Source organism: Pinus tabuliformis, chromosome 6 (genome assembly GCF_031772625.1).
Source record: "Pinus tabuliformis cultivar Carrire ecotype Pingquan chromosome 6, CPIR1, whole genome shotgun sequence".
Lineage (NCBI taxonomy): Eukaryota > Viridiplantae > Streptophyta > Pinopsida > Pinales > Pinaceae > Pinus > Pinus tabuliformis.
In genome coordinates this window covers 550132177-550204265 of record NC_142292.1, presented here as the reverse complement: position 1 = coordinate 550204265, position 72089 = coordinate 550132177, and positions in this window count along the sequence as shown.

Below are 72089 nucleotides of genomic sequence, written 5' to 3'. Positions count from 1 at the left end.
GTGATGGTCTGCCTGTTCGCTGACATGCATCGCATGCCCTACAATATTCTTTAGAATCCTTATGCAGCGTAGGCCACCATAACCCTGCGCGCAAAATCAATGTCCTCCCGCAACCCTTCCATGAGCTTCAACGAGGATGTTATTTCGTTCAAAATTTGGCACATATCGTTGCAATATCTCGCCTGAGCCCATCTTATACAAATTTCATGCAATCACTGAGAAATCAGTCGTGCACACTACTAGTTCCTTCTTTTGTTGATTGCTATATCCTTCTGGCATCGTCCTTGTAGTCCAAAAGTGGATACCATCTGCAAAGTGGTTATCTGTTATGTGCACCACGAAGAGCTGCGCATCGGGCAACCATTCCTCTAAATTGGTAGGATCCTCTCCTGTCTCGATTCGCAATAGATGGTTAGGTCCTGCATTCAACCTCCCTGGCTTCATAATCACCTCAAAGTCATACTCCTGGAATAGCAGCAACCATCGACAGATCCCCCCCCCCTCAACACAGGCTTATTGACCAAGTATTTCAAGGCAAAATGATCTGTGTACATTTTGAAATGTCCGCCCAACAAGTAGTGCTTGAAATTTTAAAGTGCGTATACCATAGCCAATCCTTCACGCTTTGTCATTGAGTAATTCTTCTCGGCCTTTGATGATTTCCTGCTCGCAAAGGTTATAGGGTGGTCCATCTCTCCTTCACCTGCCTATGTTAGCACTGCTCCAAACACAATGCAAGAGGCATCGACATGTACATGGAATTCCTTCTTCAAATCTAGGAAGACCAAAATTGGCGCGGTGACCATATTCTCCTTTAAAACATCTAAATTGCGCTGACATTCTTCATCCCAACAGAATGTAGGGTCCTTCTTAAGCAATTTCTCCATGGGCGCAGTAATCCGAGCATAAGCCTTGATGAACTTTCTGTAATATCATGTATGCCTGAGCATTGCGTGCCACTGTTTGATACTTCTTGGGGCCTCCAAAATCACCATTACCACGATCTTGGCAGGGTCCACCATCAGCCCTTTCTTGCACACCACATGACCTAGCAAGATCCCAAAGGGGACACAGAATAGACACTTCTTCAGGTTCAACGCGATATGGTATCTGCGACACGTATCCAGCATTAGGCGCAGGCTTGCTACATGGCGCTTTACTAACCCGAACACCGTTTAGTCATCAAAATACACCTCTAAGAAATTATGAATAAACTCCTTAAACACTGCTGTAACTACGCGTGAGAATATTGCAGGCGCATTCTTAAGTCCAACTGCATTACAGTATACTAGAAACAACCCCATTATATCGCGAAGGTTGTTTTGCTCCTATCCTTTGGCACGATCTTGATCTGATGGTACCCCAAAAATCCATCAGTGAATGAGTAGGCCTCTTGCCCTCCAACATTGTCCAATACCTCATCAGTAAATGGTGTTGAAAAAGGATCATGGATGTAGGCATCATTAATCTTCCTTAGATCTACGCAAATCCTTATTTCTCCATTCTGTTTCTTCTCCTGAACCACCATCTGGCTTACCCAATCAAATTCCTCCATAGGTTCGATGATGCTTGCTTCTAGCATTTTATCCACCTCCTAGCATACCTTTTCCTTGTATTTGGGATTCAGGCGATACGACCTCTGCTTAACAGGCTTCGCGTCCGGCTTCAAATTGATTTTCATCACACCCAAATCGCCTATGATTCCCTTCGAGTTCGAAAAATTGGTGGGAAAAAGATCCTGATAATCGCGGAATAGCTCAACAACTTTATCCACTGTGGCATCATCCCAATAATCCCCAATCTTCACAAATTTTGGATCTGCTTCAGTACCCATGTTTACTTGTTTGGTTTTCAAGGGCGCGGTGATGTTTGGGTTTTCTAGTTGTGGACCTTCGACCTCACGATGGCTTTCTGCCTCTAGAACTCCAAAGGATCCTGCGGTATACTGAGGATCGTTGCCCTAATCTCCTGCAGAGCTTCATCAATGCATTTGAACCCATCTTCAAAACTGAAGGTCATTAAGAATCCTTCCCTTAATATATCCCACTCCGCGGTGCCATGGCAGAGCTCCGTTTCCAAATACCAATTCATAGGAATTGTATCCAAAGTATGACAAAATAAGTGCACCCACTCCGGCTGCAGCTCTGTTCCATAAGCTTTAGTCCACTTTGCTAAATGATCCCACAAATCATTTCTCCCAACGTACTTCTCAGTCAGTCTAATTTTAGGACGACCAAATCACAACCTCATCATCCTTTTGTAATCTGACCATTCATCGAAGTTGTCCCTGTGCGTACCCCACCATCGTGCGAGCATATGTAGCGCCAAATCTAGTGCTTGGAAGTGATGATCCTCAGGGACTTCTCATTCAAAGGCATCCAAAAAATTATCCACGTTAGTTAAACCATCATAATAGGGTAAATTTATTACCTCCGATGACACACAACGCAGTGATTTAGTCATCATGTTACAACACAGCGGAGATACTTCATACAGCCTATTCTGCCAATGCTCCAATTATTCATCTAAATCCGAGGTACAGGAACTTTCTCGGTCCCATGCAATCCTTCCATCAGTTGTTGGATTAATCTAGTCTTGATCTCACGCTGTTATTTTACAGATCTGGTCCAAGTCATCATCACTTTCTTCATAGTCATGGACCGATTTAGTATAGCGCGGTCCTTCTACAAGGTCCAATGGTACTACAACTCGAAGTGATTTCCTCTCGAATGGCATTGTTCATTTCTTCAAGTTGATGACTCATTCATATCAATGGCCCAGTCAATTCTGAGGAGTGCGGGGTATGGGTTATTGTCGTCAACGATCTCTATTACTTCGAATTAGCCAGCGCGCTCGCACTTTCTATATCCACTGTTACTCCATGTAGTCGTCCCATAGGGATGATTTTTTACTGGTTGGTCATTCTAAGTTGGATCATAGACCATTGCAGCGTAGGTCTCCCCATCCTTTCCCATGTCTGTTTAGGTAAAACGTTCGCATCAGACCCCAGATCCATAATGACCTCGTCCATCTCATAATCTTTTAATTTTGTGTGGTGAGCCTCATCTCGTGTCCTATTCTTGCCTTATGTTTGCCAAACTTTCTAACCACACGGTGTCCATAACGGGCGTTCTCTTTACCAGCACATTGTTTATCAATTCCTGTAGGCCTTTCATAGCCTTGCTATCGCACAGAAGTTTCATGCAGGTTTCCAAGAATGCGGTAAGTTTAGAGGGATCAACCTCTGTAGGCGCGCCGGTTTCGGTACTTTGTTCTAACTTCTTGAGGTAGATGTTCGACGAAGCTTTTCTTGGCTTTCACAAATGTTTCCTTCGTGCGCTCCAAATCAAAACCAACTTCCTTCTCCGGGGCCTTGCAGACCCATCCGTCCTCTTCAGGTTGTTTTCCCTTGTCATCGCTAGTTTTTATGCCGCTCCTCAGCATTATATTCACATTCTGATCTTCTTTGCAAGGCTCAGATCTCATCATTTGTAAATTTTGCGTAGGTTGCTGAGGTTGTGCCTTTTTATCCTGCATCTTGGCTATCAACACAGGGCCTTCTTCTATAGTGTGGTCAAACTGATTGCAGTATTGACACGACGGGCATGTCTGATTTTGACACTCCTATGCGTAGTGCCCTAGTGTCCCATAATTATAGCAAATAACCTGATCGTGACCTCTACTAGGTTCTCCTCCTCCTCGGCCTCGTCCTCGTCCCTGATATCCTCTGGCACCCTGATCGCGAGGCCGAGTCTCTGCTTGCATTCGATAGGTAGGCGTTCGTTCCATCATTAGCTCATAGCTGCGACAATGGCGCTCACCATGGCCCACTGATTTGTAGAAGTTGCAGAACAAATGTTGCGGTGTCTGAACGAACTTTTGAAGTAAATGACAATTATCCGTTGCGTGTTTTCCAACCACCTAACAAATAACGCACCATAGCATAGCACCCACACTTGGTCCTGCTAGAGATTTCGATCTCAGGGGAATTGGTCCCCCTCCTGTGATATAGTTCGCAAATATGGGACAACGGTCTTTATCATGCCCCTAGCTCTTACATTTCAAGCACCAGACTTCTTCATGCACCTCGGATTCAGTCTCTTTCTCTTTCTTCAAACTATGTAATTCCAAGCAGAGGTTCTACAACTAGGAGTGAATCTGCGGTACACCCAAGGTTGCATCCTACATGGGCGTCGCATGCAATCTCATCGCGATTTCCAAGGCTTCTGCATGAGTTCCTATCTTCTACTGCGACATAGCAATCCTCAGGTGGGTCAGAAGTGAGGCTATAAACCACTCGCGGTGTTGACCATCTGTGAGCTGCATATTAACTTCACAAATCGCACATTTCATCCTTTGACCTAATTCCCAAGGCGTTTCAACAACCCTCATCGTGATTTCCTTAAATCCAACTACTGACTGCGAGTCAGACTTAGGCTTACTAAACTCTTTGTTCAAAGCATCCTTAGTTTCTGCTAGCATCGCTAGAGGATGATCCACACAGTATTTAATATACCACGTTAGCGCGCAATCCTGCAGAACAGTAACTAATTGTGCCTTCTTTATGTTGTCATCAGTGATCTACTGCGCGGTCCAAACAACATTCGCAACAAACTAGAACTAATTCGTGTCTTCACTCCCTATACCCTTGAAAATTGGCATATTTATTGTGTTTGACATATTGAATGACGGTGGTGGTGGCAGAGGTTGTGGTATGCTGTGGAGGTGAAGGTGGAGGTGGAGTGGATGGATGATGTGTCCGCGGAAAACCTTGTCTTATCAGCTGGACAACACTCCACGGTGAGGCTTGTATCGTTCCTTCATAATCGCTCGACGGAGGTCCAATCAACGGGCTATATTCAGGACTTACTTTCTCTTGATTTCTAAAGATCCATCCACTTCGTGTAGATCCAAACATCAAGGCAATGAAATAACCCGTTTTTCACACAAGAGCATCTTAATCCAAGTATTCAAAGATCTCAAATACTTACCTCACGGTCCCTTGAAGAAGCATCGCTATGCTTCGTTGTAGCTGACTAAGGTATCAACTGTGAACTTTGTAACAAATCGTCCTATAATTCGATCGAGCCAGTGGTCGACAACATGCACGATCTTGTCTTCAGAGGCTTCCAACCTTCGCGCTAGCTCCGGAGTCCACACTATTGGACCGTCAAGCCTCCACCTTCCTTGGTCATCTGTAAACTTAGCTATCCACTCATATAGTTCGATCAGGAAGGTGCAGAAGAAAATTTTACGTATTTCTGTATACAAGTATCTGTCTAACCACTACTCCTTTGATAGGCGCAAGTTCCTATTTTCTTGCGCCACGAATTCGTGAATTTTTCTATCTAGCCACTTTTCAATTTCCTTCTTGATCGAATTCCAGAGACGCAACATCACACATCTCCTTAAGTGGATCCCAGTCTCGACAACGAAGCCATTTGTTGGCTTAGTGGGTCCTGACCCAAGTTCAAAGTTAATTGCGCCAAACAAAACCCTACACTACTGGCCCTTTCAGCATCAACCCTTGTAGTGCACACTGAAGTCTCACCCGAAGCAGTATTGGGGGGGGTGTTGGAACCAAGTTTACGCATTCAAAGATTAGTGTGATGACTTTTATTGACCCAATAAGCCCCTAGGGCTCAACAATGCAACTTCCTTTAAACGACCTCTAGAACTTTGCGAAGGTCTATGATAGGTCTTTGTAGACCCTTAACAGATGAATTAACCACTTACACACACCATAAAATAACCCTAGATCTGAGTTCACACATATCTACTTAAGTACTCGTTAAACATAACATAATGTATTATAATCTTCGCGGAAGTACTTAACAAGCATTGGGTATAGTCAATAAGACTTATCCAATAGAGTTGCGCATCAATAAATGAATATTTCATAAAGACATTATTCCATCACAACGTATACCACAAACATAAATAACAGAAGTAAACATATAAACACATGGATTTCTTCAACAGTCTTCTTTATTGATCTTAAATATGTGGTTACAGACTCGAACTGCTCTGCGCACTCAGCTGCGGACTCTACCCTAGGCCTCTACGCACTCAGTTGCAGAGCCTTTTTACTTCTATCTACCCGCTACTTACTTTCCCTTTTTCTCCTCTCTCAGACATAGACATCTATCTTCCTTAGACTCTCTAAGACACACCTATTTATAGCTTTTTACATACAATCCCATGGTCTGCGGACCATGGGTGGATCTCAAAACCGACTCGACTTTACATAGACAAGGGGCTAAAACCCCCTTTTGACTCCTAACAGTCTACGTGCTCCGCATCCACAAATTGCGAAGAATTTACATCTTTTTACCAAAATTTACATCAAAACTTGGGTTTTTAACCCCAAAACTGTCCCAGGGGACCTCCTCCCAATACTAAGTAGCTATTTGTATAATTGATAAAGCGTCAGGCAATAACTCTACCATATCATTAATGAAATTTACTTGAATGTGTATCAAAATATGTAAAATGTTAAAAAATACACACAACAATTAAACTCCAACATTTGTCATCTTCGTATTGTTCGAAGCTCGAAAAACCCATCATCTCCATAGCTCGTGTTTGTAGGCCTGGACAGGGTTGTTGTTATTATATGGCCAGTGCCTTTATCGTGGTCATGGGTTCAAACAACGAAGATTTCATTTGCTAAAATATGAAGGCTCTGTAAAGTGATCTAAGGGTTGCAAGAGCTTATTTTATTTTTTTGAGAGTTCCCGTTGGCCAGGACATTTAGGCTATAAACTACGCGAGTGGAGATTCATAAACTGTATGAGTGATCATGCTTCATCGAAGTGCGGAGGTTTATGTTTCTTCTACACACACACCATCCTTTTGCACACACCATCTTTCTGCACATATTTAAAAGCGTACAATGATTATTTAATAATGTTAAATGTAATGAATGTTAAAATAATAAATATACAAATATTTTCTTTAATTAATATTTAGGAACATATTTCGCAAGGAATGCTTCCTCCCCATGACATCTGGGACTCACATCAATTAATAACATCTTCGAATGTCAATGATTGACCAAAATGCACTATTGAGTGCGGAAGTAGTTGTGCAAGAGAGGTGTGTGCGAAGGAAGTTGTGCGGAGGTGACTGTGCAGAGGCAGCGTGTGCGAAGAGCTTTCACTATGCAGAAAGCTTTGTGTAGGTGGTTGTGCAGAGGAAGCATGTGTCAAGATAGAAATGCAGACGTTTAATCAATTAATTAGTGATAACGATAGGCAGGGACTATGTTGCATTGCAACTATTATTCTTGTTTATTTATTTATTTTGGGTTAATTATTCATCTTAAAATAAATTATGTTTTTCGTGTTAGTGCGAAGTGAATGGTCATTCGTGTCATTCTCATAATTTGAATTCATGTTGTTATTGGAAGCCATGGGTTAGAAAAGCCAAATGACTATTTTGAAAAAAAAGGGGCATAAATCACAAACAACATAAATTCAAAAAAAAAAAAAAAATGAAACAAATATAATCACTGCCCTTCATTAAATGTGATTCAGGTAAGTTTGGACACTTGGACGCTTGGCGGGAGAGGAGTGATGTTTCCTTTGTTGGCCTGGACACGAAGTAGAGGTTGATTTCGTCGAGACACATACGCGAGTTGAGGTAATGTGATGGTCTTTGCGGTTGGTCGTGGATGCAAAGCACAACAAAGTTCGACTTTAAACACTTGGCGGGAGAGGAGTGATGTGTCCCTAGTTGGCCTAAACACAAAGTAAAGGTTGATTTCGTAGGGATGCATACGAGAGTTGATGTAATGTGATGGTCTTTGTAGTCGACCATGGACGCAAAGCACAACATAGTTCGAATTTAGACGCTTGGCAGGAGAGGAGTGATGTGTCCCTGGTTGGCCTAGACACACAGTAGAGGTTTATTTCGTCAGGATGCATACAAGAGTTCATGTAATGTGATGATCTTTGTGGTTACACTAATAGTGGGATGAGGTAAGACAATGAAACTGGTAGCTAATTCTCACTCACAACTTCACATTTTAAGTTGCAAAGTGGTATCTTCAACTACATCTTCTTATTTAAGTAACTATTCAGTTGCATATGGGCATGGATATTACTGTTGAATTGTGGCAAGGTTATTAATTTCCAATATTTTCATCTTTATGCATGTCTCTAGCTTCTTCTCCTCCATGTGGGGCACAATTTTTATGGTTATAACCTCTATTTTTCATGCACAAACAATGTCTTCATCCTCTCTTCACACTACGAGTCCACATAACCTTAATGACTTGAAGGTAGTTTTTTCTCCAATTACTTCACATGTTCATCAAATTTGCTCAAATTAATTTTTATAATCTATCTCTTATGATATATTTTGTTTTTAAATAAAAAATGGTAGAAAAAATATTTTATAAAAGATTGTAGACGAGGTTAGGCAACAAGGTTACAAAATTTGATAGCCTTGACTTTTAGATAATAAAAAAAGCTAGCTCATTATCTACCACATTTATAAAGTTCTTTAGGAATTACATCCTAGATATTCTCACTAGTATATTTTCTTTAAAAACTTCTAATATACAAACTACTTTGCAATATATAATATTTTCATGAGAAAAATGATAATGTTGTGCCTCTTTTGCCCTAAACAGGTTGGTTTTGGTTCCTAGTTGCCAATGTCCATTTTATCAAGCATATGGTGTATAATGTTCCTCTTAATACATAGATGTATAGAATTGGTGGACATCTTCAAACTTGAGGTTGCTGATTGATTGCCTTTGCTCAAATTGTGGACCAGGTTGTTGAGCATCTTACACTCTACTTCAAAGAGAGTTGATTTGCAATTTATGTTGTGCCAATGTTGTCATAATTATGAATTCTAAGCTAAACACTAATGTTCATTCTCATGAAGCTTTGTGGTGAATGAGAAAACAAAGGTCTTGTTACAATGGATGGACTCTTTGTCTCTATGAAGGGCTCTCCAGACGTCTCAAGCCTCCTTATAATCAATAAAACTAATAAATGAGTGGGCCTTCCAATTTTTCTTAGAAAAGCAGTTAGACCCAGACACAAGAAACACCTTGTTGCTTGCCCAGTCAGTTAGGGGAAAACCTATACCAAAGGACCCACGGGAAAAATAGAGCACTAGAACCCCCAAAAAAGAAATACCACTTACAAATAAGAAAATCATCCACACTATTGATGATACATGAATAGAGTGGACCTTTAACCTCAAAGATTCAAGCAACTCTCAGAATCCGACAAGATAATTCAACACACAAGAGCTTATATCCAATAACCAAAACATGTAACCCTAAGTTAGAATCCTCCAAGCTTAAGTTCCAAAGGCTATCCATATATAGGGGAAGGTTCTTACTAGATTGTTGCCATTACTCTTGCCTATAGAATGCACATCCATGATTGATTTCATTATCCCATACCATTAAAATAATTTTGTGCACAACATTCAAAGAGTAGGCTAGAGTTAAGAGCATGCATGTGAAAGGGTTATACACAAGTCTTGTTCAATCCCTTCACCTCAAATGCAATCTATCTATCTTGGATGTGTGCCATGTGACTATTTAATGTGAGGGTACCAATGATGATTTGATAATGAGATAGACTAAGCGATGAGGTGATAATATAACATCCCTCTTTTCTTTAACATCCTTTCTCAAAGTTGAGAGGTCTGATTAGCTTGATTATCTACTTGGCAAATTTTGATCTCAAGGAACCTGACATAATGGGATCTTTTGGAGATGTCTAGCTTCCTTGTGAGATCAAGCTATAATGGAGACAATCCCGTTATTAGAAGGGAGGGATTTCAAAACCATTGTATGATTATAAAACTTGAACCCTAGATAACTATTAAACTTCTTATTCCCAATTCAGATGCAAGGAGTAGGCCCTAAAGAAAAGTGCAAGCTTTAGTTTGGTTATTTGAAAATTCTCCAAGACCCCATGCAAATTTTGTTTCTCGGTTTCCTCCAACATCAATAATGATCCCTCTTGCATCTATAACCCCTCCATCTCTTAGTATGGTTAATGACATATGTACAAGCTCTTGGGCAAGTGTTAAGATCTAAGCAAGTTTGTTTGATGTTTAAGGATTGTCAAAGCTTTTGTAAGAGTAAGCTAATATTATAGTGAAGAGACTTTATTTCTTACCATAAATTTGATAGGAATCTAGTAGAAATTTCAAGTGTAAGCAAAGTCCTACCAATAATCCAAGATCTTTACATGGTGGAACAATGTCCTTGGGAATTTTGCCCAATTTTAAATTGATTGAAATTTTCAAAAATTTAAATGATGATACAAAAACTTAACATTAACTTAAAACCATAATCTAAAAATCTTGTAAACAGAAAAGACAATCTTCAAGGGATTGCTTACTCTTGTATCAAATTAAAAGTAATATCATTTAAAATCTTGTAAGAGATGCTAAGTGATGGTTACTAGATTTTTGGTGAAAGGTTGAAGGAAATAATTAATCAACACACTATACCTTGATTATCACTATATAATAATGAACCAAGGAACCATTGTATCATTTCTTATTGGCATGAATATATTGTTTCAAAGGCTTTTATAAAAACAAATATTATATATAGGAGTTGTCTTTAGTGCGACATTTTAGAGTTTTCGATGTCGGATTCCGGCATTTAAATTTGTGTTGAAATCTTGATTTGTGTTATTTAAACTAGTTTTTTGAGTGTATATATGGATTCAACACCCTGAAAAACCCCTAGGGCACTTCTATTGTGTAGGGGTTACCCATCAAACTTGTGATTTCAATGAATTCCTGTCGGATTTTAGAGAAATTAGACCGAAAAAATCCACCGGAAAAGCTTCCAAAAAGTCACACTAAAGACAACTCGTTATATATATAGGCCCATTGTCATGATAGAGTGAATATACGTTAATTTTACCCAAGTATGGTAATGAAAAGAAGAACTTGAGTGTACATTATTTACGATATTGGTTGAATCCTTAATATTTTTTGAGGAGGATATATTTATATATAATCGTACTTAACCTCAATTCATTGGATTTGGTTAAAGAAACCTTTTCTACCACGTTTTGTCAAGGGGATCACCCTATCAAGTGAATTCCTTGCATTAACATGCTATCATCTGTAAAGTTTCTCGACATAAGCCCTACACCATCTCCCAAACAAAATACCTAATCTGATGTACCACTCAGAAGGGTACAATTGATATTTCGAAACTGAAACCCTCGCAATGGAGCAATGGCACTGTGACCAGATAAAAGCACAAATCAACCTCACACAAATATATGGTCACAAAATTAACATAGATTAAATGGAAACACCATAAAATATATGGTCACAAAACCAACAGAGATTAAATGGAAACTCCATAAAATTAATGTAGCTATTGAAACCTAAAATGACACATACTTGAACCTTCATAATGGGAATAAGCGCACTCAAATCAACTAATTAAAACACCTTATCTGGCACCTTCAAATATCTAATCCCGCACTGTCAAATACTTAACATTCAAATGGAATGTAGGGAAGAAATTTTAAATAAAAACTCACTAACGAAATAAATGAGGATTGAGTTAATTATGACAAACATAAAAACTTACGATATAAAAATGTGGCATGACCATGACCATGACTGTAGACATTTCATAACCCCCAAGCCATGTTTTATTAGATGAGGGTAGATGTTTGTGGAGGGCAAATGTTTCAAACAAAAGTTTCATTAGAAAGACAACTCATGCAAGTTTGAAGAGGACAAACATTTCAAATATAAATTTCATATTATTGATAACCCTTAGCCATGCTAGTGCAACCACATTTCATATTTTTTTTTAATAAATTAAAGCTAGAAACAGACTTAAGAAATTGAAAAACTATTCACTAACCTTTCATAGTGTCCATTGGATAATGTACAAAACAAAAAAATTCTCAGATTATTAAATCTTGACCATTCATAATTTAAATTCTTCAAACCTAATTCCAATCTAAACATAATAACTAATAAATTAATATATTAAATTATATACGAAGTAATATTTTTTAAACCTAATTCCAATCTAAACATAATAACTAATAAATTAATATATTAAATTATATACGAATATTATATACGAAGTAATATTTTTTAGACATTTAATTAATAAATGTTTCATTACATGAAATATCTATTTAATTCCATAAATTTTAATGTGTAATAAGTGAGAAAAACAATTCACATAATTTTTATGCACTAAATGTATTTTTATTTTTTAATTGTTTATTTATCTTAAAATAAATTATGTTTTTCATGTTAGTGCCACGCGAATTTCTTCCGGGAAAAAATTAAAATTGTCAAAATGAATGGTGTCATCCTCTGAATTTGAATTCATATTATTGTTGAAAATCGGGAAGGCGCGGCTGCGCCTGTTAGAAAAGCCAAACGGTTATTTTGAAAGAAAGAAAGAAAAGCATAAAGTGGAAAAACAAATAATGAAACATATTTCATTAAATGCGATTCGGGTAGGTTTGGACGTTTGGCGGGCGAGGAGCGATGTGTCCATGGTCGGCCGGGACAGAATGCAGAGAGAAGCACTCTAGCATGCGATGTGTCCATGGTTGGCCGGGACACAATGCAGAGAGAATCGCTCTAGCTACTCCGGCATACGATGCTCCTGAGGTTGGATGGGGAAGTGAATGAATAGAACCAAAGTCGCCACAGTTGCAAGAAAAATGATATTTCCAATAAGAATCTTGAGCTCCCGAGGTCAATTTCTTTGGTGCACTCGCTGGGGCAATCAGCTTGAAACAGAAGGCTGATCTTGCTTCTAACATCAGGTTTACAACAGGTATATAGAGGGCTCTACCATCTAGACTTAGAAGTTACATACTCAATGAAATGGCTCTGCCTACTGCTTGAATCGTATCTCTAACGATGCTGCAGGGAATAAATGGTCTTGTTCACAGATAATTCTACCTCCTCCGATCAAAAGAATAAAATGCTCCTGAACCTACTCCATCCATCTTATCCTGTGACGGGTCAATTTTCTGGTTCATATAGCCGGCAAGGAGGTCGAAGAATGGAGTGCTGTTCCGCTGACAAACCACAAAAGTTCCTGCGATATGATGGCGGCATTCTTGGTTGTTTATGGTGTCTGCTGTGTTGTTTTGTTTCTTTTAATTTTATTTTTGGCTTTCTGTTTCCAAGGATTTTGGTGTTGCGGGCCCTCTGGTTATTTTGTTCTGAATTTTAAGCATGGCCATGCCGATTTTTGGTTTGATATCTTGTTTCTGTTTGCTTTCTCCGTTTGTCTTTTCTGTTATCTATTGTTTTCATAGTTTTTATCCTTTGGGGTTAATGGATGGAAAATGAAAGCGGTCCAAATAACCTAGCTGATACAGGCTCTACTGATTCTACTGATGCAATGGGCAGGTATGCTTGGCTTCATTTGTCTCATTTTAAATACAAATTGTAATGTGTTTTGTTTTAAAGTTTGGAACCGATGCAGATTACACTGATGCAAGGGGCGCAGGCGAGGGCCTCGCAGACCTATCCACCGTTTTCGCACAATGTCGTTAGTACAACATCCGTTTAAACCCACTCAAATGCGCAGTCGAATAGAGAAGGGTCCGGTGTTTGCATGGAAAAAGGAGATAGGAGGATGGGCCGACTTTTGCCTCTATCAAGGAATTCTTCCGTTTCAGGGGAAGTTATCTCTTAGATATTTAGCAAGGCTAGAAAGAGATCCGTCGCAGGAGATGTCTTCTGTTATTCCCTTCTCTAGAGATTGGGGGAAGGTATCCATCTCCTCCTGCTAAGGTATTCTTGAATTATCATGCGATTTGTTTTAAAGTTTAGAACAAGGAAGGTGAAGGAAGGAGCTGTTTAATATTTTTGTCCTCTTTTGAGACAGAAGGTTGGTCCTGTTTTGGTTCAAGAAGGTTGGTCATGTTTTGGTTCAAGAGAATTTTTGATATTTTTTTTAATATTTTTTTCAAGATTTTTTTCAAGATTTTTTGGTTTTTTTTTTTTTGTTAGGTTCAATGTGCTGGAAAATTATCTCCAGCCATAACAAGTCTGATGAAGATTTCACAAGTCAGGGGAAGGCGAAGGAAGATGTACAGGGGATGGGGGCAGCGGAAGGCGAGGTACAGTGGGGCAGGGGAAGGCGAAGGTAAAGGATGAGGTATTTTCAGTTAAATTTAACTCCTATTTGCCGCATAACTGTATTAGAAACATATTTAAGAATTTATATCATGTGCATTGAAATGTAAGTAAAAAAAGGTGAAGGAGGAGGTATAGTGGGGGCAGGGGGAGGTCCAGGAGGAGATATGTAAGGTTAAATTTAACTCATATTCTCCTATATTATTCTACTCCAGGAGGAGATATGTAAGGTTAAATTTAACTCATATTCTGCTACATTATTCTACTCCAGGAGGAGATATGTAAGGTTAAATTTAACTCATATTCTGCTACATTATTCTACTACATTATTATATCAGAAGTTTTTTTTAAGAATTTATATCACGTGCCTTGTACTGTAGGTAAAGAAAGGTGGATGTGAACTGTTGAATATCTCCGTGTGAGAGAGACAGACAGAGACAGAGGGTGGAGTCCTCTTCATTTCAAATGCAATTTTCTCCTGACATATGTAGGGTGTAAGATTTTTTGTTTTTGCATAGGATAGACTATAGTGGGGCAGGGGAAGACGAAGGATGAGGTATTTTCAGTTAAATTTAACTCCTATTTTGCTGCATAACTATATTAGAAACATTTTTAAGAATTTAAGAATTTATATCATGTGCCTTGTAATGTAGGCAAAGAAAGGTGAAGGAGGTATAGTGGGGGCAGGGGAAGGTCCAGGAGGAGATATCTAAGGTTAAATTTAACTCATATTCTGCTGCATTATTCTACTACATTATTATATCAGAAGGTTTTTTAAGAATTTATATCATGTGCCTTTTACTGTAGGTAAAGAAAGGTGGATGTGAACGGTTGAATATCTCCGTGTGAGATTTTTTTGTTTTTGCATAGGATAGACTTACTTCTGCATATAATTTGTGTTAAATATTTTTTTGTAATTTACAGTTATGGTTAATATCTCTCATTTCAGAAAATTTCTTTTAGGCCCTCAACTCCTTCCGGGTGGTAGGAGCAAAAGCGATTTGATCGGTGGATGCAGGTCGAGTAAATCCGCTATCTCAGAGGACACATTCGGCATTAATAATTGATCAGGGAAACACACGAGTATCAGAGGGAACACATTAGTAAGGAAAGAACACCATCTATCGATCAACGGAAACGCATTCCAACACATCGATCCTGAAAGCATCGAAGGAAGGGTAAGCTCTCAATTTCTCATGAGTGTTTTTTGTTTTTGTTTTTTTCTTCGTTTTTTAAAATATTTCTCATTATATTTTATGGTTTTGTTTTTGTTGTGTTCAATGGGCCAAGAAATTAAGGCTAACCCAAACAATTCAACTAATGAAAGTTCCAAAGTTCCATGGGTGTAGTCGGTGCAGCAAAGTCTAGAGAGCAGGTATGTGTGGTTTAATTTATCAAATTTTATGCAACATAATTATATGATATGTGTTTTTTGAAATTCGGAGGGGCTATTAAGGGTTTATGATTTGTGGTCTTTGCAAAATGTACTTATTTATACTTAAAAGTCTTTGGACTCTCTTTCTTTCTCTATATATATTCCATGAAGACAAGTGCATATTTGATATTTTAGAAAGAAATGGAATATAGATATATAGATTCCTTTCATCACTTTATGCTGCTTCCTCAAATTTTACCACTCCAAGTAGACTTTTGCCACTTTTGCTCTTTCCTCAGATTTTACCAAAACAACTAAACTTACACATCTTCTTCTAGGAAGTTTCAACTTCCTTAAATAAGAAAACTATTTCTTCATACAATAAATTCTTCCACCAGATTTGCAAACTAGTCAAAATCCTAGAAATTTTTTCTTCATACAATAAATTCTTCCACCAGATTTGCAAATTAGTCAAAAGTGATTTTGACTAGTTTCATCATCGGTGCTTGCAATGACAATTTTCTTTTGAGAGCTCAATACCCTATGAACATGCAGAAATGAGACTTGCAGATTTAAATCTCACCTCTGTAATTCTTTCCATAATCAGGAGTAGTAATATGTTTTCTAGATTGTAATTCCTTTTTCCTATTTCACAATGTTCTTGGGTTCCCCCAAAGTATGAAGGCTCTTTAAGACCTTTTGTATATGCAATTTTTAGCAGCAACCAAGAACACGAAGTTCAATTCTATTTAACTAAAGAACAATTTGGACTGAGTTCTTGTAGGATTTTACTCTTCCAAGCTGCTCAGATAATGATGCATCCCTCCAACTTGCTAGAGAATATATTCTGAAAGGATTGATTCTGTTTAATTCTATAGATAAAATCTAAATGACTCTAAAAAAATTAAGAGAACTCCCTTGCGATGCACCTAGATAAAAACATTAATGCTCTGGTATATATGATACAAAATGACACAGAACAAATTGTTAGTAAACTAAGATAGTTTTTGGAAAACTACCAACTGAGAAACTTAATATATATTCAACTAGTCAGTCAAGTAGAGGGTTCACTTGGTGGTTTAAAGTGAAGCAGGAGAAAGGTCAGGTTCTATATGGGACTTTGCATCCGTCCCACACAGAAAGTGCAAGGAAGGGAAAGGATGAGCCCATGCAAAACAAGATCAATTGGGGAGTAGACCTAATTAAGATAGAAATTTCAGTACACTAGAAGAACCAGGTGAAAAAAAAACTCCATAGAAAAATAGGTAATGGCAGGCAAATAACCTAGTTCTCTGAATGGTGGGCAGCATTAGAGGCACCAATTTTAGCAGGTGTAAGGCCAATAAACTTCATTGTATGCCAATAATGTGTACTTGAATGCTTGTTCTTACATTGTCTAGTACCTACAAGAATGTTTCTCATTGTTCCTCCAACAGTCTAGTATCTCTGGCAAGCTTTGCAGAAATGCATAGGCTGATATTCACGTTGTAATTATTCTGATAGTAGAACTTGGTGCCTGAACTATCACAAGAAGGAAAACGTAATAGCTTGTCAGTTTTTTTTGAGCATCCTGTCTTTATTCCCATTTTGCTCAACTTCTTCCTTATTTGTTTCATCTTTTGGCTTCTCCTCCATTGCTGTTATAGGAAGTTTTTTCTCTAGATCTTGCTTAGATGTCTTTTCACCTTCTACACTGCAATCATTAGTAACAGAAGAATTTCTGCGCTCTTTGGACAGGCCCTCATCTTTTGACTTGGGGTTGATCACTTCTTTTGTTTATTAAATTATTTATCCCCAAAGTGGATTAATCTAAAGGAACTGTCTGCATGAATATAAAAGAGGCCCCCACCAATCTTTTAGATAAACAAGCACAAAATGGTTGCACCAACCTACTTTTAGTAGAAGCAAGAGAGATGCTATAATGTTGCAACACTGGGACAATTGCCTCCAGTTGCAACTTTTGTACATCAGTATTCCCAGAAAATTCTGCAGTGTTGCAGTAAGTCACTTTTCAACACAATCATGCTGTTCCTGTCTTTCAGCCAATGCCAATAAGAAATCCTGAAATTTGGTGTTGCCAGAAAGCACCTTTTTTGCCTCCTCTTTTACAGCTTCTGCTAGCTAGAATAAGGAATTTTGTGCTACAAATTTGAAAAATAATAAAAGGTTGAAGAAGTTGAACACTTTACTCAACCAACTCAACAAGCAAACTTTTCCTAGGCCTTTTATTATTATACAATCTGCTTTGACTTCTACATTTTGGTTGCCAAAAGATGATACTTTTTTTCCCCAAGGACCATAAAGATGATACTTTTTGTTCTGTTTAGGATTGGTCTCATAAGCTATTGGGATTTATGGATATTAACAAAGTCATTTTATTTTATTCTGTTTTTTATTTCTTTTAGTGTTTCCTATACAACAAGCTTTAATGCCTTGGTCCTTTCAATTACGTGGCCATGTCTAATTTCTAGATCAATAAAGTGGTCATTTGTAAATGAGAAATCAACCTTGTTTTCTGGTTTGCTATCACCCTGTATAATTTCTTTTTCTTGAAGAGTTTAAAATTATGAAATCATTGTCTGTAATATTTTTGACACAATGCAAATTGTGTTCCTTTACTGAAATCAGAATACTATATGAATTGATGTATATATCTTCCCCTTAGTATGATGTTATTATATCAAACCAAAAGGTGACATTCACAAGAAGAAAATGAGTGATGATAATATGGAAAGTTGATGAAGCCACTAATTGGTTATCCACGACCATGTGTGTTTTGACCACATGAAGAATGACAATGAACATTAACTGGAAATGACGATGTCAGTTTCAATTGCATGGGGGAGATACTAATGGCCATACTCTATCCCCTCACTCAAGGTATCCACTATAATGACTAATTACTCATAGAATCAGAGTAAGTTAGGTTATAGGTTAACGTCTCTTCTTCTATCTCTAGATCTCTATGTCTATTTGTGTGTGTGTCTAAAGTTGTCATGAAAGAAGGGAAACAAATTGGAAACATACACCAATGCAAGGAGCCACAACATTAAGAAGTTACATTAATTATGCTTTTGGTCACTTATTTTTATTCAGGAAACAAAAGGATCAATGAAGTCAATTGTCAAAAGAATCCCAATATGTTGTTTCCTTCAAATAGAAATTATTGACACATTTCATAATCCCTCTTCAACAAGCCTAGCTAACAATGCACATCATGAAAACTGTTGAGACATTTTTTAAAGAATGATCAAAGATTTGGGAAGAGTTTTTTTGAACAAGAAAACAACAATGGGATGTTTCTTCTATCAATAAAAAGTTGGTTGGTGGATTACACTGTCAATGAACATATGTGACTAGCATATTATAATATTCCTTAGGGTAAAATTGCCCTAGGGTTGGATATAGTACATGAAAAAATTTGTATTTTATTAGTATCATAGTACTATTTTCAATTCTTGCAAATAGAAATAATATTGATTTCAGTAAACAGTGTAACCGATGATTTAATTCCATCAACAGTTCATGAATATGCTACTAGTTCATGTAATGCTTACTAGGTTATAAACCCCCAGTGCTACTAAGATTCATATCCACAACAATTGTTGACATCCTTGTTGCCCTAGTGCTATTGGTCTGACCTTCATTCAACCCTAGTATTAGCTAGACTTTGCTAACTCTTGCTTCTTTTTCTTTGCCACAGTAGAATTAGTCAGGTTTGTTTGCCACGGATCATGCCATAGAGTTGCCTCACGAATGTCCCGCTGCCACAGTCTCGCCCTAGGCTCAAAATGTTGCCACTGACTTGCCCTAGAGAAGGTTACCGCTGCTTCAACCAACCCTCCAGGGATAACCGCTGTCACATTAGGGTATTAGCTCTTAAACAATCAGGGTTCAGGCCTTATGCTATCCAATGTTATCCGCCTAGACCTTAGAAAGGAGTCACTATCCAAATAGAACTTCAAGTGTTTACTCACTACTGCAGCCAGGTCACAATTGACTTCAAATCTCTGCATTGTCACAAAAGTGTGCTTGATTCACTGTCGATAGACTTCTGTTGCCTGATATTTGTGTGAACATACTTGTGCTTCCACAAAGAGATGTCTGTGGCCCAGAATAAGAGTCTTGCTCCCCTTAGTTGTCTTAGACAGACCTTGATGCTATCGAATAAGCTGTCTGTGTCTCAGATGAGGGCCTTGCTACCCTAGAATTGTCTTAGCCAAGCCTCAGTGCCATAGAATGAGTGTCTGTTGCTTAGATGAGGGCTTAACTACCATAGAATGATCTTAGCCAGGCCCTAGAAGGGTTTTGTTGGCTCAGATGGAGGTTTTATGCTCTAATTTGTTGCTCCATAGAAGCCTTAGTCTGCCTTGCCACCTTAGATTTTAGCCACAAAAACCCCAGAATAGATGAAATATGCCATAGAGTGTCTTCTAAAGCCAAATATCCCACAAAAAATCTCCCCTTGCTTGCCAAAAATTAGATGAAAGATGCCTCAAAAGATTAGGCCAAACATAATAGAGAGAGAGAAGGGATTGGCTAGGGTGGGATCTTTCACCATCGAAATCAATCAAAGAAAAAGGGGTCTTAAAACCCTCAGAGCCTCAGTTCACAAATCAGAAAGATTAATAATCCATGATGAGAAGAATGATTCTCCTCTTATTTATAGATTCCCTCTGGGGTCTTCTTTCCTAAATTTAATTTGAAGGGCTACAAGTTTCCCTCCACTTAGCCCCAATTTTGGCTTCTTCCACAAGTTTTCCTCTAATGACCCCAATTTACCCAATGTTACCCCAAAACATTGAATAATGGGTTTCCCACTTTATAATTGACTATAGCCTATGGGGTTGGATAGGCTACTTCGTCCTCCCTTGGGCAATTAATTAGAAGAGGACATTACACATATTATGAGTGCACATACATCAAAACCACTTTATGAATAGTTTAGAAGACGTACAAGAGCAAATATCTAGAGCATTTGAATCTAAACCTTAAGGGATGACTATATGAAGAAAAAGGAAAGCACATATCAAATAGTCCTACTGGACATCATTTGGTTAGTAACGTGCACTACCTTTACAATTTCCTCGGATTGGATCTATACTTCACTGCTTTGACATTATGTTGCATGGCACTCGAGGCAGTGAAGTAAGAGAAAATTGATATATTTGTAAGTAAACCTCCATGACAATTGTTGTAGTCCTGAGTAAAAAATAATGGAGGTTATCTTAGTTATCTCCATATACAACAGGAAAACTTCTCTCACAGAGCCCTAGAGTCCCCTCTGGAATTACTTACTATTGCAAAATTATCTTGCTCTCCTATTTTCTTGTGGAAGATTCCATTTTGTGTACAATATATGACTTGCTATATAATGTTTTTAAAAGCTTAGCCCCCCTTTAAGTAGCCTAATGTGATCCCAACACTAGAATCACTTCAAAATTAATTAAAATCATTTTAGAATTAAAACAATAAAGAATAATAATTTAACCGTTTCATCCCCAACTAAATAGGGAATGAAATTTATATTAAAATTTGAGTGAGTGAAATAGTTGTTCCAAATTTGAAAATGGGTCTGGTGCATCCATGGATGAGAGTATAAGTTACATGGAAATGGATTTATTTATATAAATTCGGGATTTGAATACATGGAAAGAGTGCACTTACATAGATGTATCATTAAAAAATGTCATGGACCATAAAAATAAAAAATTATGCCAAATCGAGGATCCCCTGGCTTCACATTTTCAACAAGTTTGAAACAAAGGTTCTTGAGTGGGTCCTCTGATGCCTCCAAATTGGAAACTGGTCCTGAGCAGGTTTGGATCCGAGTCTATGTAAATGCAGATTCTGGATCCTCCATAGGCTGTGTTGATAACAACAACAACACAATAAGAGCATGGGTTTATATGAATTAAAGGTGGAGGTGATATTGCAATTACACAAGAAATACAATGACCTAAACACAGTTTGCTTGAATTGTCTTCTTTGTGCCAACACTACATATATAATAAAATGTTTTTATATGAAATATGAATAAACAAGAAACTGGAAGAAGACATTCGTTATAACAAGTTACTTTCCAACTAGTTTGATTGTTATGAAATCTCCAAGCATGACTACACAAGAGTTGATGGCATAGAAAAACAATATTAGAATATATGTTAAAAGTTCAAATCGTATAATGCTCCTAGAGTCACGTCCTAAATAAGGAGAATACCTGTGGCAGTCCCTATCATCAACACCTCTATGCCTATGATTATAGTTGTGATCATTTGATCTACTATGGTAATCATGGCCGCAACTAAAAGAATCTCTCAATCATCTCACGTGCATGAGGTCCTCTCCTACCATGAACATGATCATAGTCCTTGAATGAATCCCTTCCCCAATCATTCCTCATGGCCCTCTTTGAACTATCAACAATTTTTGCACCTTCCCCACAAGAAGCATTTGGACTCATACTTCTATCACGTTTAAGGCCACGACTAGAGGAGGGCAATGATGAGCCAGAAACCGGTTAATGCCAATGGTACTTGCCATGGGAGGTGTCATTAGACGACTTGGCATCCATTGTATCAGGCAATTATGATGCCAAGATTGTATCTATTTCCCAATAACTTCCCTGCTAAAATGCATAGAAAAACCCCATAAACCCTATCCTTTAATCAACAAAACCCTATTTCCTAACTCGGTAGGAATTTTGCTTCACGGCATCACAAAAATAGATAATAAAAGTAGAATTTATTATAGAGGGCTCCAAATTCTAAGAATTTGGGAGGTATATACACATTTTGTATATGATTACCTTGTAAAATATCTGTCATTGGATTAGGCCATTGAAGGAGTATTGTGTCGACCTTAGATTTGAGGATGTTTAGCCTTTGTCAACATTGGTACTGGTATTGTGAGCGAGAGACACAATGTAGATGATCCATGTATGTGCTTAATCTATAAGCATTTGCAACTTATGCGAGTTAAATAGGATGAACCATAAACCATAAACCTTGATAGTCGTCAGAAAATTAATATGAAACAATTGAAAATTTGTCATGAAATACCCTTGCATACACAATTACAATTTCAATATGGTGGATTTTGAGCTATTAAAGCCCTCGTGTCAAACATAGCTTTTGACTCTATCCATCTACATGCCCTCTTGTTGAGTTGATATACCATAACATGCCTCCACTTCAAAAGAATAAGCGAAGATGCCTAGAATTATATTTGCTTTTCAAATTTGTAATTAGACTTTGAGAACTTCATGACATAGGCTTCTCCAAGCACAACCTTTCAATGTTATATTCCACAAAAATGCATTTGGTTTGCATATTTTTTCAAGCAATTGATGTGCACAATCCAAGCTACCATATATGGCATATTTGATTACAAATTTGGTATGTGTAAGAGACATCCATGTTCAACACAGGCTCATGTTTTGCATACCCCCAATCATTGCAGTGTGTACAAGTATATTTTATGTAGAAATATTGTCAAACATATCACTACGTAGTCATGGACTCCCTTGCCCTCTGTCATAGCCTTTCAGAATGAACGCACCAATGTTAGAAGTCGTCCATGAAAATGCATTTTGTTTATGCATTATGTCGAATAGCTTGCAGAGTGCTCTGTTGCCATCCCATGTAGGCTCAATGTTGATACCTGGGCTCTGAGACCACTTGTGACATCCCTATCCTTCCTGTTGGGCGACGTTGCTCACACATGTATCAACATTTTTTTTTACAGAAACGGGTAGTGGATATATTAGAAACTTGGCCTTAATGCCAAAGAGCGGATTACAAAAGGTGAGTCTAAATCCAGAAATTCCGAATAGCCTTGCAAGACCGTGACAATTATGTTTAGCTCACATCTCTTTTTAGCTGCTACTATGCGGTCAATATCAGAGATTTTCCCAAAATTTTGGATACAAACAAACTGATTTAACAGTAGGCAATAAAACATGACAACTTTCTAAATTAAGGTATTGGTTTCCATATTTCCTATCCGCCTCTGAGCAGGGCACCAGCCATAAGAAGCGCTGCTTTGTTAGCTTTAGTGTCCACCTCCTTATTATTGGCTCTCAACACGTGATAGAAATTCAAATTTTGGAAAGAGTCTCCAAGGTTTGTAATTCTGTGAATCAGCCTTGCTAGCCTTAGGTCCATTGGCTTAGAATGAGTCACCATAGTGTTAATGATAACCTGAGAGTCTCCAATAACATTAGCCTCCCTGATGTTCAGCACTTTCAAAATCTCGAGTCCTTGAAAAAGAGCCAAAGCCTCAGCTTGAATGCTAGAAGCGATGCCCAAACCCCAGGCGAAACTGTGGATCCTAAACCAGCTGGATTCAATATGACTCCTCTAGCACTAGCTCTTCCAAGATTTCCCTTTGCAGCCCCATCAAAAAATAGAAAGTGCCTCTGATGGTTTGCAATCCATACCTGGAACTCTTTTGCTGTAGCCCTTATTTGCCATGCTTTTGGGAGGGAGATACTCTTTGCCATTTTTTGGAACTGAAGATCGAGAGAAGAACCCCAATTTTTATCTTGCTGGCTGAGACATAAATCATCTTTATGGTCTCTCAAGCACTCTTTTAACTGGAATTTAATTTCAACTACCTCTAGCTTGACATCCTGTTCGCAGTTTTTGAAAATCCTTTTGTTTCGCTCAAGCCAAATCTGCCAGCAGATAATTTTAGAGAGAATAAACCAAGCAGCTCTAATAATTTTGTTTTTTGGAGGAGGACCAGGGTACCTTTGCAGCCATTTGACAAAAAAATCAGATATGAAGGAAGGCAACGCGAAGCTGGAACTCAAATTTTCCAGCAGCTCGGTCCAGATCTGCAATGTGAAGGAACATTCAAGCATTAGATGAGAAACACTTTCCTTGTTTACCTTGCAAAGTCTGCACCTTGAAGGGCCGTGGAAGCCTTGCTTCTGAAGATTATCGTTTGTCAAGATTTTGGAATCGCATAACAGCCAATTGAAGAAGTCGATTTTTGGGAGAGAGGGATAATGCCATATCCCTTTCCATGGCTCTGGATTCGTGGCCACATGGGGGCACTCACACAGCTTGGCGTATCCCTGAGCAACGGAATAACCACTAGCCTGCACACCCCAACCTCTTGAATCCCTACTTTGCATCCGCGTTGGAGCTAAACCGTGAAGCTTGGAGAGCAGAACCTCGCGTTCCATAGACAAATCTGGGGGCGTTTCAAGTTTCCAGCCAGCCCAGCGTGAATCCTGCCAGACTGAAATGTCCCACAGGGAACGCAATCCAACATCGTTCATCCAGTTGCGCAACGCTTGAAGAGAGCGACAATCTCCCAGCAGCTCATTGTTCATAATTCTGTCTGTCCAAAGGTTGATCCTTTTTCCATTGCTGGGAACCCAGTAGGCATGAGTATTTATAAGAGGACATGCTTTGGTACAGAGCTTTAGAAAGGGCGTATTCAGGAGCGACAGAGGATGATCTAGACAGCGGGAGCACTTGCCATTAAAGTATTTTTTCCAAAGAGCTAATTGTGCCCAGCCAGGGTTAGGAGCAATAATTCTCCAGATGAGCTTAGCTCCCATAGTGATATTTTGATATCCAAGATTTTTGAAGTTCAAGCCTCCTTCCAAGAGCGGTTTGGAGATGGATTCCCAGCTGACTAACGGAATCTTTTTCTCATTTTGCTTGCCCCCCTTCCAATTTTTTTTTCGAATGATCTCCTCCATTTTTCTGAGAATGCCAGAGGGAGCGAGAAGAACAGAAAACTGAAATAAGGGAAGACTGTTAAGGACTGATTTAATGAGGACAGACTTACCAGCAATGTTGAGCCAGGAAAAGCCCCAGGCAAGCAACTTGTTCTTGAATTTCTCCAATTGAGGGAGCCAATCTTTGCTGAAGGCTCTTTTAAGAAATACAGGAAGGCCTAAGTACTTGAAGGAAGTCCAGTTTGAGGAGGCTGCGAAACCAAAGGTTCTGGAAATGGAATTGAGCAAGCTGGAAGTGGTGTTCTAGCAATAGATATGGCATTTGCCATTGTTTAGACTGCTGCCTGAAACCATACAAAACTCATCCAGAACTCCTTTAAATCTGGAGGCTATAAGCACAGAGGCAGCGACCAATAACAAGGTGTCATCCGCAAAGAGGGCATGATTTATGTTTTTAACACCTCTTGCTATACATAGCCCAACAATTTCCTGATCCATCATTTTTTTGTCTAAATAGAAACTGAGGACAGAGGCTTGAAGAACGAATAGAAGGGCAGAGAGAGGAAACCCTTGCCTGAGTCCTCTCGTGGCTTTGAAAAATTGAGCAGCTCTGCTGTTTACTAATGGAGCAATCCAAGGCTCCGAAATGCAGGCCCAATTCCAATTTATAAATTTCTCACCAAATCCAAGTTTATGTAAGACTTTCAGCAGAAAACTGTGCTTAACTCTATCAAAAGCATTTGCTAAATCGAGCTTGACCACCATACCTTTTTCATTGCGACTCAGGCTTGAGTGGATTGCCTCTTGGACCAGAATGAAATTGTCCGCTATATGTCTACCTTGAATGAAACCTCCTTGGCTTTCCGGAATGACTTTGGGGAGGATGAGCTTAAGTCTATTAGCGATGACTTTAGTAATCAGTTTGTAACCAATATTGCATAGCGAAATCGTTCGAACCTGTTGAAGGTGTTGGCTCCTTTCTCTTTGGGGATGAGAGCAAGAAAAGCAGAGTTCGTGCTGCCTTCGATTTTCTGGCAAGCTTGGGACTTAATAAGCATTTTGTATTTTTTTTTTTCACAATCGGCCAACGAGATTGGAGGAATCTGGCTGTGAATCCATCCGGACCAGGAGCTTTGTTTGGGTCCATGGCGAAGAGGGCATCCTTGACTTCGATCTTGGTGACTTTAGCTTCAAGAAGGTGATTCATTTCAACAGTAATCAAGGAGGGAACCACGTCAATCATATCAGAGATTTGGTCCAGATTTATATCTTCACTATACAGGCTTTTAAAGTGAAGGGAGGCAGCTTTTTTGATGCTTGCATTGTCTTTGTGAATAATAGTGCCATCTTTGATTTCGGAAATGGAATTGGTACATTTCCTTGCCTGAGCTTGTTTATGGAAGAAGGAAGAGTTCCTATCCCCTGCTTTAAGCCAAAGGCTGCGTGACTTAAGTCTCTAGTACTCTTCCTCTGCTAGACAAGCCTTGTGGTAGTTTTGCTGGAGCTGGGCTTCTTTGTCTAGAATCTCTTTAGTTATGTCTGTTGTTTCAGCTTGGAGGTGATGATTTTCCAGAGTGCGTTGGAGATTTTTCCTTTCATTTGCTGGATTGGGCAGAGCTTTGGCCCAACTTTTCAAAGCCCTTTTCACTCCTCTGAGCTTCTCCTCCCAGATGAAAAAGGGGGAGCCTTTGACCGGCTGCATCCAGATGCCCTTAACTAATTGCATGAAGTCTGATTCCTTAGCCCAGAGCGGGCTAAATCTGAAGGGAATTGGTCCTAGGTCAAGCTGAAACACCAGTTCCAGCTTGATGGGTTTATGATCAGAAGTGCTGCATGGGAGAATATGAACTCTAGCCTCTAATCCAAGTAGAAACAAAGAGCTTTGAAGTAAGAATCTATCCAATCTCGCAGCAATGTGGCCAGGACCAATTCTTTTGTTAGTCCAAGTGTACTTACCAGAGATTGGCTTGATGTCTAGCAGGTCCCAGTCCTGCATAAGGTCCTCTGCCCATTCCCTTGTTGGATCTCGAACAATGTTGCCTCCTCTCTTGTCTGCTGATAAGAGAGTGAGATTTAGATCTCCTGCTATGATGGTATTCTCAAGATTAACGAGGTCTGCTTGGGTTCATATGGATTCCCAACAGGCCTTTTTTCCCCAGCGTTCATAGGGATGTACACGTTGAAGAGACTAATAATCTCTTTTGAGTCTAAGTGCTGCAATTTTAAGAACAGCCAGTGAGTGTTGAGGGTCTCAGAAACGATAGAGAATTTGCTAGCATTCCAAAGAGTGCCCAACCCACCGAAAGCCCCTCGGGGTGAAATTGCTTTCGCCTCACATTTGTTCCAGAGTTTCTTACTTGCCTGAAGGAAGATAGAGTCTTCTAGTTTGGTCTCCTAGATTAGGAGTATGTCAGGAGCTTTTGTTCTTATTAAACTTCTGATGGCTTCTTCTTTGATTTTGCTCCCCATACCTCTACAGTTCCAGGAGACTCTCTTCATCATTTGTATTTTTGGTTGGCTCCCTTGGAGCCTTGGGGTTGGTTTCTCGCCATCTTTGTTTTTGATGCTAATAGCTTCTCAAGGGTTGGTTGGCTGCCTTGGAGCTTACCTTTGAAAGTTTTCTCGATTTGATTTGCGGCCTCTTGTGGATCTCCTCATCGAAGCTTGGGATTCTCTTATTTCCCCTTCTTCCTCTGACCAATCCGATTCATGCTCATCTTCCTCTACTTCGACAGTGATTCCTTTGGAACTCTCAGCAAGGCTTGCCCCCTTGGGAGAAGAGGGGGTACCTTTAGAGGGAGGGGTTGATTTTTGATTGTCTGGTACCTGCATATCCTCTATTTGCGAGCTTAGAGGGGCTATATCCTCTATTTGCGAGCTTAGAGGGGCTAATTTATTTTCTTGATCCATTATGGAAGGGGGTTGTTGAGGAGGGGCCTGAGGACCTCTTCCGTTTGGACCAACTTGCTTTTGGATTTTCCTGGCGCGCTTGACCTGGTTCCAACCTTCTTCTTTACCCTTATCTGGTTCCACATTGGTTGGATATCCTCTGACGAAGTGACCGTAGACACTTTCGGCATTTGAAAGGCAACTGCTCCTAATCCGGCTTCTGCAAATGGGTCTAGTTTCCTACTTTGATTTTGATGGCTTCCGGGAGACCCACCTCTAGGTCTACTTCTACATAGATACGGGCACAATCATATTGATCTTTGCTGTTTGCCTATCTATGAATTTCCCAAGGGTGTTTTGTGTTTCAACGAGTCCCAGTTCCAACAATGTACTGGGAGATTAGGGAGTCTGACCCAAACAGGGACAACCGTCGGAACATCAACTGCAGGGTCGAAATCCGGCTTCCATTTGTTGAGGTACAGGCCCTGTGGGCCCATGAAATAGGGGCCATTATGAAAGATCAGGTCCTTGTCGTCCTTTGAGGTGAATTCGAAGAGGAAGAACCCTTGTCCTAAGAAGTAAGAGGTGACGCTGCTCTTGATCAGAGGAGCCCAGTTCTTGTTAACCCAGGTCTCAGTGGTCTTAGGAGAAGGCCATAGACCGGTGAATTGGCCAACGAGAGCCCGCTCAGCCAAGGAGAGGGCGACTTGAATCGAAGTCTCTGGCGGCAGGGATATTTTAGGAATGTCTTCAAGTCTCTTGAAAAACTTTGTTGCTTCACTCTTTTTCTTTTGTGGCAAGCCGGCCAAGAGCCGAGAGAAGGCTTCGACAGATGAAGGCATAGGGGGGGGCCTGCCTGGGACCTCCATGAGGGCGAGCCCGGCTTACTAGTCCCTCCCAGCAGCAGACGAGCACTCTGAAACGCAAGAACTCAAAAAAGAACGCAGGAACGACGCAGAAGGGCAGAAGGCCCAAAGCCACGGGCCGCAGAGCAGAGGGATCAAGGGCGCAGAGGCGTAGGCTAGGGTTTCATGGCAACGCCCCAGAGCTCTTCTTCCAAGAAAAAAGTCCACACATGTATCAACATTACCAAGACATATCTCAAAAATAGTTGCATAGTTTAACTAGAACATTTCACCATGTGCATGGTGAAGCCATAATAACAAAAATCATATAACATAGCAAAAGACATGCCACAATAATTCTTAAAACGAGCACATAATGGGTTTCAAGCACTTATTTGTTAAATTTCCTGGCTGCCTGTTGACCTCAGACATTCCTCCCAACCGTAGACCGTGCTGGTCCAGTTCTCTTAGCAGTCGATCACCCTCGAGCTGGGGCCATGACTTCACTTGGTGTCGGCTTCTCGAGCCAGGAACACGCCTCATACCAAACATAATAGGGCCAAGGTACCAAACCTGATAGCCTTCAACTAGCAGGCTCACATCCCCCATCAGCCCCACATCCAAGCATTGCATCCCTTCACTGCACTTGTAGTCCATCGCGCTGTGCCACCACCTCTAGGGTGTCTATGTCGGTCGACTAGGGTTGTCTAGAGTCTCATGGCTCTAGGAGTTTCCTCTACCCTCACGGGTCTCCAGATACCCTCTAGACCCTCACATAGCGAAGGTACAAAACCCAATAGCTTCCAACCAACAAACTCACATCCCCCATCGACCCTTATCTTGGTCGGCCAGGGATGTACAGAGCCCTATGGCTCCATGAGTTCCTGCTGCCCTCACGGGTCTCCAGGTACACTCTAGACTCTTACTCAGGGACACCTGTCCCTTCACTGATTCATGATCAATTGAATAGAGGAACCACTTTTTGTAAGTATGGTGTCCCCTTACTTTTTATTATAGTAATATATTATAATATTATATCATAATATTATAATATACTTTCATATTAGGATATTTTTCCTGTTGTGGAGTCTCAATTGCCCATACTCTTTTTATCCCTTGGTCTGCATCAATAATATGTCTGTTAGGCCCACTGGCATTTTACCAAATAGGATCTTTGGCTTGATCAGACAGGCACTCCGGCCTTAAAACTCATAAGTACTCTGGCCCACCAGCTTGACACATTATACATACACAGGCATGCAGGCCTCAATGGAACTCGGCTCACCAGCCTAATAATATAGGTTCTCTGACCCAATTACATAGACACATTGGCCTTAAAACATATATGTACAAACAAGGGTATGTAGAGCCCAATAGAACCCGACTCACGAGCCTAATTAACATATCACGACTCACCAGCCTAAGTTTTGTGTGTACAAGTACATTGCAATCTAGGGGGGTCAAGTCGGGGATATTACTACTCCAAGCTCCTAGCTAAGAATCCCAGCTACCCCATGCTATAGAGGCCTTGATGCCCTCCTCCAAGATGCACAACACTCCTCCTAAATAGGGTGTTTTCCAAGTAAGTAGACATTGCCATTAGGCCATGTTGAAGGGTGGCCCCAAGCTATTAAGAGAACTTCAACATCCTATGGAAGAATGCCAAAAAAAAACACCCAATATGGTCAAGAAAACATTGAACAATCTATCTCCAATGTGCAAATCCATTCTAATACCCCCGAACCATCACCAATATCTATATGATCATAACATAATGAAAAGACATGTATAACATCACCAAAATAGTTAATAATGTGCATAAAAAGTCATAAAACATAAACAACAAAGTATATTCAATATTGATTTGATAAAACCATTGACTAGCTACATACCTCAGATGTACCACCCAACCATAGACCGTGCTACTCTAACTCTCTTAGTAGTGGGTCATCCTCGCGCTAGGGCCATGACTCCACAATGCCAACGACTACCCAAGCTAGGTATATGTTCAGAATATGAATGGGGCCAAGGTACCAAACCGCAACAACATCCAACCAACAAGCTTACATCCCCCCCATTATCACACATTACCAAGGTAGTGCACCCCCTTCTGCGCCCGTAGCTAATTGGCTGTGCCAATACCCTCTAGGGTTTCCAGCTTGGTTGGCCAGGGATGTCTCAAATCCTTGTGGCTTTTAGGAGTTCCTGTTGCCCTGGGGTCTCCAAGTACCCTCCATACCCATACAAGGACACTTGTCCCTACACTCCTCCCTCTAGGGCTTTAGCCTTCCCCGAGGTAGCCCAAGGAGAGTGCACTCATACTCAGACCCGCCTAGGATCCTCGGGGTACAATAGCTAGTGATCCTCTGGTTCTCCCCATAACCAAGTCCACAATCATCCCTTGGCAGTCTTTGATGGAAAAGAAAGCTGTATGTTTCCTATTCCCCTCCCTTTACCTTTTATTTATAGTTCAGGATTATACTATTTTAATATTATTCCTAAAATTACTTTTAGGAATATTATAACCAAATAATTATTTTGCTTAGGAACCATGTCTAGTTTCGCCACCTCACCTTTATCTTTTTGTGGAGTCCTAGCCCCATACTCTTTTTATCCCATGGTTTGTAGTCGTGGTGTTATTTTATTAATTTAGCTTGTTATGTCTACTAAGCTTGCTAGCCTTTCAATGCACAGGTTCTCTGGCCTCACCACACATACACCCTAGCCTTAAAACACGTTTGTACACTGGCTCATCGACCTAACACATTTATATATGCAGGCATACAGGCCTCATAACATAGAAAACATAAGCACATAGGCCCAACATAACTTGGCTCGCCAACCGCATAATAATGTGTACAAGTACATATAGGGGTCATCGTGGGGGTGTTACATTCCCCTCCCCCTTATTTTTGCACTGTCCTCAGTGCATGATAACCCTTGTAAAATCAAAATTCTTTAGCCTTGAACTTTGCTTTGTGTCAGGTACTCACTGCACGCCTTGTTTGTTAGCTGTTCCTAATTAGCCATCAGGAAAATAGATATGTTAGAGTCTTTACTATATAATATTTACCTTATTCTCAGGAGTTTTCAATTTCAAAATGTAATTGTTACTCAGAAATAAATTTACATTCAAAAACCAATACTTATGTGTATGGTTGTACAGTGCTTCACCAAGCTGCCACTGGGAAGTATTGGGACTTTGATACATCCTCATGGTCCCAGCTGTAGGCATTCCTGAATTGCCTCTTGCTTGCGATGTCCACCCCCTTATATGGTTGTTTTGGACACTCCAGAACAGGCCTGAAGAACACTCTCACAGTGCTATTTATCTTATTGAATTTGGAATTTATATGAAGCAGTCAAGATCCATGTTCTCTGTTCCACCAAAGTTTGCCAAAGAAGAATCCCCTCTAAGTGTTAGGCAAATGACATTCCTCCGAATCTCATTATCCCCCTAACATTATCAGCTTTGGCATCAAGACATCCATTGCCAAAACTTTTGCTGCAATACCAAGCATCGCCATAGTAGCTATGCCCATGCCAAAATGCTATTAGCTAGCATAATATTTACTGTAATTGTGTCCAAGAATAAAACGTGAAAAATGAGAAGCAGCTAGTAATTTCCAGCTGATTTTAAAAAATCTTTTCTGTGACAAATATACCAACAAAATCTGAGGACGATTTTAGATAAGGCCAATCCTTTGGAATAGACCTAATGATAGGGGTAAGGGCAATGTTCTTTGCGCTTGTTTGCAAGCTGACAGAATGCACCCTTCCACTTCTGTCCCTTCTTTAGCATCTTCTATAGTCTTCAAATCCAAAACAACATGTGTCGTACAATGTTTGACACAAGAAAATCTCTAGTTTCAACTGACATAGCTTTGGAAAAGGACTCTGCAGTTTATCTACAGAGGTAACACTTGAAATAATCTCAGAACTGTATTTCAAAGGTAGTACTGACCTCCTCTAGTTGCTACCACTCATCCTAATTCTCAGATGTCATTAAACTCTGGAGTCAACACTGCCCAGAATAAAGGTTCGATGCACTGATCCTAAGTGACATTTTGCTGTTTAGTCAAACTGCAGTTTAAATGCTTCTTCTGCTATAGGGAATGAAGGCAACGACATGGATATTGTAGCTGCTGCTCTTTCCTTTCCAACTATTACACAGCATATGCCAGGCATACTTTTGTTCACCTCAATATATAATGATCTAGCAATCTGTTAATAAAAGCTAAGGATTTCATCATTTAATTGACTTCTTCCACGACCAAGCTCTTTTATTTTTGGTAGTTGAAATTTCAACAGCAACCCAGCAATCAGCATAAGCATTTCGAAACAATTTATATATTTGTTTATATGTGAATACTTGTAAGTGATGGGTAAAACACACAGGCTTGGAGACACTCAAATGTTGGTTGTAGGTGGTTTACACAGAACTCAAGCCAATGCGGTGTATAAGTGAAGAGGGCAAGAGCCAATTTGGCTGTTGATTCCACCAAAGGCTCGAACAAATTGGAATTAAGTTGTAAAATGTGGTTTGTGCAACAAGAATTCACACTAATGAATGTTGGAAATAATACTGAGAGGGGGGGTGAATCAGTATTATCTAATTCTTTTAATAAATCTTCCCTATTTGTTCTTTGAATTAGTTTTGCATGTCAGTACCATAAAATAATGAGCATGAACAGAAAAAACAGATAGTCACACCAAAGAACACAAGATGTAAGGTGGAAACCCAATGTGGGTGAAAACCACCTGCTGCAATATGTCTCTATCTTCTTTCAAATTAGAAACTCCTTTTACAATGGTTTTGTACTGGTGCAGTCCTTTACCAGTACGCAGGCTGCAACCTGCAAAGAGCTACAACTCTCTCTCGTTTTCCAGTCTCTCCTGGAAGGGAGCTACAACCCCCTACTTCTTTTCTTACAAGGACCAATTTTCATAAATTTTCAAACTGGATCCATAAGCATCAAATGATCATCAAGTACAAGAGAATCACCCAATCAACTGTAGTAACCAGATCAAAAATAATAGGACCAAACCCAGAACACAACAATGATAAACAAAGATTTTAAGAGAAGTAAGCACCCTGCTCAACTGCTAGCCTGCTTATGTAAGCACCCTGCTCAACTGCTTGCTTGCTTACAGTACTCACCCTGCTCAACTGCTTGTCTGCTTACAGTACGCACCCTGCTCAACTGCTCGCCTGCTTACGTACGCACCCTGCTCAACTGCTAGCCTGCGTACCTCGCTCTGAGTCCATTGAACTGCCTGCGGACCTCCGCACCTGCAACCCTTCTGTGCCTGCGTACCGGCGCACCTGCAACCCTTCTGTGCCTGCGTACCGGCGCACCTGAAACCCTTCTGTGCCTGCGTACCGGCGCACCTGCAACCCTTCTGTGCCTGCGTACCGGCGCACCTGAAACCCTTCTGAGCCTGCGTACCGGCGCACCTGCAACCCTTCTGTGCCAGCGTACCGGCGCACCTGAAACCCTTCTGTGCCTGCGTACCGGCGCACTTGAAACCCTTCGTTCCTGCGTATGTACGCACTTTTCTCTCACTGTACCTGCATACCTTCGGGCATAGATGATTTCAAGACTTCAGAAATAACCCAGACAGTCAGATCTACAGATCTGAACATGCGCCGAAGAGATCTCGGTCCATCAGTAGATTCGCCTTATTTAGATCTAGACCAGATCTAGCCCTCATAAGATATTCAACCAAAAACATGCTCAAGCCAAATGATCTCCTCTGCTTTATATAGGAGAGCTCTTCCTTAAATCATGGATCAATACCACGAGCCGATACCATAATAACACAATACCGTCGGCTAAATACCAAGAGTAAAACATAAGAAAACCCCACATGTGAATTTCTTTGCCTTGAAATGTGTGCACTGGGGGTACGCACCTCCTGAACGGGATAACTGCGGGTATGTACGCACTTTATGTAACACTGACCTGCGAGTACGCACCTTATGTAAGGTGTACCTGCGTACCCCTTATTTTCTTCAATATTTGATAGTTGATCATCAATCTCTGCTGCTGACTTGAAGTACTGTGATCTATCACCTGAATGGGTTGCCATCAAGGACATCTATCACCTGAATGGGTTGCCTTCAAGGACAACACTTTAGCCATAATGCCAACAATCTCCCCCTTTGGATTTGATGGCAACCTCAAAACTTCAGCTTCATTCTCCCCCTTTGACATCAAGGGCAAAGGGTTATGCTCCCCCTAAGAACATGCTCCCCCTAAGAACATGCTCCCCCTGAATATGAACCAGATCTGCAACGAAGAATCATAATCCACCATGAAAGAGATAGAGACATATTGCAGCTACTTCCGAGATCTCCTCCTGCACATCCTCCATAATGCCAACAATGCATTATATGCTCCCCCTGAACCTGTACCATCAATCAGAAGAGGTTCAGCAATAAGATGATGCATCAACAACCCCCAGCTTTTGCCTGAGGTATTCAAAAGTGTCCCTGGGCAATGGTTTGGTGAGAATATCAGCAACTTGTTCCTTAGAAGGAACATACTCCAACTTGACCTTCTGTTCAAGCACTTGTTCCCGGAGAAAATGATACTTGATTGGTATGTGCTTGGTTTTTGAATGCATAACAGGATTCTTTGAGATGCTGATTGCACTTGTGTTATCACATAAGATGGGGATTGGTGGTGTACAAGTGATTTGAAAATCCTGCAAAGTCTGCATCATCCAAAGGAGTTGGGTGCAACAAGATGCAGCAGCGACATATTCCGCTTCAGCTGTAGACAAGGCAATCGAACTCTGTTTCTTGCTGAACCAAGATACCAGTCTGGAACCCATGAAGAATGCACCACCACTTGTGCTTTTCTTGTCATCCACGCTTCCGGCCCAATCTGCATCTGTATAAGCATGAAGTGTAAGATCTGTATCTCTAGGATACCATAAGCCATAATTTTGAGTCCCTTGAAGATATTTGAAAATTCTCTTCACTGCCTGAAGATGAGTCTCCTTCGGATTTGCCTGAAATCTTCCATCTATTCCAATTGCATGCATGATGTCTGGTCGGGTACCTGTCAAATAAAGTAAACTTCCAATCATAGATCTGTAGGTTGGTTGATGTACTGCTGCAGATTCATCATTTGCACTGAGGCTACATCCTGTGACCATGGGTGTACATACTGGTTTTGCATCTTCCATACCATATTTCTTCAAAATCTGTTTGAGATACTTGGTTTGAGATAAAAAGATTCCTCCTTTTTGTTGGATTTGCAAACCAAGGAAATATGTCAATTCTCCTAGCAAGGACATTTCAAATTCTTTCTGCATGACCAAGGCAAAGTTTTGACTCATAGCTTCTTCATTGCTCCCAAAAATAATGTCATCTACATACACAACAAGTATTAGCAATTTTTCATTTTCAACTTTTATATAAAGATTGCTATCTGCCGATCCTTTTGAAAAGCCTTGTTGATGAAGATATTTGTCCAAACGGTAGTACCAAGCCCTTGGAGCTTGTTTGAGACCATAGAGAGCCTTTTTCAATCTGCATACAAGATTTGGATCATTTCCAAGAATGAACCCATCTGGCTGTTCAATGTACACTTCTTCTTCCAAGTCTCCATTCAGAAAGGCTGATTTCACGTCCATTTGAAATACTTTGAAGTTTTGAAAACTTGAGAGAGCAAGGAACATTCGGATGGCCTCAAGTCTTGCAACAGGAGCAAAGGTTTCTTCAAAGTCTATTCCTTCTTGCTGCGCATACCCTTTACAAACAAGTCTGGCTTTGTTTCTAATTACTTCTCCATTTTCATTCAATTTGTTTTTGAAGACCCATTTTGTCCCGATAACATTCTTATCTTTTGGTCTAGGAACCAGCTCCCAAGTGTTGTTCTTTTCGATCTGCTCAAGTTCTTCATCCATTGCTTTCACCCAACATTCATCTTTGCATGCCTCTTTCACATTTTGTGGTTCAGTAGAGGAGAGTAATGCCAAATAGCTTGAAGCTTCTGCAATTGTTCTTCTTGTTTGTACACCTGCTTCTTTCTGCCCCATAATCTGAGATTCTTGATGATTCTTCTGAACATATCTGGATGGAGTCTTTTCTTCTATTCTTGTTTGCTCCTCTGGTTCTTCTTGAGGTTCTTCTTCTTCATCATTCTGTCGTTGGGGGTAGCCTTCATCTTCTTCGATGTCTTCATGATGTACTTGCCTAGGAATGTATCCCTTCTCATCAACCACTACATCAATGCTGTCAACAATTCTGCCAAGTCTTTTATTGTAGCATTTGTATGCTTTGTTATGTGGAGAGTAACCAAGAAGAATGCCTTCATCTGCTCTAGGTTCAAGTTTCCCAAGCTGCTCATCAGTATTCTTGATATAGCATTTGCTCCCAAAGATTTTGAAGTGCTTTACTGAAGGAGTCCTACCACTCCAGAGCTCATGAGGAGTTTGAGTGCTGTTCACCCAGACATTTGTTTTGTTGAGAATAACAACCGCAGCATGTGCAGCTTCACCCCAGAAAGTTGCAGGAGTTCCTGACTCATCAAGCATAGCACGAGCCATTTGTTGGACTGTTCTGTTCATTCTTTCCACAACTCCATTTTGCTGAGGGGTTCTTGCTGTAGAGAATTCTCTTCTTATCCCATGTTCTTCACAGAAATCGAAAAATTCATTTGAAGTAAATTCCCCACCTCTGTCGGATCTGAGGCACTTAATTTTGTGACCTGATTCATTTTCAACCAAGGCTTTGAAGGATTTGAATTTTTCGAATGCTTCATCTTTGTGCTTCATAAGTCCTAGCCAAACAAACCTGGAGAAATCGTCAATGAATAATATCAAGTATTCTTCTCCTCGAGGTGTTCTTTTCCTGAAAGGACCGCATGTATCTGTATGTACTAGCTCAAGAGGCATGCTAGCTGAACCTTCTTTCTCTGGAAAGTTAGTTCTGGTTTGTTTTCCAAACTGACATGATTTGCATATAGTGTTGTCAGGAATTTTGATATCTGGAAGATCGCGAACTGCCTGATATTTGCATGCTTTCCTTATTTGTGAAAAGCTTAGATGTCCCAACCTCCGATGCCATAACCAGTGCTCATCATCCTTGCTCAGATAGCATTGTTGTTGTCCTTCTTCAAATATGTACAGATTATTTGGAGTTCTTTTGCCTTTGATCACTGTTTTACCTGTATCAAGATCACGAACAAGACATCCATTTGATCTGAATATAACCTCGGTTCTTTGATCACACATCTGGCTGACACTTAGAAGATTATGCTTCAATCCATCAACATACAAAACATTTCCAGCCTTGACCTTTTCTTTTAACTGAGCAATGCCTTTTCCTTTTATAGTTGCAGGAGTATCATTTCCAAAAGAGACTTTCTTTCCTTTTTCTAGAGCAGAAAATGACTCAAGTTTTTCTTTATCACCTGTCATATGCTTCGAACATCCACTGTCAATGTACCATAGATTTTCCTGTCCCTCTGCATAAAATGCTATCCCACATCTTTCTGTTTGTGGTTCCTTTATTCTCCATGTTTTGGTGCTTGAGGCTTGTTCCTTTTTCTGCTGAAACCTGCTCCTGCATTCAGAGTCTTCATGACCAAAGTTATTGCAAATAGAACATTCAACTTCATTTTCAAGAACCGAAAAGTTGTTATAGGTCCTTTTTGTAATCCCGGTCATACTTCTTTGTTTTTGAGCTTCCCTAGTCATGATTGTTTTATATGCAACACATTGAGCTGCTTTGTGACCAAAGTTATGGCAAGAAAAGCATTGTCCATTGAAGAAACTTTTGCGGTTATCGAATCTACCAGCCAATTGATTGTAATTTCTATTGTCATCTATTCTTGAACCAAATTGAGAAGATTTTACCTGTGGCTGGTTGTAGCTTTTGTTCACCCTTAAGATGGATTGCCCCTGATAGTTTCTGTTTGTAATTCGTCCCTGCTTTACCTGATGATCTTCATTGTGCTTTTGCTCATTTCTTCTTGCTGCATCAAGATAACTTTTTGAGGTGGATGCTTGAGAAGTTTCACCATTATAGCCCAGACCTGTCTTGTTTAGTGGAGACCGCTGCACATTGATAATCTCATCCAAAGTTTCAGATCCTTTGACAAACTTGAGATTAATAGCTTTTGTTTTCTCAATCTCTTTTCTAAGACCAACAATTTCACCTTCTAATTTTTCAAGATGTTTTTCCTTTTCATCAATTTGAAATTGTAGAGTATCAATGATCATGTTCTTTTCTTCTATACATCTCTTGAGTCTAGTAATTTCATCATAAAGGTTATCCACATCTATAGCATCCATATAATCATCATCTTCAAATGCCATTAACAACTTATATTCATTACCTTGTTCATCTTCATCACTGTTTGATAGACCATCACTATCTTCATGAGTGTAGTAGCTTTTCTTATTTGCGTTCTGTTTCTTGTTCCATCTAGCAGGTTCCTTTCCTTTATCCTTATAAGGACATTTTGCAGCATAATGACCTACTCTTCCACAAGCAAAGCATTTAAAAGGTAACTTACCTCTGAACCTTCCAGAACCCCTTTGAAGATTTCTGACAAAATTTGATTCTTCTTCCTCTTCTTCTGGGACGTGGCTTGCTTCATAATAATCTCCTTTGCCTGATGCCTTGAAAGCAGCTTCTCTTCTGTCTGATGGACCTCCCTTTCTCATTTCATAAGCAGTTAGAATTCCATGTAGCTGAGACATAGTAAGAATTCGTAGATTTTCCTTTTCTTCTATTGCAGATACTTTAGATTCAAACTTGGGGGACAATGATCTTAGAACTTTTTCAACCACAATAGCCTCTTTTATTTCTTCACCCAAATTTTTCATACAATTAACAACCTCATCTACCCGAAGAAAATAGTTAGCCACACTTTCATCATTATACATTTTGAGAGTCTCATACTGAATTCTGAGAGTTTGAAGTTTAGCACGCTTTACCTGTTCATCTCCTTCATAGCTCGTGACAATTTTGTCCCATATCTTTTTTGCGGATTTATAGTGCATTACCTTCATGAATTCTGATTGAGATATACATCCTAATAGAGTACTGACTGCTTTCGCATTTGTTTCATACTTCTTTTTCTCGGCTGCATCCGTAGGAGTAGCTGAAGGAAAAGCGTAGCCTGTCTCTACGATGTCCCAAACTTCTGTACCAAGAGATTGAAGATAGGCAGTAACTCTTACCTTCCAATAATTGAAGTTTGTCCCATCAAAAACTGGTGGCCTGATTGATGCTTCTCTCTCGTAGTTGCTCATGATGAACGATCTACCTTCAAGCGATCAAGCTTCTCTGAAGGACCTGCTCTGATACCAATTGTTGGAAATAATACTGAGAGGGGGGGTGAATCAGTATTATCTAATTCTTTTAATAAATCTTCCTTATTTGTTCTTTGAATTAGTTTTGCATGTCAGTACCATAAAATAATGAGCATGAACAGAAAAAACAGATAGTCACACCAAAGAACACAAGATGTAAGGTGGAAACCCAATGTGGGTGAAAACCACCTGCTGCAATATGTCTCTATCTTCTTTCAAATTAGAAACTCCTTTTACAATGGTTTTGTACTGGTGCAGTCCTTTACCAGTACGCAGGCTGCAACCTGCAAAGAGCTACAACTCTCTCTCGTTTTCCAGTCTCTCTTGGAAGGGAGCTACAACCCCCTACTTCTTTTCTTACAAGGACCAATTTTCATAAATTTTCAAACTGGATCCATAAGCATCAAATGATCATCAAGTACAAGAGAATCACCCAATCAACTGTAGTAACCAGATCAAAAATAATAGGACCAAACCCAGAACACAACAATGATAAACAAAGGTTTTAAGAGAAGTAAGCACCCTGCTCAACTACTAGCCTGCTTATGTAAGCACCCTGCTCAACTGCTTGCCTGCTTACAGTACTCACCCTACTCAACTGCTTGCCTGCTTACAGTACGCACCCTGCTCAACTGCTCCCCTGCTTACGTACGCACCCTGCTCAACTGCTAGCCTGCGTACCTCGCTCTGAGTCCATTGAACTGCCTGCGGACCTCCGCACCTGCAACCCTTCTGTGCCTGCGTACCGGCGCACCTGCAACCCTTCTGTGCCTGCGTACCGGCGCACCTGAAACCCTTCTGAGCCTGCGTACCGGCGCACCTGCAACCCTTCTGTGCCTGCGTACCGGCGCACCTGAAACCCTTCTGAGCCTGCGTACCGGCGCACCTGCAACCCTTCTGTGCCTGCGTACCTGAAACCCTTCTGTGCCTGCGTACCGGCGCACCTGAAACCCTTCGTTCCTGCGTATGTACGCACTTTTCTCTCACTGTACCTGCGTACCTTCGGGCATAGATGATTTCAAGACTTCAGAAATAACCCAGACAGTCAGATCTACAGATCTGAACATGCGCCGAAGAGATCTCGGTCCATCAGTAGATTCGCCTTATTTAGATCTAGACCAGATCTAGCCCTCATAAGATATTCAACCAAAAACATGCTCAAGCCAAATGATCTCCTCTCCTTTATATAGGAGAGCTCTTCCTTAAATCATGGATCAATACCACGAGCCGATACCATAATAACACAATACCGTCGGCTAAATACCAAGAGTAAAACATAAGAAAACCCCACATGTGAATTTCTTTGCCTTGAAATGTGTGCACTGGGGGTATGCACCTCCTGAACGGGATAACTGCGGGTATGTACGCACTTTATGTAACACTGACCTGCGAGTACGCACCTTATGTAAGGTGTACCTGCGTACCCCTTATTTTCTTCAATATTTGATAGCTGATCATCAATCTCTGCTGCTGACTTGAAGTACTGTGATCTATCACCTGAATGGGCTGCCATCAAGGACATCTATCACCTGAATGGGTTGCCATCAAGGACAACACTTTAGCCATAATGCCAACAATGAAGAGAGGAATCATTGCACTTGGAATTTAGGGAATTTGAAAAAAAACCTGTGGTATCAAAGCTTGGTTGCTCTCATACCACAAAATGACATCAATTTAATAAGAGCCTAACCTGCAGGCAAGGTGAAGAAGAGAAAACTTAACAGAAAATAAGCATAGAAACAACATTCTTCCTCCAAGCACTTATTTCATCTCCTTGGCTATTGTCAAATTTAAAATAAATAGCACAGTAGTGAAATTTATAAGTTTGAAGATTTGAAATATTTTAGAGTCAAATTGTTGCCGAAGATTTCAATCTAATCTTTTTAAGTGTCAAGGCACATCAAAGTGCAGAACCTCTCAAATATATAAACAGTAGTGACACCAAAATCCAACATTTATAGTCTTCTTTCATATTTGCTTCTCTTTTTGATTAATCTCTGCTGCAAAATTTCAGAATTGAACATCTCAAATCAAGTCTCAAGAAAATTAGTACATTCTTCCCTGTCGAGGGTTGTCTTTCAACATTATAAAGATGGTCTTTGAGCCTTATAGGCTATAGGATATTGTCATTCTTGTGGCTTTATGGGCCCAAAGACTATTCTCAAGTTTTATTCTTTTTTATCCTAGGTCTTTTGAGAAGTTCCTTACAGAGAAACTCAATCATCAATAAATAATTTTGTAAGTCATCCCCTGCTTTTGCTCCGAACTGTTATGACACTAGTTCTGATGCAGGAAAAGAAAGAAGAATGCATAATTAATGAATATGAAGTGAGTGTGATATTAGAGGTGATTAATGACTGTTTAATTGAGGGGAAACAAGGTAAGGCGGCAGCTCCCTTTAAGGGAAGCTGCTTCACATATGAGAAGAATTAGGGATTGGCCAGCTCAACATTAGGGGCAAAAATCAGTTTAGATGGCTCAGCATTAACAGGAAAAAAATGTATGGCTGACTAGACATTAGAGATTCAAACAAGGATGGCTTGGCCACAGTCAGCCCACCTAAGCAGATCTTGGACACCCTGACTTATGGTGTAACCAAACAATTCGCTAGTATAGATAAACCTCCAAATTCTTCATATTATTTCATTCTCTCTCCTACTGTCTGCAGTTATTTTGCATTTATTCATTAATATAGGATTCTCTACATCTAGAGTTATATTAACTTATTCTCCAAGTGTGGCCATTGCAAATCATGTGTGAATTTTTGCTGGCTTTAGGCCTAATCCTGCTAAGCATTTTCTATGAAAGGGAACCGCCATCATTTTGGTACTGGGGCCTCCTGTGTGGAAAATTTTGTGTGTTTTGTTTGGTGGCATGCATGCTTCTATTATATAAAGGCACCTACTTTTGAAAGGCCTGGGAAACCACATAATACAAATTTCAAAAGGCTTTTTGGGCAGCAACTCCCAAAAGCAACAAAATTCACAAAAATTGTGTGTCTCTGCTTAGTTTCAGCAGTTGGAATTTGTTGTTCTTGGTGCTTATGCACAACTCCAAATCTTTTCTCTCTCATATACTCCAAAGTCCCAAATTCAAGTTTTTTTCAGTCCCAACAGTCACATTCTATAATTCAAAAATAGTAAGATTCATATTTCTGATACAACTAATATCAAGACAACATCTTTTGACTTAGAATTCCATGAATAACTAATTTCTTTTTCATTTCAACCATTTTGGAGAACTAGCCTAATATTTGTATGTCATTTACTGTTATAAGAACTATACTACCTAAAGATAATATAAAGACAATACGATGAATAACTTTCTTTCCATGTACAGGTTGATGGTTATAATATAAATTTTATGGTTCTAGCAACTTACTTTATGTACATCTGAGATGTATCATCTGCTTATCTTTCGCTGCTTGCATGCATGAATATCAAAAGCTATAGATGTGTAAGAACCTCAGGCATTGTGGGCAAGAAGGCTAATGTTGGGATACATGATAGTCACCTCTATCAACAAGCTGGTAGAATTGGTACATAATACCTGCTTCTTTAGGACTCAAAATATGACCAAGGGACATAAGCCGGAGGGTGCGTAGGATGTCCAAATCACACTCACCGTAGCGGCTTGGCCATATGGGAACAAAGCCCTAATCCGTTAAATGATAACTCTCTCCGACAAAAAACTCAATCCTGAAATAACATTTTATCAGTGCCCTTATGAAGAGAAGGCAAAGCAAACAACCAATATTTCAGAAGGAAAGTATTGTCTTCTATCCAATATGTCCACATGAAGATCAACACCAAAAGTGTGTGCTTTGCAGGCCATTGATAATTCGTCAATATTCAACAATGAATCTATTTTCAAGTTGAAAAGTATTAATGCCACATGCAAAATTTTTTCCAGGCACTTATGCATTTGGCTAACAAATTTTGTTGAACATTTGTCATGCATCTGGCTCATAGATTTTGTTGAGCACTTGTTGTGCATCCTCCAATCTGCCACATATGGGTATAGATGCTTACAAGTTTGGCATTGAGAGAGACATTATGACCAAAACCTGTATTGAGCACAATGTTATCACAACCGAACTAGTGATCGAACCGGAAAACCCAATGGACTGGGAACTGGTAAAAAATGGGAAAAAAACCTGTTTACCAAAAACACATAAAATATTCATATTTTAAAGAAGAACATATATATGCATGTGCATCCATATGAATCCAAACCATTTATACACAAATATGCAAAAATTCTCGTTTATATAACAAGTAATAGTGCATATAACCAAAAGCACTTAGTGCAAAATGTCAAAAAGCAGGCTCGAATGAATAGTGTGAGTGAAATAGAGGGGGTGGGTGTGGGGGTGTGTGTGTTTAAATAAGTTTGGGGGGGGTGGTAGGTTTTTTTTTGCTTGGGGCACAGGTTGTGTAATGACCCTAGTCACCTTGCATAACATGTAGATGGTCTTGGTCAAGATACATTCATGTATATAATGTAATGGTTGTCTCGGTCACCCTGCACTTGTATGGTTACTGTAAATATTTACTTAGTTACCATATATATATATATACATATTGAAAATAATAAATGTACTTATGTTTGTATGAGCACCTTATGGTATGTTCTAAAGTTGATTTATAAGGCTTGTGGATAGGTTTACGAAATTTATATAAGATAATTCCTCTCATTGGTAGGGGTGGACGCTAGTGAAGGCTTTGTATAACGCATAAACATTGTCGACATCTCCTAAGCACTCAAACGGTGGATTACATTAATATTACATTTACGTTATATGAATGATATTACTTTCAAATCATGGGTTATGCTAGGATGATATTTCCTGTTGAATTTTCTAAGTCTATCCGTTAGAAAATTAATCTGTATTTTGCCGGTTTATTTTTTCTACTTGTTTAAATTCGAACAAGTTATTTAATACATTAAATACCGAAATAAACAAAATACAATCCCAACATCTACAGATCATCAATTGGAAAAAAACAAGCACACAAGTGACACTGCTATTTTTGGACAAATGTACCCAGAAAAACCCAATGTAGGAAAACCGGTGCAGCGATTCAGAGGGTTATATTATTATGCAATCTATCTAAGTACAACTGGGTGCCTAACCGGCTCACCCGACAAAGACAAATGCACGGTAACAATACCTCTATATTTAGAAACAAGTAATCAGAAAACTTGTTCTACAAAACCCTCTCCGGCAAAATTGAAGCTCAGCGCTGGCCCTTCTGGCCTCTGCGTCAGCCTCCTGTTGACCTGCGTTAGCCCTTTGAGGCACTGCGTAGCCTCTGGGACCCTCTGCGTCACTCCCTCTTCCTTCTGCGTGGATGACGCAGTCCCTCTGGGCTCTACGTAGCCTGGATTGGCTACTGCTCTCGCTCTCTCTACTTTTGCGCTGGTCTCCCAGTATTGTCTCTGCCTCTCTGCCTCGTACTCACTGCCCCTCGCTGCTGATCACTGATTCAATTTTGCTTAGCAACCCCACTCTAGCAAAATGAATGACTGATCACTCTGGTGTATTCTCCAACTGACCCCCAAGCCTCCTCTTATACTTTTCTCTTTGGTCCTTCAACGATTGAGATTAAATCTCTAATCAATGACTAAGATTAGATTTGGCTTGATCCATGACTTTTAGAATCTTCTAACCCAGTTTTATATTAATACCCATTAATATTTTATTTTTCCTAAGTTTAGACTTTGGAACTCCATTAAAATATTTATTATTTTAATATCTCCCAAATGGGTTAGAATCTACCTAAACCATTTCTGGGTCTTGGAGATCTCATGTGCTTTAGCTTCTCCACCAATTTTCATGGCTAGAGCATATCCGATGCTACCCCAAATCAACACTCCCTCTTAGCGAGGGCTGTGTTCTAGTAATACTCCACACTGAGTATCGTATTGATTATCTGGCACCGCTCCCTGTGCTGATGCTAGGCCTCCCCACCCAACATCCTCTGCACTGCTGCCCATGGCCCTGCCACTGCCATTGTTGCATTCGTACGACAGCTCCCTCTGCATTCGTGCTGTTGCTGGTCCATACTCCCAGCACTGCATCTGCATTGCATCCCCCTCATCATGTTGCATCGTGCTACTGCATACTGCTACTGCACTGCAACTCAGTTACTGAGAAGTAAGCAACTGATTCACCCAACTTCTAACATCTCTGTCAGGCTAGAAACACTCCCGATGCTGAAGCCCTCTCTGCCACTAACAAGTGCTCCCTCTACTGACCTCTACGCTGCTGCAACAACTCCCTGCATCTCGCACCGTTGCACACCTCTCTGTGCCATCCTGCACTGGTGCAACACTCTTGTGCCTTTCGCACTATTGCAATCTACTAGCCTCGCTCTGCCTGGGGACTCCTACAATGTAGCACTCTTCTGCCGCTTCATCCGCATCCGTCTTTGCCTACATCCGCCAGTCTTGCTACTCTTCTTCGGGGCTCCCGTAGCAAGGTATAATCCAAGAGGTTGGGTGCCTCAAGGATCCTGCCCCTCATCGCCTGTAGTCCTCCTGACTACAACTCGATGTCTCCCCACTTCTCAAGTGGCACATGAGCCCTCATGGCACAATCATCATCTTCCTTGACTTCTTTCTCCGCCCTTGCTGGCGTTGCCTTCGAGTCAGAAGCCTCTCCCTTACTCTTCTTCCTTGGACATTGGTTCGCATAGTGACCCAGTTCCCCACAATGGAAGCACTTGACCTTGGAGAGGTCCTTCTTCTTCCTCTTCTCCTGCTTCCCTGTAGATGCTAGAGCCGCATCCTCTTGACCCCTTTGCCGCTACTCCCCGCCTTGGTTAGCCGTCTGATCTCTTCTTGACGAAGTGCTGCCCACAATTCTTCCCAATCTGGAAGACTCGTCCTGCCCAGTATGCTCTAGACAAATGTCTCTCAATCCTCGGAGACTACGTTGAGTGCGGTCCTCACCATCAATTCCTCATTCGACGTGGCCCCTATGGAAGTTAGCTGGTCACGGATCTCCTTCAACCGACCGAGGAAGACATCTATCTACTCTCCCTTCTGCATTTGGTATGACCTTAACTGATTCTCTAGGAGCATCTTCCTTTGCACGGAAGTATGCTGGTACAATGTCTTCAAAGCGTCCCACATCTCCTTTGCCGTTTCCTTCTTGGCAATATGTGGTACCACATGATCCTTGACCCCATCAAGGATGATGCACTTTGCCTTAGCCATTGCCTCCTCGTACGTATCATTTGCTATTGGGTCAACTGGGATAGCCATAGTTCTCAAGGCGAAGCCCTTGATGTGATGTCTGTCTAGAATGGACAAGATCTTGGCCTTCCAGACCACAAAGTTGGACGCTCCGTCCAGCCTATCCTGATCTCTCAACCCATTCACGACCATCTCTTTGCTCTTTTCTGTCGACTCCTCCGAGTCTCTCTACTTCTTGCTTGGAAGTTCTCGGTTCGACTCTTGCTGAGTCTCTCTACTTCCCGTCTAGAAGTTCTCGGTTCGACTCCTCCGAGTCTCTCTACTTCCCGTCCAGAAGTTCTCTTCTGGACTCCCTCCAAGTCCCGATTTCCCTCTTGAAAATCCTCTTGTCAACGTCAAGTTGCCCCACTTAGATTGTCTGTGCAACTGCAACATTGATCCGGATTCCTTAGCTAGAAATCCACCTCGGCAACAACTCCCTCCAACTTGGTCTTGCCCTGTTAGGTACTGTTTTGACCACAATACCCCACCAGCTTCGCTCCACAAACTACCCACAACGTCCTATTCTCAACAATTGAAGGATTGAGCCTCTTGGCTCTGTGCAATCCCGACATCGGCAAAACAACTTACTCTACGAACTGCGTCAGCCCCCCTGGCCTCTGCGGGGCTTTGCGTGAGCCTGTTTCTGCCTTCCTCAGCCTCTGCGTTGCCTTTCTCTGGCCCGGACTGATGATGTAGTGTTGAAGTTTCTAAGTTTACTTAGTTTAGAAACCCTTCATGCACTTTTTTTGATTTATTCCTACCTACTTGTTATTTTCTTTAACAAGTTATTTACAAAGTAAATATTGAAAATAAACACCAGTGCATGCTCAACATATTACAGACCAACAACTAAAAGAAACAAGAACAAACACACCACATGACACCATTATTTTTGGACCAATGTTCCCAGAAAAACCCAATGCGGGGAAACCGGTGTAGCTATCTGAGGGTTTTCTTATTAAGCAATATTAGAGTACAATCTGGGTGCCAAAACTGACCTACCCAACAGAGAATTTCCTTAGCAGCTATACCTCACAATTTGAGAGAAATCTCCTGGCTGAAACCCCGGAAAATCATTCCGGCAGCTCTTCAGCACAAAACTGCTCTGCAACCCCCGCGTCTGCCCAATCTGGCCTACGTCAGCCCCTCTCTGTCTCACGTTGGCCCCGCGTCAGCCTTTCTAGGCCTGCGTCAGCTCTGGGAGCCTCTGTGTCAGCTGCGCTGGCCCTTTTGGTGCTTTGCGTAGCACTTGGCTGCCTCTGCATCAACTACGCTAGCTCCTTTGGTGCTCTGCACAGCACTTGGCTGCCTCTGTGTGGCCTTGCGTGAACCCTTGCTGGCTCTGTGTCACCCTCCTTGGCTGCTGCGCTGCTCTCCCGACGCAATCTCTGCCTTCTCTATTTCTCTGTACTCAATGCCCCTCAGCTACTCTCCCGATCACTGATTCTATCTCTCTTAGCAAACCCCGCTCTAGAGAATAGAATGATTGATCATCTGGTGTACTCTCCAAGTGACCCTCAAGCCTCCTCTTATACTATTCCTGTTGACATATCAACGGTCGAGATTAAGTCCCTAATCAACGGCTAAGATTAGATCCGGTTTGATCCATGTCTTTTGGACCATTAATATTTTATTTTCCCTAAGTTTAGACTTAGGGACTCCATTAAAAATATTAATTATTTTAATATCTCTTGATCTGTTTAGAATTTGCCCAAACCCTTTCTGGGTATTGGAGATCTCATGTGCCCTAACCTCTCCACCAAATTTCGTGGCTAGAGCACATCCGATGCTACCCCAAATCAACACTCCCTGTTAGTAAGGACTGTGCTCTAGCAATACTCCTCACTGAGTATTACTCTGATCATCCGACATCGATACCTGTGCTGATGCTAAGCCTTCCTGCCCAACGTCCTCTGCATTGCTGCCTCCTGTACTGCTGCCCATGGTTCTGCCACTGCCACTGCTGCATCTGTACGACAACTCCCTCTACATCCGTGCTGCTGCTGGTCCTTTCCTAGCACTGCATCTGCACTGCACCTCCTCTCATCATGTTGCATCGTGCCACCCACTACTACATTGCAACTCAATTACTGAGAAGTAAGTAAATGGTCTCTCAACTGACCTCCTTGTTGGGCTAGAAACACCCACTGATGCTGAAGCTCCCTCTGCTGCTGACAAGTGCTCCCTCTCTGACCTCTGCGCTGCTGCAACAACTCCCTGCATCTCGCACCTTGCAACACTCCTGTGCCTCTTGCACTGCTGCAACCTGCTAGCTCTGCGCTGTCTCGGGACTCTTGCATTGTAGCTCTCTTTGCTGCTCCATCCGCATCCGTCTCTACCCACTCAACCAGTCCTGCTACTCCTCGTCGAGGCTCCCGTAGCAAGGTCTAATCCAAGAGGTTGGGTACCTCAAGGATCTTGCCCCTCATTGCCTGTAGTCCGCCTGACTACAGCTCGATGTCTCCCCACTTTTGCTTAAGTGGTGCATGTGCACTCATGGCACAATCATCGTATGTCAAAACTTCCTTCTTTGCCCGTGCTGGTGCTACCTTAGTCTCGAAAGACTCCCTTATTCTTCTTCCTTGGGGTACTGGGTTGCATAATGACCCATCTCCCCACAGTGGAAGCATTTGATCTTGGAGAGATATTTCTTCTTTCGCTTATCCTGCTTTCCCTTAGATACTAGGGCCACATCCTCCTCCTCTTGCTTGACCTTGATCCCTTTGCTGTTGCTTCCTGTCTTCGACTGCCGTCTGATCTCTTCCTGGCGAAGAGCTGCCCACATCTCGTCCCAAGGTAGGAGAGTCCCTTTGTCTAGGATACTCTAGAAAAACACTTCCCAATCTTCTGAGACAACATTCGGGGCTGTCCTCACCATAAGCTCCTGATCTGGTGTCGCTCCTATAGCAGTCAACTGGTCTCGGATCTCATTCAGTCCTCCGAGGAAGGTGTCAATCGATTGACCCTTCTTCATCTGATACGACCTCATCTGGTTCTCGAGTAGCATTCTTCTCTGCACAGAAGTATGCTGGTACCTAAGTCACCTGACACGGGGATTCGGGACACGTAGGATTTGGGATTCGTGGTGTCGGATTCGAACACGCTGACCCCCCGGAACATGACATGTTATATATTATTTTATTAAAAATATATATATATATATATATATATATATATATTTTATATATATATATATATATATATCAAAAATTAGATATTATCATATTTCTTACACAAATTTTAATTAATGATACAAATTTATTGATTTCAAACATAGATCTTCATCTATAGCTATTAGCATGCATAGTACATACAAAATTCAAATAAATGTCAGTGGTACTGGTCACATAAATGATAAATCTATTAAAAATTTAAATCATGATTCATAATTCATAACTGAAAGACAACCTACAACTACAAGATAGTAAGATAAATACACTGACAACTGTAGTTTTCTCATTAAGTCATCAAATCAAAATGTAATACATAGGTAGTGTTGGTGCAATGCCAATGGCAAATAGAAATAGAAAATATAAAACAACTACAGCCTACAGGTATACAAGCCTCAAGGCATCAATCAACACCAGAATTAGCATCACTGTCCCCATCATCATGGTCCCCACTGCTCTCCTCTGCATCCTCCTCCTCCCCTGTATCCATAGTCGCCTCTGCATCTGTTGGTATGGAGGTTGACCCCTCTAAGTCATCAAAACTAACAGGGTCTAGCACTGGATCACTGAGATCCATGTTGGCCAATGCCAACTCAACAGTGGTGTCCAGACCCATATCATCAGGAAAGACATCCCACATCTTTGTCTTTCCCCTCAACCACTCTTCCCTTTGCCTGTAAATAAGATGAAGGTTGGTGTGCACGTACACCATTGTCTTTGCCCTGGACTGCTCAAGCCTGCTCTTCTTCACATTATGCAAATTCCCATATGTGCTCCAATTCCTCTCGCAACAAGAGGATGAAGTCACCTGAGAGAGGAGCCTCATGGCTAACTGCTGAAGAGGAGGGCTTGTTGCCCCATTATTTGCCCACCAAGAATAGGGCTTCTTAACCTCCCTGTCTCTAGTCACATCATAACCTCCAAATTGACCACTGCCAATGGAAAACTCTGCAAAGGCATCCTCCACCTCAGCAAGCAATGCACTATCTTGATAAATCCGCCTGAATGCCTCTTTCCTCCCCTGTGAGATTTCACCATCCATGTGAGGAGGGAATTTGCGGGAAGGTCCACCATTCAACCACTCATGGCTGTAGTATTTGGGGTTCAATGAGTGAGCCAAACAACGTAAAGGTGTACAATTCTTGTCCCATCTGCATACAAGAATATCTTGTATGGTATCACAGAAGGCAGAGGCTAATGTCTCATACTCTGGGCACTCACTCTGTAGAATAATGCTCCTCACAGACTCAATCATGGAATCCCATCCCTCATAAACCTCTCCTAGGATGGGTTTGTCTGTATCTGCAACTCGAAGCAAAGAAATGATGGTGTCCATGATCCGAATAATTAGATCTACCCTCTCCCACCAAGCATCATCTAGCACTGTGTCCTTCACTCTTTTAGAGGCTGCCTGATCTGTCTTTCTCCAAAAAGACCAAAACTCAGAAATAACCATGGACCCAAGAGCGGTCTTGACCCCCCTCAACCTCTTCAACATCATGAATGAAGATGCAAACCGTGTATCAACAATCTTCAACAATGATAGATTGCTGTACTCCTTGTAGATAGTGAGGGAATTTGTATGATTTTGCACAAAGTTACGGATATGTCTTGCATCCCAATAATGCTTCCAATCCAAAGCACATCAGAAGCAATGGATTTCAGTGCTAAGTTCAATGAATGGACAATGCAAGGTGCTTAAAACACTTGTGGATATTTAGCTTCCACAATCATGCCAGCAGCCTTGCAAACAGGTGCATTATCTGTAATGATTTGCACACAAGATTCAACACCTACATCTTCAACAATAAATAACTCACCCATAAATTGTGCATCCTTGTATTCGCCAAGTGTATCCACTGCTTTCATGAAAACTGGACCATTCAAGGAAGACACCATGAAGTTGATGATTGGGTGTCGTGCTGGATCTGTCCATCCATCAGAAGCAATGCTAACCCCAGATGTTGGCCATGTTGCCACAATAGGCTCAAGCATTTTTTGCACCTCTTTTTTTTTGCCTTCGTCAACAATGTGGTTCTCAGCTTCTCTGACCCAAGAGGCACATACCCTGCTGGAGCCCCTTGAGTTAGAGCTCGGCACATCTCAACAAATAAAGGTGAACGTGCAACATTAAATGATATGAAGTTTTGATAGAAGAAGAAGGCAATGGTGAGATCAAGCTCTTCCCGTCTCTCTTTTTGGAAAATCTTGTCCATTGGACCAAGTGATCTTCTTTTTGATGCTTGTCCCCCAATAGAAGTAGAACTCTCAAATGGAAATTTGGTGTTGGCTTTCCTCAAAAATGAAAGGGGGTCTTCATTCTTGGCTATTTTTGATTTGGAAGCCACTGCCACATGTTCCATACCAACATTGGCCTCCTTTTGCAATTCTTTTCTCTTTTGTGAAGTAATAGCTCTACAAGATCCAATCCCACAACCAGGTAAAGCCAACAATTGTGATTTCACACGGTAATATGTGCTTTTGAAAGAAATGTTACAAAAATTGCATTTCCATTGCACATTGCCTCCTCCCTTTCCCTTGTTGTCTGGCCCATCCTCTCTTGTGACATATTTCCACAATGGATATTTATCATTGTCTTTAAGTTCTCTTCCCTCAACATTACTTGCAGCAGACTCTGATGATATTGGGGGAGGAAGGGCATCTCTACCCATGACATTCTTGCCCTTCCTTTGCCCCCTAACTGCTGCTGCCTTTGATTGAGCCATGAACACTATTACCTGTAAAAAAAAATGAACAAACTTACAAAGCATGCACAAATAATGTAAATAAAAAATGAAAATCATATACAAACTGCTGTAAAAAATGCAAAAAAATGGAGGTGAAATGCCCAGTGTTGTTAAAATTAAAATCGCGATAAAATCGCGATTTTTTCCTCTGCCCGATCAAATCGCGATTTTTATTCGTAAAAATCGCCACTTTTTTTTATACCGATTTTTATCGAAAAAATCGCGATTTTTAAGGAAAAAATCGTGGGGGCTTGGTACAGCATAGTTTTATAACTTTTTTTGGGTTTTTTCATGCAATTTTTTTGAAAGAAACAAATAATTTTTTAGTGGGGCAACTTAATGATCAAGTCTATGCCCTAGTATGGATATGCTATTCATGGTAATGTTAAATTCTTAAAGTAAAAGTGACATTCTCCTTAATCTTCATTTTCATCCTTTTACTTAAATTTTTAACATTACCATGAAATGACTCAGGATGTTTGAGAGTGGTTCCAGCCTCATTGGATTTCATATGGAGAAAGTAGAATTTTAGATTTCATTTAAAATCCAGCAGACTTATCAGTTTTTCAGGATTTTAGGATTGGGAGATTGTAATGTTTCGAGGTGACACCATCCGCCCAGCCTACCCCTGCCACCAGTAGAGGACGTGGTCTACCTCCTATAGCTCCTACTTCTAGTTCTTCAGCTTCTAGAGCACGTCAGACTCCACTGCCATTTCCACCAGCACAGGCACCAGCTTCTACATCTAGAGGGAAAGAGAAAGCTGTGCCATTTTCTCGCAAGAGGGGCAGAGGAAATCAATAGGATTAGACTTTCATTTTATTGTATATGACATTATGACATGATGAGATACATTATCATATTTTTTGTTGATATTTTGAGGCTGAGTTGGACTTGGGACTCAGGACTTACTATTCAGGACATGATTCAATGTTATGTGTGATTTTAGCGCTAGAAATGATATTAAACATCTTATATATTAGTTTTTTTATCATATTTATGTGTCAATGTATTTATTTTATGTTGTAGATGGTTTAGATATTAAAAAAATTAAAAAAAAATGAAAAAAAATGAATATTTTTGTGCCAAACGATTTTTTCCCGCTTTTTTCCGATTTTTTCCCGATTTTAACGATTTTTTCCCGGCGCCGATTAAATCCCGATCGCGATGTGTGCAACACTGGAAATGCCAGTCTTAGAACAGAGACAGTTTTAGCATGTCTTTTGGAAATTCAAGGTTGCAAAAGACATGCCAAGCTCGTACAGGATTTCAGTGTATTTGGGCAGCCAAGTTTTCTCCAAGATTGCAGTTTGATCCTGTGGAAGGAGAGGCCGAGGATGAGTGTGACTGACTAGTATAGTGACTAGTAATTTAGTTGTAGACTGTAGTATGATTCATGAATTATTGACAGACTTTGGGTTAAAAACTTAAATCCATATATAAGGACCTGGTTTCATGTTTACCAAATATGAATAGAAAATTGAAATGCAACTTCCTTGTGTACTACTGCTCCTAATTGCCAAATGCTATAACTGCATTAGGAAGTAAAACTGTGAGAAATATAAATTAAGGGACTGTTGATGTTATTTATCTGCCTATTACTGTATCTTTATGGTCATTAAAGATAGTTGAAAAAGTGCTGGAATTTTGGTGCAATATTCTCTTATTTTCTTAAACCCTAAGGGAAAAAAATCCCCTCAGGACATTACACCACCTAACACAATGTTAATCTGGTCACTGATTGTGCATTAATCAATTTTAAGTGTCACAGGCTCACAGCATTCAAGATTTGAAACATCGATTCTCTCAACTCTGATCAAAATGTTTACAATGCCAAGGTTTCCAACTTTCCATCAATCCAACACTGAACAACAATCATACAACTTGGAAGTTTCGTTATAACTTCGCTGTAGGTGTTCGGCACAAAATTTTATTTGCTGGACCATACCCTCACTGTTTTATTTAAATTTTATACTATCAAGTCTTCCAAAATACTTCTATACGTCTCATGACAACTCATAAATTAGAAGTTAGTCTCTATGCAATTTCTGTAGAGGAATGTCAATCGGGATCACTGTTCTGCAATGTTATCTAGTTACAGAACGGTCTCATTGTTAAGTAGATTACTACTTATCTTATAAAGACACTTCACACCATCATATATTTCATTGCCATAACCGGTCTCTATTATTGACAATGTTACTCGACCATCAAGATCATGACACTACTGTTATTATCATATGAGTTAGAAGACGCTGAGCGGCTGATAGATAACAATATAACTCACGAGTCACAACTTATAAGTTTATAACCCTTCTTTGCTGCGATTGGAGTGGTTGACCGTTGAATAATAGTGTGATTGGAGTGGTAATGGAGCTGGAGACCGAGATCGAGGATTGTTAAAGGGCTTGACTGGTAATGGAGTTGCTCAACGTAAACCATAAACACTGAAGTTTGAACAGTGAGATTAGAATTTACCTGGTCGATTCTCCTTGCTGAATGCTTTACTCCTTGCTCCAATAGCACAAATCACTTGCCAACAGCACAAATCACTTGCCAAATGACAATTTTAATGAGCAAACACGCCCTTTTCATTCCCACGCTGAGCTTAGCGAGTCCTGGAAACCGGACACGTGTCCTAAAATTGTGACACGCTTTTGAAAATCACGACACACCCTCGGACACGACGTGTCCTGTGATTTGGACACGAATTCAGACTGAATCGTGTCGGATTCGCCGGATTCGGGATTCGCAGGGGGTTTAGGACGAATCCGGTGACTTAGGCTGGTACAGGTTCTTGAGAGCCTCCCACATCTCAACTGCTGTTTCCTTCTTGGCTATATGTGGTACCACATGATCCTTGACCCCGTCAAGGATAATGCACTTGGCCCTCGCCATCGCCTCTTCGTACTTGTCGTTATCATTCGGGTCGATTGGGATAGCTATAACCTTCAAGGCGAAGTTCTTGACACGATTCTTGTCAAGCACTGATAAGATTCTGGCCTTCTAGACTGCGCAGTTTGATGGTCCGTCCAGTCTATCCTGGTCTCTTACCCCGTGTAGTGCCATAACGCTCCTCTACTTCCCTCCTGGAAGTTCTTTGTTCGACTCCTCTAAGTCTCTACTTCTTGTCTGGAAGTTCTCTTCTGGACTCCCTCTGAGTCCTGATTTCCCTCCTGGAAATCCTTCTACCGCTTGTCGAGATGCCCCCAACTTTGATCGTCTTGTGCAATTGCACTGCTGATCTAGGTTCCTCGACTAGAAACCCTTGATAATAACTCCTCTGGCCCTGCTCTGCTAGGTACTGTTCTGACTACAGTACCTCACCAACTCCACTATGCAATATCTCTGCAGCCTTCTAGACTCCAGCAACTGCCTCTGTGGATTGTGTCAGCCCCCCTCTGCTCACGCTGGCTCTGCGTCAGCCCTGGGATGCCCTGCGTCAACCCTGGAATGCCCTGCGTCAGCCTTCTGGCCCTCTGCGTCAGCAACGCTGGCCTCTCTGAGGCTTTGCGCAGCTCTCGGCTTGTTCTACGTGGCTCCGCGTCACACTTCTTGGCTTCTGCTCTGCTAGAAACAACTTCTGTCACCTCACGACAACTGTTTTCTACTGCTATTGCTCCGCTTGACTGATGTCTCTTAGTCCTCCTGTGATCTGCAATCACGCTCTGATAACATGTTGAAGTTTCTAAGTTTACTTAGTTTAGAAACCCTTCATGCACTTTTTATGATTTATTCCTACCTACTTGTTATTTTCTTTAACAAGTTATTTACAAAGTAAATACTGAAAATAAACACCAGTGCATGCTCAACATATTACATATCAGCAACTAAAAGAAACAAGAACATACACTACATGACACCATTTTTTTTGGACCAATGTCCACGGAAAGAACCCAATGCGGGAAAACCGGTGCAGCTATCTGAGGGTTTTCTTATTAAGCAATATCAAAGTACAATTTGGGTGCCGAAACTGGCCTACCCAACAGAGAATTTCCTTAGCAGCTATAGCTATACCTCACAGTTTGAGAGAAATCTCTTGGCTGAAACCTCGGAAAATCCTTCCGGCAGCTCCTCAGTACAAAATTGCTCTGCAACCCCCGCGTCTGCCCAATCTGGACTGCATTAGCCCCTCTCTGTCTCATGCTGGCCCTGTGTCAGCCTTTCTAGGCTTGCGTCAGCCCCAGGAGGCCCTGTGTCAGCTCTGGGAGCCTTTGCGTCAGCTGCATTGGTCCCTTTGGTGCTTTGCGCAGCACTTGGCTGCCTCTGCATCAGCTGCGCTGGCCCCTCTGGTGCTCTGCGCAACACTTGGCTGCCTCTGCATGGCCCTATGTGAGCCCTTGTTGGCTCTGCGTCACCCTCCTTGGCTGTTGCGCTGCTCTCCCAACACAATCTCTGCCTTCTCTGTTTCTCTGTACTCAATGCCCCTCAGTTGCTCTCCCGATCACTGATTCTATCTCTCTTAGCAAACCCTGCTCTAGAGAATAGAATGACTGATTATCTGGTGTACTCTCCAAGTGACCCTCAAGCCTCCTCTTATACTTTTCCTGTTGACATATCAACGGCCGAGATTAAGTCCCTAATCGACGACTAAGATTAGATCTGGCTTGATCCATGTCTTTTGGACCATTATAACATAGATTCATATTAATACACATTAATATTTTATTTTCCCTAAGTTTAGACTTAGGGACTCCATTAAAAATATTAATTATTTTAATATCTCCTGATCTGTTTAGAATCTGCGCAAACCCTTTCTGGGTAATTGGAGATCTCATGTGCCCCAACCTCTCCACCAAATTTCGTGGCTAGAGCACATTCGATGGGGTAAACTTAGGGACTCCATTAAAAATATTAATTATTTTAATATCTCCTGATCTGTTTAGAATCTGCCCAAACTCTTTCTGGGTAATTGGAGATTTCATGTGCCCCAACCTCTCCACCAAATTTCGTGGCTAGAGCACATTCGATGCTACTCCAAATCAACACGCAGTCCCTTTGCGTCACTCCTTCCTTTGTGCTTTTTGCAAGGATTAGCTTTGTCACTCGGGACAACTAAATCTGCTACAAATTCTCTGCTAAGCTGATGCCTTCAGTTTTCCTGTGATTTGCAACCACGCTCTGATACCATGTTGAATTTTCTAAGTTTATTCGTTAGAAAATTACTCTGTATTTTGTTGGTTTATTTCTTCTACTTGTTTAAATTCGAACAAGTTATTTAATACATTAAATACCAAAATAAACACAATACAATCACAACATCTACAGATCATCAACTGAAAGAAAACAAGCACACAAGTGACACTGTTATTTTTGGACAAATGTCCCCGGAAAAACCCAATGCGGGAAAACCGGTGCAGCTATTCAGAGGGTTATATTATTATGCAGTCTATCTGAGTACAACTGGGTGCCTAACCGACTCACCCGACAGAGAAAAATACACGACAACAATACCTCTATATTCGGAAACAAGTATTCAGAAAACCTGTCCTACGAAACCCTCTCCGGCACAATTGAAGCTCAGCGTTGGCCCTTCTGGCCTCTGCATCAGCCCTTTGAGGCACTGCGTAGCCTAAGGGACCCTCTGCGTCACTCCCTCTGCCTTCTGCGTGGATGACGCAGTCCCTCTGGGCTTTACGTTGCCTCTGCTGGGCTCTGCGTAGCCTGGATTGGCTGCTGGGCTCTCTCTCTTTGCTTCTGCGTTGGTCTCCCAGTACTGTCTCTGCCTCTCTGCCTCGTACTCACTACCCCTCGCTGTTGATCACGGATTCAACTTTGCTTAGCAACCCCGCTCTAGCAAAATGAATCACTGATCACTCTGGTGTATTTTCCAACTGACCCTCAAGCCTCCTCTTATACTTTTCTCGTTGGTCCTTCAATGGCCGAGATTAAATCTCTAATCAACGGCTAAGATTAGATTTGGCTTGATCCATAACTTTTGGAACATTCCAACCCAGTTTTATATTAATACCTATTAATATTTTATTTTTCCTAAATTTAGACTTAGGAACTCCATTAAAAATATTAATTATTTTAATATCCCCCAAACCGGTTAGAATCTCTCGGAGATCTCATGTGCTTTAGCCTCTTCACCAATTTTCATGGCTAGAGCACATCCGATGGTACCCCAAATCAACATGTACCCCAAATCAACATTTCCAAGGATGATGCACAAACACTGAAGAATGGAGAACCCGTAGATATTTGCAGAAATTCTGGCACATGACCTTTTGGGCACAACTTGTCAATTCTAGAGCAAGCAATGGATCAAGGGCAGATGGCAGCCAAGGAGGAAAGGAGGGGCCAAATGGCAAGAAAATGGATTGGCCAGCAAAACAAATCGGTAGTGACGAGGATAAGGGGGTATCTCTGGTTGGTCCAGAGGGAGAGGGACCCTAACCAACCACTGACAAAGACCGAACAGTAGAAAAGAGCGAAAAGGAAAAGAAAGGAGGGGGAGGGAAGAACGACGGTGGGCAACGATTGGGATATAGAGGCCGAGACACAGTCCCTGAGCCCAGGGGTTAAAGCCAAGGAGGACTGCAACACAAAGGAAAAAAAAAGATAGCCAGGTAATCAACAAATAATTTCGCTACTCCCTGTGCCACGTTTCTTAAGGAGCTGTGCTTGGTTGAAGCTACCTGTAAGCCGAATTTGCAGTGACTTTGATCCCTTGTTTCCTTTATACGGTCACTGTGTCCATTTTTATTTCTATTTATTTTCATTGCTGCAATTACTTGCAATTTTGGTTGGAAAAACGACTATTAGTAAGGCTGTGTGTTTCAGCTTATCACTATGTAGTTGCACATGTTCATAATTGCGTTTTCTGAGCATTCCTTTGGTGGTTAAAACAAAAAATAAAATAAAAATAAAGAAAAGAGAAAACTATTGTCAATAAGACTGTGTTTGCCAGCTCCTCACCTTGCAAACCTTGTGGTAGCCCATGTACATGTTGGGGATGGCTTCTTTATGAAGGCCTGTGGAGAATGCTACAAATTGCATATCTCTGGCTGATATTCCACTAGCATTTGACCTAAAGAGTTGTGGCACTCTTATATTGAAATAGGCACGCTAGGGCAATCACAGTTTGGGGATAATGGTGTGATACACATAGTCATGGAAACCGGTCTCTAAAATCTATAAATTAACTGACGGTGGAGGCTCTAACCTCTGAAGTCCCTCAGTGGCTAGCCGGTGGAGTAAGTGGCTGCCTTGGACTAGCCTCCCTTGACCAAAGTACTCAGATTGCAGTAGAGTTGCTATAACAGCAGATTGGGTTCCCTGAATTGCACGAGGGTGGAAGTATTCACTTCTGGATTCCCTCATTGGCTGGTGGGTGGAGGTGACCCACCTCTGGAGTCCCTGGACTGGCTTGAATCTGAGTGCTTTAATACCAGGAGGGTGGAGAGTTGGCCTCTGGAATCCCTCATGGCTATTGGGTGGAGGTAGGCCTCTGGAATCCCTCATGGCTATTGGGTGGAGGTACGCCTCTGGAATCCCTGGGACAAGTGAGGGTGGAGAATGGTTTCTGGAATCTCTCATGGCTATTGGGTGGAGGAAGATTACCTCTGGAACCCCTGAACAAGCCTGTAACTGATTATTCATAGGCAAGAGGGGTGGAGGTGTGGACCACCTCTGGACTCCCCAGTGTGTCTGGTGGACTGGCCAATGGGACAGACTTAATATGCTAGGGGGTGACAGCTGCATTACTGGCAGACTGTCAATGGTTGGGAGGAGAGTTATGAGCCCGGTCCCTTGCCCATCCCAGGTCACACATTGTTAAGTGTTTTAATCACCAAGGTTGTTCAACACATCTAAAGGGTTCCAACTTACCTATCTGCACCAAGTTACAGGATGGCATGGATGACAAGTAGAAGTGGGTTATGCGTTGTTCTTTCTTAAAGGATTTATGGCCTAGTTGCATAATACTGGAAGCCATGAAATCCTGTGTCATATCAACTCTGCTATATCAACCTTTTGACTAGCTTATTAACTGAGGTCACTATGGCTCTATTCATAAGCTCTGATTGGTATAAGCTCAGCATTGCATTCGATTAATATAGTAGCCCTCACATGCACATAGTAAAGATGAGAAGCTGGTAATAATTTCGTTGCTGGCTTCCTTTGCTAATTACACTATTATCCCGTGCATTCATAAGGTGTTGCAATGTTATGTATGCTGCCACCATAGCAATTTTTATTAGTTGCAAAAAGTGCCAATTGCTGATATGAATTTGCTGACCATGATAGGGTTAGTTTAACTATATGGTTACATAACACGCTGTCATTATTCTTGGTGTCATGTGGATCCAATCAACTCCACATTGAGTTTGACACGTGGTCACCTGAATTATGCAGCCCTTGTGTCCTCATTGAGCAAAATACATCTTTATAACATCAAGTTGCTACATACACTTACATGTAGGCACAACGTATGGTCACTGAATGTTTATGGTTAGGCATGGGGATATGTGTAGTCATTTATTTCAATATTGGGCATGAGATAGGGTGCAACCTTGGTCACATTAATGGGTAGAATGTGGTGGGTTAACAGAAAGATGTTATGAGTACATAATCACAGGAAAAAGGCATTGTCACAAATACATACTGCGTATTGTGGTTGGATAATGTGTGCATGTAATCATTACTTAAACACAGGGCATGTTGTAACACACAGCCCTCTTGTTCCACCACTGACAACAAACCGTTGTGTAGCTTGATATAATGTGTAGTAACATGTGAATTGGGTCTTGCACTCTCTTTCCACTATTCAAAATTTTCCCTTCAAGCAAACGCTGCCTTGGCACCAATAGTAAAAGGGCCTACCTTACCTCGCTCCATTTGTTTAAAGTCTACCTCAACAAAGTATGTGTATCAGCCATAAGTTATGGTGGACTCTTCCTTACAGTTATCCACTGGTTGAGAGAGTTGATGAGGTTCACCATATCAATCTATTGTTTCTGGTGCACCAGATTAAATATGTCCCCTTTCTTTTGAGCCTTTTAGACATAAATTATTGGCCTTGTATTCATTCTTAAACTAGCTGCAAATATCCTCCCCATTAAACATTGCAAATTTAAATAACCCGAGCTTTTTATTTATGTTGGATTTAAAGGAAATTGTGTTGGAATGGATCCAACAAGTGTTCTTCTGGTTTTGGTGACCTCAGAAACAAGCCCTGGCTGTAACTTAATCAGCATTTGCTGGTCAGATCCCATATCTTACTCTTAGTCCAGGGGTGTTTTAGCTGTAGCTTTCAGTATTTTCCATCAAATCAAAAGCAGTAAGATAGTGCTAGGAGAATCTGCTTTTAAGGTGAAACTTTCACTGTTTTTCATCAAATCAGAAGCAGGGAGACGATGGCAGAAGGATCTGCCTTTTGTTCTGATCAAACAAATGTAGAGCTGGATAAAAGGTAAGAGCTTTAATACAATGAGATCTAGATCTGTGCAGCCGACCAGATATTAAATTATTATGTTGAATGCATTTGAAAATTTGAATTTAGACATGAATTTATGAGAATGCAATTTTATTATTTAAAAAAAAATGATTGCCACTCCTTGACTCTTGAAGGAGGATTGTTACAAGTGGTATCAGAGCCCACGTTTCAACACTGGGCCTCGGGGTGAAGATAATTAATATGTTAAAATAATCATACATATGTGGGGTTTTCTCAACAAATAGTTTGCCATGCAGAACTATTCAACTTGGAAGGACCTTTACTTGGTCTTGGTATTATGATTAACGGAGTTCATAATAGGACTGTGACCATACTTAAGAATGAGGGTGGCAACAGGATATGCCATCTGGTACAGTAGGAAATATATTTGTGAATCCCAATTTTAATATAGCACTCCATGGATGGCTTTCCAATTCATGTATCACATCAATTTGTTCTTTTTCTACGAAGGATTCCAGAATGGAATCAGGAGCACATGCTTCTAGATCAAATCGAACAGATTCTTAGTAAGGACTAGAACCCAATACAACTACAAACTTGTGCCAAACCTACAATACAAAATTCCAGCATGAAGGATTGCCATAACCAATACACTATGTAAGGGTGATACTTAGGCCTGAGAACAAGAATACATCTCCAAATTTCTTACCTCCAACGAGAATTAACGCTTCAACTGGATCTTATCCCAAAGATGGATGTAATTTTCTTAGAAGAACCTCCAAATGGTTTTGACATTAGCATAAAAAGTGCAGAGATATTTCTAGTGTCCAAGTCAAGTTTCAAGTCCATTGTATCTGTGATACAAAAACTGGGTGCTATGTGAAAGGCACCGGTAACTTAATCCTAATGTGAAGATAAGGAAAACAAATCGTTGTTCCCTCTGTTACCTAGATTGTAAAGCAGAATTGAACAGAATAATATATATATCTCTGGTTAATAAACAGGTTTCCTGCTGTAGTGATTAGGTGAAATCTACTACATTGATTGGAGCTGTAACAAGAGTGATTTTCATGATGATGTTGCCAAATCTAGCTCACGTAGCAGTAGTTATATAAGCTTTGAGAGGCCAACTGTAGACGGGAATCCTGAATGCTCAATTTCTAACAGGGATAATGGCTGCCTGGTGCTGAGTGAAGGGTTGCAAACAATGCTTGATTTACTCTGGATACCCAGAGAAATAAAGGTGTGCTCTACAGGAAAGACTTCTTTTCCTGAAGTTACCTCAGTGGCTTCCAAAATGTATACAGGTGATCCCGAGCCAAGGACACAAATTGTACCGTTTTGCAATTCAAGTGCTTGTGTTCCATAACAAGGACACAAATTGTACCATTTTGCAATTCAAGTGCTTGTGTTCCATAACAATCCAACCGAATTCCTGGAGCAGTAATGACCCTAGGATCCTTTGCCAAAGAACTCCCAATCATCATTCTTTTAACATGAAAACAAATGAATGCCCTTAAAGAGAAGTGGATGCCCCATACTCAAAGCATGATCCCATACTAATTAATACAACGAGGGAATATCTTGACAAATAGTTTCATCTCCAGGTTGTCTGCTGCCAAGAAAAGTGCCCAGAATGGACCTTTTCCTACTGCAGCAAGTCTCTTTACCAACTGTCATTCACTTCTTAGGGAAGGGCTACTCAAACATAGTTAACAACCACAAATAATGAATTCCCCTGGAATATGTGCAAAATTCAGAGATTGTCTAGAACAAACTATTACAAAATGAATCTAGAGTGAGGACAAGTGGCTATCATGAGTCATGGCTACTCAGAGATTGGGGTGCTGCTGTTCAGTACTGTAATATTCTCCTTATTTATCCTGGAAACCTGCATCCCTGATTTTAATTGAGGGCGTATGTTCTTGTACAAAACTGGGCTGCCTGCAGAGGCTTAGCCTCACCTTACGTCGTTGGCTTTCTTGTCCTCTTATATAAATAGAGGAAGGAGGGAGCCCGCTTATACATTGTTTTGACCATATTATCTTAGAGATGAGTAGCACGTTGGACATGCTCCTTTTCTTGACACTCTTCATCACCATATCTTCCTGTCCTGGGATACTAGGTCTTGGAGCAGTTCAAAGTTCCACTATAGATAATATTTGATCCTAAAGGAGGCAAGGAAACTGTGATTGTGACAAACCCTAAAGGATCAGAAAGCATAGTTCTTTTAGCTCTTGTGAGAGAAGAACACTAGGTAGCAGTGAGGAAACATCCTGGACACTTCTGGAAGGCAAAAAAATAAAAATTTAGATGTATGTCTCAAGGAGGTATGCCGATGAGAATGGTGCCCCTAAAATAGCACAGAATGCAATTAGCGGCCTGTCAGTGACTCTCATGCTGACCCTAAGGGAGATAATTGACCGAGTAGGTGTAGGATACAGACAATTGAAAAGCAAAAACATGCATTCAACAGGATTGAATGCCATAGCTAGACATCTGCATAATGGTTGTGGGAGTGATAATTCTGTATATATATATATATAAACCAGCATCTATTCTCATATAGTAAACTATGGTGCTGCTGATTCTAAACCTTTTTTGGGTGGGAACCAGCATTTATTCTCATATAGTAAACTATGGTGCTGCTGATTCTAAACCTTTTTTGGGTGGGAAGAATATAGAAGCTTAGAATACAGCTAGCTACATGAGAGAGACTTAGCCAGTTCTGCTACATTTTCTTCTGTAAATCCCATTTTCTCAAAAGCTCAACTAGCTCCAAAATCTCTTATAGCCTGTATTAGCCCCTTAGAGCCCACCTATTCTCTCCATCCCAGAGGAGAACCAGCTTCAGCATTCAGTCTCTTCTCAACACTTGGAAGAAGAATGGCATCCCTATATACTTGCTGTTGTTTGTCAACAATTCCCAACAAACTAAGGAGGCCACTCTTACCTTCCTTCCTCTTTTTGTTGAGTTTCTTGGCAGCAGCCTCACAGAGGCAGAGCTCTGATCCAGTTCCAATCAAGATGAAGTCTGGTTCATCTTTGCCAGAATTATCACTTATCATTTATCACATACCCACACCCTCAATTGTTGTCTCTGCCAGGTTTGCAGCCAATTTTGCCCAGACAGTACAATTATAGATGGTCCTTCTCTGTATCCAATTGCTACTGTGTATGTGCCTGCTGTTTCATTATCATCACAAGGTCTCAAGACCAACAAATTCGGCACAGCTCGCAGACCTGCAAGACGCTCGATTGACTGGTGTGTTGGACCATCTTCCACTATATCAATTGATTCATGGGTTAGTAGGTACACCACTCGAGTATGGCTGAGAACAGAGAGCCTCATTGAATTCTTCATGTAGTCTGAAAATACAAGGAAAATTGACATTCTTCAAACCATTCATCTAGTCATTTATCACAATACCTACATTTAACAAAATCCAACCATTTCACCTTTATTGAAAGTGGCTTATGTCGTTGGAAACACGAGAAAGGCCAAAGAATCATACCGTGCACCTTTCTATTCAAATACCATTATTTTAGTCTTCTAAGTACAACAATTTGCACCAGTTCTGGTGTGTGAGACATATGGATTAAAACATCTCCAATCATTTCCTAATACACTGGTATTCCTAAATGTTGTTTCTGTGTGCTGAAATTACTTTCTAGAGCCACTTTCCTAACAAAATGAACAATTTATCTTATTTTCTAAACTTTTAATAATCCAGCTTAAGTGACTTAACTTGTTCCCAACCCAAGCTTATTTAGCCCAAAAGCTAAAACTTTTAGAGTTCAATATTAGAAATGCTGAAATCCTTCTCTCGAATCACTCTCATAACAAAATGAATAGCTTAGTACTCAAAGACAAGTATGTTTCATATTATGATTAATTATTGCATTCAATTATGTTTCATATTATGATTAATTATAGCATTCAATTCTCTAGTTCAACTTTATTGATTCTAATATCTTATTATGTATCTATTGTAGATTCTCTCATAACAAAATGAATAGCTTAGTACTCAAAGACAAGTATGTTTCATATTATGATTAATTATTGCATTCAATTCTCTAGTTCAACTTTATTGATTCTAATATCTTATTATGTATCTATTGTGGATTTTCTCATAACAAAATGAATAGCTTAGTACTCAAAGACAAGTATGTTTCATATTATGATTAATTATTGCATTCAATTCTCTAGTTCAACTTTATTGATTCTAATATCTTATTATGTATCTATTGTGGATTTTCTCATAACAAAATGAATAGCTTAGTACTCAAAGACAAGTATGTTTCATATTATGATTAATTATTGCATTCAATTCTCTAGTTCAACTTTATTGATTCTAATACCTTATTATGTATCTATTGTAGATTCTCTCATAACAAAATGAATAGCTTAGTACTCAAAGACAAGTATGTTTCATATTATGATTAATTATTGCATTCAATTCTCTAGTTCAACTTTATTGATTCTAATACCTTATTATGTATCTATTGTAGATTCTCTCATAACAAAATGAATAGCTTAGTACTCAAAGACAAGTATGTTTCATATTATGATTAATTATTGCATTCAATTATGTTTCATATTATGATTAATTATTGCATTCAATTCTCCAGTTCAACTTTATTGATTCTAATATCTTATTATGTATCTATTGTAGATGTCTTGTTCTCGTGAGCACGAGTAAGCGAAATACAAAATGGAGTGTCTATCATTACTCTAGAGGAGGTTTGTTTGCTATTATGAATAATTATTGGTTTTGAAATATGTTTACCATTGCTATCTATATTTGTATTTTAATCTTATTAACCACACTTTTTTTCCTTTCAGCTGAGGAGAGGACACCGTAGTAGAGATAATGTGCAAAGGGGAAGTTAGCAATTTTTTGTTTGTTGTTGTCTACATGTTTTGTTTCTGTTGAGTTTGAGCATAGTCATGTTTCTTGTTGTACTCTTTTAGTTTTGTTTTACATCTTTTTCTCATTTCTTGTAGTTTGGTCTTGGTTTTGTTTATTGGATGAGGAAGGCAACAAGTAGAGAAAATGAAATGGATAAGTTGGAGGTTATTGTTGTCTACATGTTTTGTTTCTGTTGAGTTTGAGCATAGTCATGTTTCAACAAGTAGAGAAAATGAAATGGATAAGTTGGAGGTTATTGTTGTCTACATGTTTTGTTTCTGTTGAGTTTGAGCATAGTCATGTTTCTTGTTGTACTCTTTTAGTTTTGTTTTACATCTTTTTCTCATTTCTTGTAGTTTGGTCTTGGTTTTGTTTATTGGATGTGCAATAAGAAAGGAAGGCAACAAGTAGAGAAAATGAAATGGATAAGTTGGAGGTTATCATTCATAAATGAAGGTGAATCACCTTAACTATATGCAATGCATTTCACTCACAATTACTTTTCGCTCATTTGTGAATCCTTTTGCTTGCTTTTCAATTTATTATATGTTTTATATGTGGTTTCACACTCAACTATATTGATATCGCTTTGTGTAGTGAGTGACCACAATTGTATAGTCTATGAAGGTCAAGGTGAAGATACCCTAGACATTCTACCAACACAACTTGGATGATTGGTGAGCCATATTTTTTCCTACATAAGAATATTGTCCTTTAATCGACTGAAATATTTGTTCTTTGCGAATCAATTTATCCTTTTGTCATGGCTTCAGGATAGTATGATCTTGTTAATGGGTGTGAGGTTTGAGATTTTCGAGGAACTTTTATACGAAATAAAGGGAAATGTCATATTGAGGTTCACATTTTCAGGGCTTATTGTTCATGGTTGTTGCTGCTATAACATTAGCCAAGGGTGAACAGGTATGTGTATGATTAATTTATCACTTTGTATATTTGTTAGGAACTTTTATACTAAATGAAGGGAAATGTCATATTGAGGTTCACATTTTTAGGGCTTATTGTTCATGGTTGTTGCTGCTATAACATTAGCCAAGGGTGAAATTAATTTATCACTTCGTATATTTGTTATTCATTTTCCCTTGTGGCTTATTTGTGATCTCATATCAAATATTACTTTGTTCAGTGAGTGAATATAGTTGCAATGTCTCGAATGGTGTAGTGTATGTTTTCTTGCTGCACATCTTATTTTGTATTTGTTTTAGATGGTTTGTTTTGATGAGCACAAGCAAGAGAAATACAAAAGAGAGTGTCCAACGTTATAAAACTCTAGGGGAGGTGCGTTTCCTATTATGAATAATTATTGGTTTTGAAATATGCTTACCATTAGGTTTGAAATATGCTTACCATTACTAATTGTGTGTATATTTTAACCTTATTCAACCCACTTTTTTTCCTTTCAGCAGAGGAGAGCACATTGGAGGAGAGATGATGTGTAACGGGGATATTTGCAATTTTTCTTTGTTCTTGTCTGCATGTTTTATTTTCTGAGTTTGAGCATGGCCATGCTTTGCGTTTTTTTTTTTTTTTGGGATCATTTTTTGTAGTTGGACTTGGCTTCATTTGTTGGGTGTGTTGTACTTGTTTTCCTTTTTTTTCATGTTTTTTGTAGTTTGGTCTTGGTTTCATTTTGGGTGTGGAAAAGGAAATGAAGGAAGAAGACAGAGAAAATGGAGGTTATGGTTCATAAATGAAGGTGAGTCAACATACCTATATGTAGTGCATTTCACTTAAAAGTATCTTTTGCTAATTTGTGGCTCCATTTGTTTGTTATTCAATTTATTATGTGTTATCTATGCTCTCATAATCAACTATATTGATCTTCTTTATGTATTGAACAACTACAATCGTACAATCTACAAGGTGAAGTGGTGAATATGCATTAGACATTCTGCAAATGTGGCACAGAGGATGGGTGAGCCGTACTTATCTTCTACAAAATACTATTGTGCTTTAATACACTGAAATATTTGTTGTTTGCACAAAGTTTTATCATTTTGTCCTAGTTTTGAGGTAGTATTATATGGTTCATGGGTGCAAGATTCAAGATTTTTCCTAGAACTTTGATATGAAATAAATGGAAAACTTATACTGGGGTTCCCATGTTCAGGGCTTATTGTTCATGATTGCCATTGCTATAATATTAGCTAAGGGAGGGTAGGTATGTGTATGGTTGATTCATCGCTCTGTGTATTTGTTATTTGAGCTCTCATGGTTTATTCATGATCTAATATATAAATCTTACTTTGTGCAGTGACTACATTTGTAGTGTTTGGGAGGGTCGAGTGGAGAAGATACTTTAGGCAATGTAGATGCAACACAGAGGATGGGTGAGTCATGTTGTTTTCCAACAAAATAGTGTTATTATTATTTGTTTGTTTGACGTTTTCTCCTTCTAGCATGGTTCTCGAGTAGTACCACTCAATTAGTGGTTTGACATATACATCAAATGGTATGTTTAAATTTATATGCTTTCTTGTTCCACATCACAGCACACCCCCACACAACGTGCCTTAGAGAGGAGGATGGTAAGGTCGAGCAAGCAGGCATACTGACCCTTCAACTAATCGACCACTGTGTTAATGGACAACACTATTGCCTTGTGGCCCCTATGATTTTGGGTGTTCAATAAATTTAAAATATGCTTAGATCTCTCTTACAAAAATAATTATTTCTCTTATGATAACATTGGTTGCATTATTCCTAGAAGAGTAACATCTAGTTTTGAAAATATATATGCTTAGATCTCTCTTACAAAACGAATTATTTCTCTTATGATAACATTGGTTGCATTATTCCTAGAAGAGTAACATCTAGTTTCGAAAATTTATATATTTTTAGATGTAGCATGGAATATAATTCTTTTTTTTTATTATATATTTTTAGATGTAGCATGGAATATAAATGGTCTGGAATCAAGTTGGATGACAAGTTCATGCCTTCAACTCTCTAGTTTAACTTTTGTTAGAATTTTAATATTTTATTTTGTACTATAGAAGATGGATACATGAAATACAAAATGGATCATCCCTCTTTATATTAAAACTCAAAGACAAGTATGTTGGATGGATACATGAAATACAAAATGGATCATCCCTCTTTATATTAAAACTCAAAGACAAGTATGTTGGATGGATACATGAAATACAAAATGGATCATCCCTCTTTATATTAAAACTCAAAGACAAGTATGTTTCATATTATGATTAATTTTTACATTCAATTCACCAGTTCAACATTTTTTATTCTAATATCTTATTATGTATCTATTGTAGATGTCTTGTTCTGGTGAGCATGAGTAAGTGAAATACAAAATGGAGTGTCTATCGTTATATAACAAACTCTAGAGGAGGTATGTTTGCTATTATGAATAATTATTGGTTTTGAAATATGCTTACCATTATTATTTGTGTTTGTATTATAATCTTATTCACCCCACTTTTTTTCCTTTCAACCGAGGAGAGGACACTACAGTAGAGATAATGTGCAAAGGGGGAGTTTGCAATTTTTGTTTGTTGTTGTCTACATGTTTTGTTTTTGTTCAGTTTGAGCATAGTCATGTTTGTTGTTGTACTCGTTTAGCTTTGTTTTACACCATTTTCTCATTTCTTGTAGTTTGGTCTTGGTTTTGTTTATTGGATGTGCAATAGGAAAGGAAGGCAGCAAGGAGAGAAAATGAAAGAGATAAGTTGGAGGTTATCATTCATAAATGAAGGTGAATCACCTTAACTATATGCAATGCATTTCACTCACAATTACTTTTCGCTCATTTGTGAATCTTTCTGCTTGCTTTTCAATTTATTATATGTTTTATATGTGGTTTCACACTCAACTATATTGATCTGCTTTGTGTCGTGAGCGACCACAATTGTATAGTTTATGAAGGTCAAGGTGAAGATACCATAGACATTCTAGCAACACAACTTGGACGATTGGTGAGCCATATTTTTTCCTACATAAGAAGATCTTGTTAATGGGTGTGAGAATTGAGATTTTCCAAGAACTTTTATACGAAATAAAGGGAAATGTTATATTGAGGTTGACATTTTCAGGGCTTATTGTTCATGGTTGGTGCTGCTATAACATTAGCCAAGGGTGAACAGGTGTGTGTATGATTAATTTATTGCTCTGTATATTTGTTATTCATTTTCTCTCGTGGTTTATTTGTGATCTCATATATAATATTACCTTGTGCAGTGAGTGACTATAGTTGCAGTGTCTGGGATGGTGCAGTGCATGTTTTCTTGCTCCACATCACATGGACACCCCCACACATCGTGCCTTGTAGAAGAGGTGGGTAAGGTTGAGTAGACAAGC